Source organism: Malania oleifera, chromosome 3 (assembly GCF_029873635.1).
Source record: "Malania oleifera isolate guangnan ecotype guangnan chromosome 3, ASM2987363v1, whole genome shotgun sequence".
Lineage (NCBI taxonomy): Eukaryota > Viridiplantae > Streptophyta > Magnoliopsida > Santalales > Ximeniaceae > Malania > Malania oleifera.
This window is the reverse complement of record NC_080419.1, coordinates 15,391,947-15,464,035: the sequence shown is the minus strand read 5'-3', so window position 1 is coordinate 15,464,035 and position 72,089 is coordinate 15,391,947. Positions and strand designations below refer to the sequence as shown.

General features: G+C 35.8%; 2 protein-coding genes across 2 annotated transcripts; both read right to left on the bottom strand.

Annotated features, from left to right (window-relative positions):
• Positions 1-16,324: 16,324 nt before the first annotated feature.
• Positions 16,325-17,439, bottom strand: LOC131150214 (uncharacterized). The gene has a single exon (XM_058100813.1). The coding sequence runs from the start codon at positions 16,869-16,871 to the stop codon at positions 16,404-16,406; it is 468 nt and encodes a 155-aa protein (XP_057956796.1). The 5' UTR covers positions 16,872-17,439; the 3' UTR covers positions 16,325-16,403.
• Positions 17,440-18,996: 1,557 nt separating this feature from the next.
• Positions 18,997-41,661, bottom strand: LOC131150213 (uncharacterized). Its single transcript, XM_058100812.1, has 9 exons — positions 41,252-41,661; positions 39,509-39,570; positions 37,294-37,348; positions 37,056-37,154; positions 36,710-36,796; positions 22,307-22,423; positions 20,818-20,910; positions 20,213-20,243; positions 18,997-19,414 (listed from the first exon to the last, which is right to left on the bottom strand). Exons 1-9 carry the CDS (start codon positions 41,345-41,347, stop codon positions 19,239-19,241), a joined length of 816 nt encoding a protein of 271 aa, XP_057956795.1. The 5' UTR covers positions 41,348-41,661; the 3' UTR covers positions 18,997-19,238.
• Positions 41,662-72,089: the final 30,428 nt, after the last annotated feature.

Here is a 72,089-nt window from a genome sequence, read left to right as displayed (position 1 = left end):
CAATACAAGACTTACAATATTCAAATCTATGCGATAAACCAAACTAAACTCCCCAAAATCAATATCAATAATCAACCAAAGAATAGGGAGTATTAGTAATATCTAATAAACACTAACACAATCAATAAGCTCTCACAATGATAAGATGTATTAAGGGAATGAAGATATGAGAGTGTTTGGGTAAAATAGTTTTTTGAAATAGAGAGGATTTTTGCTAATGATTTTCTTAATCTTATTGCTAATCCACCCAAATGAGGTCTTATATATGGACAAAGGCTAAAATATAACCATTTAGGACATGTAGGGTATTATTAGGAATGTTTTTAAACACACTAGAAAAATTAACCTTGTTTAAAGCATTTTAACCTCAGTAAATAATTTGCAACCCAAAAGGTTTCGGGTGACTCTGCTCAAAAATCCATTTTAAATGATTCAAGTGAGTTCAAGCACGGTTGGCTGAATAAAAGTCAGAATCTTTCTGTCTACAGTTCGGGTGCCCGGATCTAAGTTCAGTATCCGAATATAGGTCTTCGGTCTCCTGAGGCCTATTTTGAACTAAAATGTTCGGCAATCTGAGTTGGTGAAAAGTGTCCTTTTAAGGGTTTGGTTGCCCGAGGGAGATAGGATCATTTCTGGTTCGGTCACCCGAAACTAGGTCAACCCGCTGACTTTCCAACGGTTCGGGCGCCTGAGGTGTTTGAACACCACAGGTTTGGTCGGCTGACCTCTCACAGGATTTTCCTTTTAACTCTAGTTTGTCTCAGTTTTGATCCCCTGATTTGTGAATGATGATGAGGACTTATTTGTGAGTGTTGGGACCTAAGGTCTTACTAAGGCCAAGGCTATTTTAATTTAGCCTAAAAAACCTAGCATCGGTCGACCGCCCTAATGACATTCGGTTCGGTATGGTCATTCTATGGTCGTGTTGAGCTTACAAAATCTACATGCATGACATGCATTGATTATTACATACCCATTTGAAATGAAATTATTACAGACCAACAAAATTAAATGCAAATACATTTGACAATAGTGGTCTTCATTCCTTTTGCTTCTCCAAATGCCATCATACAGTGTGAGCATTGAGTTCCTTATGGCATCAACTATATCTTTACCATCCATGCTTGCAAAGAATTAACCCTATTCATAAGCTCAGTGCACAGGTAAGATACATATGGTTTGTTAGCATCAAAACATTGATCGGACTCAAAAAGTCAACAATCTCCCCCTTTTTGATAATGACAAACACATTAGAGCAAAATGGGGTTTAGCCTAAAAGGCTCCCCCTATCAATATGCATAACGTAAAAGATAAACAATGTAACTCAAGCATACTTTCAAACGAAGATATTCAAATGATATGCATTTAGTTCTGACAATTAAGCACACTTAAGCTCAGACCATTCAAATTATAAGTATAAGAAATATTCAACATTTTGCTCAAACAATTCTCCCCCTTTTGGCATCAGCAAAGGAGTTAAGTTAAGAAAGATTTGATTATTATAAAAGAAGTCTTAGCTTAAAATAGCACTCCCCCTTTCTAAAATGATTTTCATTTTGTTAAAAAACAATTCTCGCCATTTTTAATATAGCATTTGGGTATGAACAATTTTATAACTAAAGAATATGTCATTTAAGCACACAAGCAAGAAAACAAGGTATGTCGCATGTAAAATTATTTTCCTAGCAAAAACAAAAATATGTAATATAAATATATATATATATATATATATATATATATATATATCTCCCTTATGATTTTAAACAAATGCATAGGAGCAGTGCTTGCTTGAAAAAGAAACTTTAATTCGAAGGTTAAGCAAGCTAATTTTCCTGGTGATCATTTAATCAAAAAACAACTTTATGACCGGAGAAAATACAACCATATGTAACTTAAAGATAGAAAATTTTACGTGCAAGATCATATGGTAAACTTTGAAATAGTTTGTGGCAAAATAATATATTTCAGCTTTAGGATTTTCAATGAGATTAATACATTTAAGCACATGCCACATTTGATTCAACAACATATCTAAGCTAAAAAGTTTGTGAGCACAACAAGATTGTGATTTTAGCTTAAGGTCTCCCCCTATGATTTTGAATACTAGTTTAGATAAAATGAACAGCTTATACCACTGAAAAATTTAATTCATTAAGCATGCCAAGCAGTATAAGCAATCTCTTAAAAATTTCTTTATCATAATTATGCTGGACATTAATTAATTCATTTCAAGCATTATAACCATTATAGTCTCACTAGAGCCTTCAAATGCATCAGAAAATATATACTAAGGCACGAAATGGTACTCATAACCTAGAACAATCCATATTTATTCAAAGACCTTTAAGCACAGGATATGATGTTCAGGGTTTTCTAAAGAGTCTCAATATTCAAGGAGTGAATTGATGGATGTGAGTTCTTTAAATTCTTTCTATATAATAAGAGCTCAACTCCCCCTTAGTATACGATGATTATGTAAGGATGAACTTTTAATTTTCATTTAGACTTTCACTCATCCTTTCAAAGATTTAAACATTTATTCTATCATAATCATCTTCGTATAAGGTTTTATTTTGGAAAAAATCTATCGAAATTTTGGCAGCATGCCGTTTGTAAATTGGACGTTTTCCCACAAACTTGTACTTGATAGTGGGTTGTTTTCAACAGATAAATTATATAAAGCAAGCCACAACCTAATATCCACAACTAGCATGCAAATTATATCACTGCATCTGCCATGCAGGAGGCTTTCAACACAAGCATGTTTTCTAGCAGTTCAATCAACAACTCATAAAAGAAATGAACTACCCAACAGATGATATGAATAGTAACAAACAATGGATAGTTATGAGATTAGTGCAGAGTTGTTCTCACAAAAGTATATAGACATATAAGCATAAATAAATTTGATATATATAGATATGAAAAATAAATGCTCCCCCTAAGTTATGCACTTGTTCATTTTATGCCTTTTCTTAATTTTCTACTTTCTTTAGCCAAGTGTTTTATGTTGTCAATGATTATATCTTGGCTTTACATGATTTGTCTTAGAGGACCAAAAAGTCACAATAGATATTTTTTTAAGTGAACTAAGCCAATAATGCCTCTATTGTTATGAGTTTCAATATGTGTGAGAGGCAAAGGTTCGAATGGCTTCTTATGTTAATCTCATGTGCATAGGTCTCCTTGAAAGATTAAGACCTAGTGCAACCAACTTAGCCATTCAACTCATCTTCCACGGATATAAAGCTCTAATGGATTTAATTTAATGTTTGAGAGTTTATGAAGCGAAAAAGAATAGATACTCTTAATGATTGAATTAAGTTCAGAAGAGTGTTCAGAAGAGAGCACATATGGACATTATTAAAATAGTTTTATGATAGTGAATATATCCAAACAATTTAGATAAAAAGCAACTGGAAGAATACAAATTCCGGAACACTGCTTTTTGGTGATTGGAAAGTACCCTTTAGATATGAACATATGGAGGAGCAAGGATACAAACCAAGGAATGGGTGAAACCTTACCGAATATGATTGTGGTTTGGTAAGGATTTCCTATGGAGGATACGATGAACCAAAATTAGAAGATTTTTATATTTTAAGCACAAAAGGGAATATTTTGATTAATCAGTGAAACTAGAATCCCTTAGTGGTTGCCTCTAATTTTGACTATGGAAGGATGTCTTTAAGTAAGCACTAGTTAGAATAGGGACTAATGATCATTAGTGCTTAAACCTATAGTGATGACTAAACTATGGTTAAGGCTTTTATATTCAAAAATGAGTTTAGGTTTAAATGATATATATCGAGATGGATTCCCCAAAGTTCAAATATGTGCAATGGATAAGATATGCTTAACTTAAGATTTGTATATTCAAATATGAATTAAGCATTGAGAATAATATGCCAGACACAGTTGCCTTGTCCATTTAGATTGGTTATATACTTGGATTTGCAGATTGGATTGATTTTTCAAGATACTTAGTATGTAAAATTTTAAATAGTGGACATATACTAAGTTTTTGCATTTTTAGCCCGAACCACTTCCTAAGCCTTTAGTCAATACTACCCGTTATAGCTAATCCTAAATGCTAAGGAAGAATTATGTGATCATGTAATTCCTGTTTGAGTAAATTTTTCCTTGAATTTCAAGGGGTTTGTTTTCTTAACAACTCATACCATTTTTCTATCTTTTATTCTCGATGGGTTAGGAGTCGGTGATTCTTTGACATTCCATACTCGTTTGGGTTTTACACCTTTTCTTTTAAATGGGCAATTAAATTTTATGTGCCCCTTTTTTTACACAAGACACATGTGGTGTGAGTGTATGGACTAAAGGAGGTACTAGCATAATGTTTCGATTCTTTTACAAAGTACCCCATGTATAGGTTCTTCCTTTTCCTATTTTCAATTCCATTAAAACTTATACCTTCCTTATCTAAGGTCATCTTGTGTGATCCTAGCAACTTATCAAAGTTGTCCTTCCCTTTAGTGAACATGTGGATGATCTTAGTTTGGTCTTCCATTTTCTTTTCTAGCTCTTGCATTTTCAAGTTTTTAAGACCTTTACAAACATCTTGTAATTTGATAAACTCTTTAGTCATGTTGTTTGCTTTTTGTTCAAGTTCTTCAATCAAAAGATCTTTATTATTATCATTAGAAATTTTAGATTTCAAGATAGTCATTTCTTTTTCTAATAATTCATTATTGCTCACTAATCTTTTGATTTTTAGGTCATTTTCTCTTTCAGTAAGAACTTTAGATTCACATTCTTTCATGCATGCTTCATACTTGTTTTCCAAAACAATATATTTCTTATTAGATTTAACAAGTAACTTATGAATTCTAACATATTCAATTTGCAATTCTTCATAAGTAGGCATGCTCTCACTATCAAAACTGTCATATGATTCACTATCAGATGCATCATTCAATTCATCACATGAATCATTGCTCTCACTATCAGAACTATCATATGATTCAGTATTAGATGCATCATTCAATTCATCACATGAATCATTACCAGATTTATTTAATAAAATAGAAGGAGTTGAGATTACTTCATTATCAGTTAAGGCAATAAAGCACGATTTACCTCCTTCAAGATCCGTAGAGCTTGAGTCATAAGGAGTGGTTACTTTATTTTGCATGGATGCTCCATATCTCCTCTCAAGTTCATCCCAGATCTCTTTAGCACTGCTACATGCTATAACCTCACATAGAATATTAGAATCTAAAGCATGTAGTAAGGTATTCATAGCATCAAAATTTGCTTGCACTAAGTTTCTATTAGTATCATTCAATTCACATTAAGATTTAGGAACATTAGCACAATCAATGGATTTAACAGGCACACTATCACCCTGATCAATGACTTTCCAAAATCTCCAATTTAAAGCTTTCACATATACAGTCATTCTAAATTTCCATACCACATAGTTTTCACCACAAAATACTAGTGTGTGTGTGACCAGCATTCCTTCACATGAAGGGGATGCACTAACACAAGCCATCATGATCTTTTACTAAATAACGTTTAAGTCTAAGTTACGAGGCTCTGATACCGATTGTTAGTTTTGGTGCAATCCCAAGAGGGGGGTGAATTGGTATTTAAAAATTTATCCCCTAGGTCAATCCACTAACAGTAGTATTACACAAGCCTAAGGTCAATCTAGTGCATATAAAATAAATCAATGTAAATATGCAACGGAATTTAAACTGCAATAGAAATTTAACCAAGCATGCACAATAAAGCTGTAAAGGAGATGACACCAGAAATGTTATCGAGGTTCGGAAAACTGCCTATGTCCCCGCCTTGGCTAACAAGCACAAGGATTACTACTATAAGCTTACTTAATGGGTGGAGCGACACCTAAACAACCAAATCAATTAGCATAGGGCTGACCTCAACCATTACAAACAATCATTGCCAAGCTAGATTACCGCCCCCTTAAGCCACGCCTAGAATACAACAATATTTTCACAATATAACCAGGTATAGTGATTGTACTTCTCAGTCAAGCAGATACGTACCAAATGTAATCAATCAAATGCACATCAACTATATAGGTAAATGTAAGCTCAGTGATGTGTATCTTTGTGCAAGCAACACTCAACAAGATGTGATAACAAGTATGCTCAAGAGTGTTCTAATCAAGTTATATCAAATCTCAATAACAAATCAGAGTTTCAAAGATACTAATCAAGTATTTAAACTAACTCAAAATATTTTCCTTCACTGAAATATGCGCAAGAGTAGTTTGAAAATACTATAGCTTGGAAAAATATTTGCACAACAAAATCAAAGCTATAGGAATCTTGCAATGACAATGCAAAGATCCTTAAGCTTATTAGTTTATCCCAGTACAAGACTTACAATATTCAAATATGTGGGATAAACCTAACTAAACTTCCCAAAATCAATATCAATAATCAACAAAGCAAAGGGAGTATTAGTAATATCTAATAAGCACTAGCACAATCAATAAACTCTCACAATGCTAAAATGTATCAAGGGAATAAAGATATGAGAGTATTTGAGTAAAATAGGATTTTGAAATAGAGAGGATTTTTGCTAGTGATTTTCTTAATCTTATTGCTAATCCACCCAAATGAGGTCCTATATATAGACAATGGCCAAAATATAACCATTTAGGACATATAGGGTATTATTAGGAATGTTTTAAAACACATTAGAAAAATTAACTCTGTTTAAATCATTTTAACCTCGGTAAATAATTTGCAGCTAGAAAGGTTTCGTGTGGCTAAACTTTAATCCAGTCACCCAAATAGACTCAGCTCAAAAATCCATTTGGAAAGGTTCGGGTGCCCGAGTTCAAGCTCGGTTAGCTAAATAAAAGTCAGAATCTTTCTGTCCACAGTTTAGGTGCCCAGGTCTAAGTTCGGTTACCCGAGTACAGGTCTTTAGTTGCACGAGGCCTATTTTGAACTAAAATGTTCGGCAGCCCGAGTTGGTGAAAAGTGTCCTTTTAAGGGTTTGGTCACCTAAGGGAGATAGGATCATTTCTGGTTCGGTCGCTCGAAACTAGGTCAACTCGTTGACTTTCCAACTGTTCGGGCGCCCGAGGTGTTTTGAACACCACAGGTTCGATTGCCCGACCTCCACAGGATTTTCATTTTAAGTCCAGTTTGCCTCAATTTTGATCCCTTGATTTGTGAATGATAATGAGGACTTATTTGTGCATAAGTGTTAGGACCTAAAGTCTCACTAAGGCCATGGCTATTTTAATTTAGCCTAAAAAACCTAACTTTGGCCGACCGCCCTAATGACATTCGGTTCCCTATGGTCAATCTATGGTCGTGTTGAGCTTACAAAACCCACATGCATGACATGCAGTGATTATTGCAAACCTATTTGAAATGAAATTATTACAGACCAACAAAATTAAATGCAAATACATTTGACAATAGTGGTCTTCATTCCTTTTGCTTCTCCAAACTCCAGCATACGGTGTGAGCATTGAGTTCCTCATGGCATCAAATGTATCGTTACCATCCATGCTTGCAAAGAATTAACCCTGTTCATAAGCTCAGTGCACATGTACTATACATATGGTTTGTTAGCATCAAAATGGGGATCAAACTCAAAAAGTCAATAGGAGAGACGAAGACTCTCTAGCACTCAGATCTAGATTGAGGAGGCCAATCATACCACAGAGGTTTCAGTTTTACTTAGCCTGGTAGGCTAGCCATAGTCAAGTCTTACCCACGGACCGCACAACTTGAGCATGCGGGGTTAATTCATGCATACAACTATTCATCTAGGGGAAATTTTTCACAGATATATATATATATATATATATATATGTATGTATGTATGTATATATATGGATTTACAGAAAACATAAATTATATATACAATAGCTAAAAGTATGATTAGATAGAAAATTTAGAAATGCTTGTATTTTAAGTGACCCAGGTGTGAGTTATGATATGATTTATATTATTATGTTATTTCAGATACAGTTTGATAGACAAATATATTATTCATGAAAACTCTTATGCCACACACTAGTGCTAACATATTTCTTCTTACTAAGAGTTGTCTCATCCTAGTATTTATAAACATTTCAGGTGATTGAGTTAGACGAACTGATCAGGCTTGGAGATAGAAGAGACCCTTATACTGCCCTGTTTGTAGGGTAAGTGATTTTGGGAGATGTATTTTTGAGTAGCTCCTAGGGGACGTGGTCAATGATTTTGGAGAGATTTGTATGTGTGTTTGGAAACTACTAAAACTCTGGTATTGCAATTATAGTGATGTAATTTGCGTTTTCTACTGCATAGGTGTTTTGTTTCTATGAACATAAATTCTCATTGTCCACTTTGGGACCGAAACATTATAGTAGATTTTATGAGAGGGTATCAGAGTAATATAATTTTACAGTCTATATATATATATAGAAAAAAAACTGTATGAATTTTTGGGTCATTACAAGAGAGCTCAAAGCTCTTTACTCGTTTTCCTCTTTTGATCAAGACCTGCAAAATGAGAAAAAAAAAAAAGTGAGAATAATAAAAAGAAAAGGAAATCAAAAAAGGAAAAGAGAGTGAGATTGAAGAGAGATGAGAGAGATATGCGAGAGGAGAATCAAAAGAGAAATAAATTGGAGAAAAAAGGAGAAAGAGAGGGAAGTAGAGAGATTAAAGAGAGAGAAGAGAGATCTATGAGAGGAGAAATAGAAAAATAGAAATAAATCAGAAGAAAAAAAAAAAGAGGGGTTCAAAGAGAGAGAGAGAGAGGAGCAGAGAGAGAAAAAAGAGAAAGAGATAAAAGAGAACGAGAGTGTGGGGTGGGACCATTCGTCGACGAATAGTCTTCTTGGGCTCATAGACGTGGACGCATGTCTCGTCGATGAGAGTTTACCGAGGGGCTATTTTCAAGGCCTGAAATTCGTCGACGAGGGTTAGGTGCTCGTCGACGAACTCCCTTCTTGCCTTCGTTGACAAGATGACATGGCTCCTCGACGAGGCCACGTGTCCAAAGGTCTATAAATAGCAGGAAACCGGGTTTCAGCGAGAGAAATTTATTTTCTCCCTTTTCCTTCTCTCTCTAACTCGGTTCTCTCTACGATTCTCGCCCTATTTCTCCCTGTTTCAACGATCAGAAGCCGCCACATTGATCCTGGGGAGATTCTCTACAAGTCTGCGGGGAACAGATTATTGGTTAGGCCAACTTGAGCACCATCCCAAAATCAGGGTAAGTAGATTATTTAGGTGTTTTTAGTATTAGTAGACTTATTTGAGTCCAGATTGTGTATTATATGAGAATCTACTAGAATTTTGTGGAATAAAAATAGGGTATTATATTTTCAGGATTATGGTGTTTTGGGACCCTGCAGGTATGGGTTGAGGACCCTGGTGAATATTTTATAGGAGTTCAAGTATATTATAATCTAGGAAATTGTGAATAGGCAAGTTCAGGAATATGAGTGAAATAATTTTCTGGGAAAATTCAGTGATTTACTGAGGAATTTGTACAAATGTATTATTGTAAGATTTTGGGGATAGTACGCCATGAGCGTGAGAATAGAGTTAAAGGCGAGCCTCCCTACTAGTTAGGTAAGGGAAATATGCTATGCTAGGAATTTCATAAATTTTTACCAGTAAATTATAGTATTTGTTTATTCAGATACAAGGTATAAATTATGCAATTTTACAGATTTACTGATTAGTTATTTGTTTAGTACAGAATTTATATAGTTTTTCAGAATATCATGATTCACAGTATTTTTGTATAGAAACATGTTTCATTAGATTATACAGAATTATGAATTACAGTGTATATATAGACAGATATTTATCAGACATATATTTTACAAATATTATATAGACAAATATTTTACAGTATTTACAGATTGCCATGATTTCCAAAACTATAACACTCAGACTTTACAGATTATTCTATCAGATATTACAGCCAAATATTACAAATAGTATTGTTATTTTAGTCAGCTATTATAGTTATTCTAGTAAGATATTATAACATTTTCAAATCAAATTTATAGTGTTATGGTTATTTTGGAATCATGATGAAAACAGTAGAATATCTATAGAAATATTATATACAATATCAGACCCTGATGAATCAAGTTATGTTCAGTTAGCAGAGCACGATACCGTTGCTAGTATAGATCAGAGTGCAACCACACATCTTAGATAGTGTGTGGATGGTTTCTATCAACCGTGTCTGGAGGGATTGCAGACTCCTCAGAAGACTAGGTTGTGGTGGCCAATTTGATGAGGTAGTTACCAGTTTCATGCCTATAAGAGGCTGTAGTTTGGCCGAGCTGAGGATTGGTAGAATTACAGTTGACTTATTTGGTGGGCCAACAAGGATTAAGTCTCGCCTACGGGCCGCACAACCCTGTCATAAGGGGTTAAATCATAACGTACAATTTTCTAGGGTAAACATCTCAGTTATGTATATGTATACAGATTTACAGAATATCAATAGATATAGTATGATACTAGAAGTATGAAAAAGTAAAAAACTCAGATATTACAGTTATACTTTAAACTATGATAGATGCAAATTATACTGTATAATGATTTACTAGTTTTTACAGTTTCAGATATTGTCAGTATAGTATTTACGAAACTCAGTCGCCACACACTAGTAATAGCATATTTCCTCTTACTAAGCATTGTCTCATCCTAGTGGTTTAACATTTTTCAGGTGATCCAGTTAGGTGAGCAGATCAGACTCGCAGATAGAGAGATCTTTTATACTACCCTGTTTATAGGGTAAGTGTATTCAGGGGATTGTATTTTTAAGTAGATGATACTGGGGTGATGTGTAAATATATATGTATGGTTTGGAAATATTGAATTCTAGTATTGTAAATATGGGTATATGACTTTATGTTTTTCACTGCTTAGGTGTGTCAATTTGTATACAGGGATACCTCAGTGCCCATCTAGGGCCTGAGATGTTATAGCAGGTATTACAGGGGTATCAAAGTAATTTTTATAAATATAAAAAAAGGGTGTAATTTTTGAGTCGTTACAATAGGTACACAAGGTGGAAACTATTTAAAATTCCCTAAAATCAAAGTTGAAAGCACCTTGGCAGAGATGGGCAAAATCAATACAACAAGAAGTTCAAGAGTTCGAGTTGTTAACAGAGAGATAATGAAGCTCTAAAAGCAAAGAAGTTTTAAAAGGTTTTAAGAGTTCGAGTTGCAAAAAGGGAAAGATTAAAAGCTTTAAAAGCAATAAAAATGATGGTTTGTAAGATGAAGGCAAAGGATTTATATCTAGGACTATACTAATAATTTTACTATCTTAAAATTTTTTAAAAAAATATTTTCATTATCATCCTTACTGCATGCAAAGTAGTAAATGGTTGTAAATTGACTTGATTGAAAGTATAGAGATGAGTCACACTTACAACAACCAAAGCAAGGCAATAAAGTTCAACATTAGCATATCTCTTTGTTTTACTAGTAAAAATCAAATAATGAGATGTGAAGGTAGAGTGGACAATTAAAAATTACTTTTGCATGGTTATATTTGGCCATGGTTGGCATGTTGTATCATATGATTGGGTAAGAAAATGTGTATTAAAGGGGCAAAGTAAGTTGTTGGAGGGATTTTGGATAGAGCATTCCATGAAAAATCCAACGAATCAAATGGCTCAAATGACAAAAAGTAGAGGTTTAAAGCTAAATCACATGGGTCAACTAAGAGCATTTGAAGTTATAAAGGATAGATTGCCTAGAAGCTGATTTAGTCATGGCAAAAGATTATCGCAAGATATACAAATTTCTATTTTGATTGTATCATCATCTATAAGTATTCTCTCCCAAAATCTTGGACATAATTAGATCTAAAGCAACTACTTTACTGTGAGAGAAAATAAGAGGCTAACAGGTATTAAGGACATCTTCACACAAATGAAGAAAAACCTAATTAATACTTTAGCATATTTATTTATTTTGCAAAACAATTTCTTCTTCTCTCTCTATTTCCTCCTAACTTCTTCTTCATCTTCATCTCTCTCTCTCTCTCTCACACACACACACACACACACATACACACACACACACACACACGCACTCACATCAAATTCCTATTTAATTTCCCTTTTTCATTATTTGCATTTTTTCTCTATTCAAATCTCTTTACTCACCATGTATTTTTTTATTTTTATTTTTTTTGTTTATCTTTTGTCTTCTTGTTCTTTGTTTACAAACCAAAATAAATAAATTTATCTATAAACAAAAAGGAAAGGATGACAAAAAAAAAAAACCAAGCTCTATGAAGATCGATTGAGCTACTTAGTCATCTTAATTCTAAGCATAATATATATATGAAAAGTAAGGTGTAGTCCCAAGAGGGGGGTGAATTGGATTATAAAAATTTCTTTTAATTCCTTTTAAGAATCCTTATCCTTCTTTTATTTCTTTGAATTAATTCTTAACTTGTTTGTTTAATTCTTTAATCACGCAAGAACTTAGTTCTTTTAATTCAATCAATCAACACAACTATGTAAACAACCAAGCAACCAAACCAATCATTCAAGTAACCAAGCCAATCATCCACAATTTGAAAAACAAACAACCAAATGATTTGCCAAGCATAAGTTACCTGCAGCACAATTTAGATTGATGGAAATTTGCAAGATTCAACACTCTTTAAAATATAAACACAAACTACTCAATATCAAATTTTAAACCATTCAATCATAATATAGCTTTTGTTGTCAGTTCTGGATATAAATTTGAATTATGTCCTGTAGTGAATGATAATTTGTTTTTGCTGATGTGAAGCCTTGTATTAATTGATTTTCTCAATATGATATGTAATATAAAATCCAACACAATATTCACACTCTTCCCAATATTCAAAATTCAAATAAACTCTCAGTTAATTTATCTTTGGGATGTTTAACCAAGTAACGTACTCCCGTATGGTTTTCGCAAGATATGGTTTAACCAACGTACTCCCTTTTGGTTTCCGCAACCCAAATCAAAATTAAACTTTAAGTTTACTTGATTCCCAAATATACGTAATATATATGATTTTCAATTTAAACCATCCACGCAATTGAAATATGTACTGAAAATAAGGAGTAAGGGAAAGAAAGAGTGAGACAGAGATTTTTACGAAGTTCGGCTTATACTCAGCCTACGTCCTCGCCTTTGGCAAACCATCAAAGGATTCACTAAACCTGTTCCTTTGACGGGCGGAATAATACCTTTACAACACTCCTCGGTTAAGGCTAAAGCCCACCTTTTCCAAACGATATCCCCTTGTCCGGTTACTCCTTAACTAGGCTAGAGCCCGCCTCTCTAAGCAATATCCCCTTGCTTTGCCAAAGATCCAAACAATCTTTGGAATCATCAATCTATAAGAAATAAATCAAATAGATGTGTACAGAGAACTTGCTCCTCAAAGAGCTGGTTAGTATAACAATTATAGCACAACTAATATACTTCAAAGTAAATTCAGAATATGAAATTTAGAATGAAGCTCTAGAAATTTATCACCGTGAGTATCTTTCAATGAATGAAAGAATTAACAACTTAATGCACAAACTCAATGAGAAACTCAGCAATACTTTAGAGATTTTCGTGAGTGATGAGAGCAATAGAGAGCTTTCAGAATTTCAGTGAGCTTTGACAGAGTATGAGAACTGAATTGATTTCTTGGTGTTTAAAACAATGGTCCTTGAGGGTATTTATAGAGTTAGAAAGACTTCTTGCTTGTTCTCCTAGTTTTCTTAGAGTAGTTTCCAAGATTTAAATTTATTTAAGCTTCAAATAATTTGAATTTTAAAAAATATATCCGTTGGAAATTTGAAAACTGCCGCAAGCCAGATGACTGTGAAGTCCTAGCAGTCGTCTGTCCATATATTATAACTATAAAATTCATAGGCAGAGAGGTGGCAGTCGTCTGTTCCCTGATTGGCAGTCGTCTGTCACTAGAGGAATTTATTTTTAAAAACAAACTCAAAAGGGTGGTAGTCGTCTGGCAAAACACCTACAAGTTTCTCACTTGACACTGACAGTCGTTTGTCAGACTTCTGTTCTTCTTAGTTCAAGTTGTTTAACTTGCCAGTCGTCTGTCAGCTGGTTGTAAGTCATTTTTTATTTCTCTCTCCTTTTTGCTTAGATATTCTTGGAATATAAATTTGTTTAACTTTGAAAAACATGTTCCAAGACTTAAGCTATGGTCTCTAAGTCTCCTTTGCCTAATAAGCTTCAAAGTAAACATTCATACTTGAATTATCTTGAAGTACTTACAAAGACTTGTCCTAAAGACCCATTTGACTTTTCGTTGCTTTGAGTTCTCTTTGTCTTCTTTACTGAGCTTCAATTTTCCTGAATTATATGTGAGCTTTCAATTCTTTATCTCTCTTGATCTTTCATCAACAGTTCAGACTTTGAGCTTCATTGATCTTTGAGCTTTCATCAGGTTCTCTTTAATCCTCAAGCTCTCATGATCTTCAGGCTTTATCCTTAAGTCCATGCTTCAAGCTTGATATAACCATCCTTATCTGAGGTACAAGCTCTCATGAACTCTTTAACCTTGCATTCATTATTGAGTTTTGAAAATACATCACTTAAACAAAGCATGTTAAGATCTACTTGTTTGTTAGCATCAAAATAGGATATTAAGTCTTGTAAGACCAACAATATATACATACATACATACATACATACATACATACATACATACATACATACATACACACACACATATGATAACTTTAAGCAATAATGGTTGTTAATTGTTAGTTTTGTGTTTTATTACAAAGTCTCAATAAGAGAAGGAGAGAGTTTGGGATTTGAATTGAGTCTATGATGACTCTGATCTATTTCAGATGCTAATATCTTGAGAAGGCATTTTATGGTCAATAACTATTTGAATGTCTTACTTTAATATCTAGTATGACAAATTTTCTTCTATATCATCTCCAAAGCACCCGTAATCACAACCTTATAAAAATTAACATAATTGCATGCATATGGGAGTGAAAGAGAAGCACAAGTTTTATCCTAGACCATGTCGTGCTATTTTTCATTGAGTCTTTATTACTCTCTTATTTTATTGTTTAAAGACAAGTTCGTAGCATCCCAACCACATGGGATCATCATAAAAACAAAAATAATAGAATGGTGGCAAAGTATTTTCCTCCTAAAAATGTGAGAGGTGGAAATGCTTTACCTACTCATGTTTCTTGAATATTGCTCAAGGAGCAAGCCTAGCTTGAAGGGAATCTTGTTTCCAATTTTAGTTACAAAAAAAAGGAACTTAAATGGGTTTGAGAAAGACAAGCAAAGGAGGGGAAGGTGGGTTGCCAAACACAACCATATATGCAAGCTAGCATTCTACGGATCATTAATTCTACTACTAACCTTGGAGCAAATGCCAAACATAAACTTGAAATTCCGCAGGCAAAAAAAAACTATATAAGGAGAGATTATTGGGATAGGAGGAAAGGTGGGGAAAGATGAGAATGGTACTTCTTAATGCAATATGGCTCTATGGTACTTTTCATTACAACTATGGCTCTATTGCAAGTAGTGGTCCTTGTGGGTAATTAGGCTGATACTTCCTCAGCAAATAAGTCTGAGCTCCAGCTAGTGGCGGTTCAATTCCCAGCCCAGCAAAATTTAAGTAAAGAATAGAGGGGGATGGTTTACCTGTTGGGGAAAAAAAAAGATAATCAACTAATAGATGAAAATTGAAATAGGCCAGCCAAGTGCAGACACCAACCAATATTACCACAGCACCTAACAGCTGATGCTACTGTCACTCACTTCTTCCCTTCATATCATCAAAAACTACTTTCTGTTCAGTGAATTGTAAGTGTCATTCTTCAAAGAGATTCTAATGGTAAGAATTTGAAGCTTCATTCTAATCAAATATTGAGAAAGGGATAGCAAAGGAGTGGGGAATGGGAGATTGGTTGCCTCTCATGGTGTAGTCTAAATCGAACTGAAAAAAAGAAGAAAGTTATAAATTTCCGAGTTCCATGTTAACAAAACAGCTATAGTAAATAATAATAATCATCTTTAGAAAAAAAAAAATGGAGCACGACACTGTCAGGAAATCAGTACCTTTAACATCCATTATTACTTTCAAATTTGGTTAAGAAAAAAAAAAAAAGAAAAAGCCAGCTCCTTAGTTTGGTAAATAGGAAACAACAGCTAGCTAGATACACCCATTTCATTTTGTAAAATCTTTGGTACATATATGGCAATATAGTAGTACCAAAACCATGGAAGATATACCTTCAAACACACACACACACCATAAACTATATAAAAAGAAAAAAACAAGAAAAATGAAAAAGAAAATTATAATTAATCCACCAACAATGCATACATACAGATAGATTGACTTAAATTAAAACTAACAAGCAAAAATTCAGCACAATTCTGGCCTCGATTTCTTGCGAACCGAGATGCAGCCTCTCTGATGGTCCCTGAAGATCCTGATCTCAGAAAAATCCCTCAGATCCTCTAGGCTGATATACTGCTGCTTAACCATCCTATTCCTACTGAAATCACCCAAACTGTCATGTATCCAAACATAAGGGTGGCAAGTCTCATCATAGTAATACAGCAAGCTCTTAATCCCCCCATCACTGTTTCTCCCACCACCCACCACTGCAGGCATGTAACTCCTGTAAAGGTGCTTGCACTTCAGTCTCTTGGATGACCCAGGCTTCAAAGTGTGACCCTTCTTCAGTATGGATCCTACCCTTATCTGCAGCTCCACCGGCCGGTCGCTCAGGTTCCAGATCCTCGTGCCGAGCCCCGAGACCTGTTGGGCTTGGTCCCGACACCCGTCGAGGCACACCCGGAATGAAAACACCCCCAGCCAAGATGGCATCACCGATGGATCGACTTCCTACCTAGCTAGCTAGCTCAGCTGCAAAGACAAGGGAGCTCAGGGTTTGTGGTCAAGTTATAAGGGTTTGAAGCTAACACACACGTTATGTGTACATACAAGCAGTTTAGTCACTTTCATGAACTATATATATATATATATAGAGTGACACATGCTGATTAATTGACATTCATGAGCCATTTGCATGAGAGTATAATTAGTTTAGGTGTTCATAATTTCTGAGCTCTTGTACGCGGTGGCTGAGATGATGAAAGAGTGTAGGGCCATTTGGAAGTGGGTGGTTGCTTGATTGTGCAGTGTATGATCATAGGAGAGTAGAAATGTTGATCATTTCACAGAAGAATTGGTGGGGTTTGTAGGAACCCCAAATTGAAAACAAGATGGCTGCGGGAAAGTAGGCACTGGCAAGAAAAATGGATGAACTGAAATGACACACAATGCGTGGGGCATTCTATTTGGACGCTTTGGTTTGATTATGATTATTTTATTTTTTTTGTGTCTGGTTGCTTGTTTGATGGGTGAAAAAACTAGAAAAAGAAATCAAAAGCACTCTCACAAATGGATTCAGGCTCATGATGAGACCGCGTATGATGTTGCTTCATCTTTCATCATTGGAGCTTCTTGCTTTTAACCTACTCTTTCCTATTTTCAAACAGAAGCTTGTGAGGAAAGAGGGATACCATTTGCTTCAAGAAGTGTTTAACAGTTAGATTCGTAGCTTATTAAAAAATAAAAATAAAATATAGAAGAAAATGACCCCCTTCACTTGACTATGCATCTAGTACTCGTCATATGACGGTGAGTTTTATTTCTTTATTTATTTATTTGCTTAATTTACTTCATAAAAAATGAACTCAAAGAAAAAGAAACTTCGACCATGACCACCACATGGCAAGCAGCTTTGATAGATAAAACGAAGGTCCAATCCTCTCTCTCTCTCTCTCTCTCTCTCTCTCTCTCTCTCTATATATATATATATATATATATATATTGATTAATAACGAGAAACTTCCATTCGCTGGCTTGTCAACCCAAAGTATAGAAAGTCATCAACTCTGAAAGGGTCACTGATATCAAGAATTACATTTTGATCATCCATAATTTGCTCACCACAACATCACTAATCCACTGTTCTTCGCAAATTTGAAAAAGAGTAACTAAAATTTGAAGGTTATCTTATTCATTTCTTTCTAAGCACTCCAAAAATGGCAGGAGGAATGAGATTCAAAGTCTCTGGCTCATCTTTGGTGGCTCTAATGCCTTTCCAAGAGCTACTAATATCCAATGAAGGACAAAGCCACGTTCCACAGATTTTTGATCACTGATACCCTCTCTATAATTTTAAATCGGTGCATTTACACATCCTCCCCAGTACAGTTTGCATTTCTCCATTTGCTCTTGGTTCACAAGTAAGAAATAAACACTTAAACTTGCATTTGATTCATGAAATGCTTATTCTTAGAAATACTAATTACAAAAAGTTAGTTATAATTAATTATACAAAAAAATATTAAAACACTATCATAAAACAAATAATACTACGAAACTTTTTTATGAGCTTATAACAAATAATAGACCAGGAATAACTTTTCCTCAATTTTACTGAGAATGTCATTCCTTTCTTCTTATATGTTAAATGAAATAATAAGGAACCTACAAGAAGTAACTATTACCTCTATTTCAAATTTTTCATTATATTTCATCTTATCTCAATGAGTAGCTATTCCACAAATCAAACATAACTCTCAAACAGCACCATCTCATCATTTATTGCTAAGATTGGCTCAACATGCTAATGATAGGATATGGTTACTTTTCCAAAAGGGCAAGATTCAAATAAAGTTGTGTATCCTTTTTATTTCTGCTCTATAATTAAAACCCATCATGAGAAATGAATATATATATATATATATATATATTTCCCCCAAGCAAAGTTACAATATTTCAATCCACAAGCTATTATCAAGGAATAAGACTAAAAAAAAAAAATGTTCACAATAAGCTTCGTCCAAGTCAGACCTTTATTGAAAAATTAGATACATTTTCCACCACATAAGTTTTGACATATCCACCATATTTGTATGCTTATGATAGAGCGATGAAAAAATTGAGACAATGAAACGTGTGTCATCCTTGCTTATTACCAGTTAAAAGAGTCCAGTTACAATTTAGAACACATTCTCAACCATAGATCCGCTGCTTCTGTCCAAAGTTACATATTGGTAGAGAAGCTTGACACTGTACAGATCAAGAATGGCATGGATGGAGTGTGCAAACACAGCAAAAGTGCAAAAGAGAAGCACAACCTTTAAAAGGAGGTACGGAAAGAATTTACACTCAACATGGAATTCACTTTTCATGATCATCTTGAGAGGAGTCTATCTTGATTATGAGAGGGTGGTTGAGATCTGTTGCTGGATCAGCCACAACCGGCAACGCTGCAATGCCATCAATATCCTCATTTTCTGCCAAAGCTTTTTCTAAAGCACTCTTGGCTACCTTAGTAACACAAACCATTAGAATCACTGCATGGAAGCCAATTGAATTAATTAGGACGACTATCCCATCAAAGTACAAATACAATAACTACAAAGCATTTTCCAAAAAATTTTAACAACTATTTGCTTTAAATTAGGGATTTAAAATAAGCCACAAATTCAATCTCTATGGTTATTTAAGTTCTTGTAGATTTCCAAAAGGTAATGAAATAGTTTGAATTTTAGGGTCAAATGCAAGCTTAAATTATGCCATGTTGCAGGCAGAGTTGGGAGCCACCTACTTGGTTTGACAACAAAACAACATTCCCTCACCCACCCACCCCCACCCCTCTCCCACTTTTTTTTTTTTTTTTTTTGCATTTAATGCATCATTGGCAGATAACATTTCATTTAAATCTGGAAGAAAGATATTTTTTCTTTCTTCTATCCTCACGACTCAAAAATTAGCTATTGTTAGGCAATTTAGTTTGCATCCTATCTGTTAAGTTCTTCAACTCTTTTATATCAAGTATCATTACTTCATCAATTCAAGCTGCTGGTAAAAAAAAAAGGAAAAAATAATATTAATGACTATAAAATTCTCATCTCGACAAGTAATGAGTGGTGTTTCTATTGTAAGATGATGGAAGCATTAAGCCAGGACAAATATCCCAACAGTGAATATATCAAATAACCACGAATTGGTCCCATACTGCCCTTTCCAAATAGAGGACAAAAAAAAGGGAAAAAGAAAACCACTACCCTAAAGATGAGCATGTATATGTAAGCATTTGTATGTGTGCATGCCCGTGTATGCAGCACATAAATATGGATACTGCAACTCACCAGACACCACAAGGCCTGCTATAAGAAATACCTGCATCAATGATAAGAGAGCAAACATCAGAATATAAGATAAGGAAACAGATAAAATAACTTGAAGATCTAGAACAGTTGACATAAATCCAATCAGCATATAAGTTAAAATAACTTGAAGAACTAGCACAGTTACCAGTAATTATAAATCCAATCAGCATGTAAGCATCACATCAGCATATCAAGTATACAAGCTCTTATTTCATAATTGCAAGGGGCAAAACTTCACAAACCAGCCTAGCGACCCAAAAAAAAAAAACTTCACAAACCAAAGGCAAATATCTGGGAACTTGATATGGTTCTACTCTGTTCATGTACCAGTTTGTGACTCACTTAAATGTTGAGATTGTTAAAATTCCAGGTTTCTCCAGCTTCAAAATCAAAACAGTTACATTGCATACTATCAGTTTTAAATGGTGGGCAAAATGATCTACTCCACTGAACCAATGACACAATACATAATTTAGAGAATTTGTACTATCCACACTCTCAGTTGAACCTTAAAAGAAAAGTATGATAACAAAAACAGCTCAATGTTAGTCATGAATTAGGTAAAAAGGCAACACAGCTCTTACCCAACGAGATGTCGAAAACGTGCTCCATCCATGTGTCACATCAGAAAGATCCTTCAAAGTTGTACCAATGTACACCAGCGCAAGTGTTATTGGCTGTTAAAAGATATCATCAAGGAACATCAGAAACATCGCACATAATACAGTTGGGAAATAGAAATTCAACAGGAAATTATACTATAATCAAAATTTAAATCTTAATCAAGATTTTCAATTCTGATTTCAAATAAAATTTCAGGGCTTAAAAAATAAAAAAAAAATTTATGGAAATTTCTCTGTCAATTCCAATTTCAATTTCGATTATTAAAAATGGTGGAAATTAGTAAATTATTGAATTTTATGTATGAAGCTTTAGAAACAATTAATTGAATTAATAACGCAAGATTTAGAACTAAAATATTATACAAAGAATACATTAATGACAGCTATATAGTGTACTAGATGCAATACTGTAACACAATGACCATATTAACAATATTCAATCAATTGAAATAGAATTCATAAATTAGTTATATATTAGTTATTCTGCAAATGCAACTAGTTCAGATATAAAAGGTCGAATCAAAAGTTAAAACTTAATATCTAAGATCAATTTTGAAAAAAATTTTAATGCCTTCCAATAATAAACTTAGTTTTTTTTTATTAAAAAAAAACGAAGATTTGTTTAGACATAAATTTCAATTTGACATTTGAATCTCAAACTTCCATTTCGAAGAAAATTTGAGATTTCAATAAATTTCAGATAATTCGTGGAAATTTCAACAGAAATTCTTTAAGAAAAAAATTGACCACTATTTCAGTTCTGATGGTGAGGAAAAGCAGAAATTTCAATGGGGAAATATAATACCTAGTCTTAATTTGCAGACCTACAGGCTCAGTTATCCATCATTGTTTTTTTATAAGAAAAAAATTCAAGCAACAACAAATTATGTGATCGCATGATTGAGTTGTTGGGGCCAGCAAACTATACGACCAACAGGAATTGAACTAGTCTGAAATAACAGAAGCAAGAAAAAATGCCCTCTAAAGTCCAAACTAATAATTCAATTCATAGGCAAGCATCTTTATGCAGAATGATGTTGAGTGGCATAAAGCATGCATTTGTGTTTTCACCCTTTAGGGCTATGTAGCCCACACTTTTCCTGCCATGATGCCAATCTACAGTTCCCCATTTACGAATTGAAGCCATTGATTAAAATTCTTTAATCACAGGCCATTGTCATGATTAAACATCCCCTACCACGTTCATGCACACATGGCATTGGAGATGAGCAATCCATGCAATGGAAGCAAGCCTGCCATTTCATTTGGTATTCATATGTGCGTAAGAGCATGCAACCAGAATGTCTCAATTATGAAATTAAAAAGAATTTCATTAAGGATTGACTGAGTGTAGTCACCGAACTTGCAATGATTGTAAGCATAATTAACATGGTAATCAGTCTCTAGAAAATAATTACAAGGCAGCATCAATTCACGGTGGAGAAGATACCATCATTCCTAACCAGGAGGCCAGTGCATACTCTCCAAGTGAAACAGGGGTCACCGACAAGAGGTAATTCAACATGTTGAATGGAAGTAGAGGAACAAGGCGAAGTAGCAAAACAATCTGTGGAATGGGACGAGCATAAAAAATCACATGAAACAAAAGAAGCATCCAAACAGTCTATGGAATGAGACAAAAGTTAAAGATCACATAAAACAAGGGTAAGCAAATAAGCCAATGAATTATGACAAGCTATTTAGTAATAAACCATATTCAATGCAGATATTAAAAGTTAATTTAGTTCTCAGCTGGGTTTTGAATGAGGAAAAGGCCCAACATCAATAATTGCAAGTCAGAGATATGTTCTAAATAAACCATAAATTTTCCACCACCGTATTTATCCCATGGTTTGGAATTTAACATTTTGAGGAAGTAGTCAATAATTTAAAAGTTCAAACTACATATCATTTGATATTTGATAGCATTTCAAAACATGTTGAGCTTAAGTCATTCTAATCTAAACTAGTAGCTTGGCAGCATGCATCCTTTTTCGCACATGCACAAGCACGCAAGTGCACACACAGCTACACTTCACTGCAGCCAAGTTTTCAATCATAGCTCACAATCAAGGGCCTCTATGAAAAAGGTGACAACAAAAGAACTGGCTGGCATCATTGCCAGAAGTCTAAAATATCTGGTGAAAATGAAAGAGCAGAGTAAGAAGATAAAGGGATGGAGAAGAGTTAGCATTGAAAACCGCTCCATGATAGGAGATGGCTTACTGTGATACCTGCCATGATGATTGGAAATGGCCTGCTCCATTGTAGGTGTGGATCAACAGAGGTGTTTTTGAACCAAAGCCAACACTTACCTTTAAAATTTTCAGCGGGCAGCTGCATTATGTGCTGCCAGTGTTGCAGGCAATGAATATTGGAAACAATTGGAGGAAAGGAGGCACAAAAATCACTGTGGATGAAGGGCATCACAGGAACATCAGGAAAAAGGGCGCTGTCAAGGGAGAATCACTGTGTGTACATGCAGAAGTGCTCTTTGGCTAATTTCTTTGTTGAGCCAACAGGTGTATGCATGGGAAAAACATGGTTAATGGATAATGAATGTGTGTTTATTCGAATATATTGTGTCCGTATGTGTGTATAGATAGTGAGATTTCAAATTGCTAATGTATTAGTAATTTTACATAATTTTTTATAGGGTCCACTGTCCACATCAGACTATGAAAAGAAAATGTCCAGTTAGATAACATATCATGGATTGTTTGCTAATTTGGACTCCATCTAACAAAAAATGGAGTCTGATCAAATTGGCCAATCCTAGCATTCTACAGATGGCCTAAAATGTTTTTAAAAACCTTGACTTTAATTGCTTTGATTTAGACTGATTTATAATCGAATGGGACCCAAATTTGATCAACACAAACAATATAGTTTCAAATTCCAATCTTTCATAGAGGTCTAATTTTCAGGCCAAAATTATACCTCTCTCTCTCCCCTCCCTTTGCTCATTGGTGCTCACTGGTGCCTCAGCCTGTCACTATGGCTGCTGTAGCCCACAAAGCAAGGAAACTGCAGATCAGTTCAGGTCAAAGGGAAAACCTCTGATCTGAGGTTGGATATGGTGGGAAAGGGTCAGTTTTTATTCCTACTTGAGCCTAACCTAAATCATAATCATGGGCGAGGACATCTACAGCTGCAAAGTGGTTCTCAAATGGTTTGTCATCAGTGTTTGGAAGGTATCATAGCATGGCAATTCGTCCAACAAAGCCGAATTTTCCTTTGGAGCTGACTCCACCTAGTAGGACTTAAGGGTTGGTTTCTTGTTGTTGCTGTTGTTCCTGGAGGTTTGAAAGGGGATGCGTAGTGAGGTTTTGTGAAGTAATTTTGTGCGGCAGGCGACAGCTAGGGGTTTTCGTCTTGGTGATGGCATTGTTGGTGAAGAGGTACAGAAAAATGCTCAATAGTGGAGCCAGGTAGTGACAGCAGGTAGTACCAATCTTTTGATCGACGTGGGAGTGCAATGCATGCTGTGAAGCCTATTTATGCTTGCCTGTGACCACTTGTCTCATGTGCTTGAGATGGGTTTCCATCATGTAAATACTAGTGTAGGGTTATTTTCTACTAGTAGTGTCTTTGTATTTGATGTTTCCTAATGTCAAGATGATAATTACATAAAAACCTCTTTAGGAGAGGGTGAGTGTTCATCAGTCATTGTAAAACTCACTAGCTATTGTCAACGTGTTTAGCCTACTTGCCTCCCTCCCTAAACACATGATGTCAACGGAGGTGGTGTTAATGAATTACGTAGATTCAATGTTTACTGCTTGCTTGCCACTGCTTTCATTAATGCTTACTGTTTCCGCTGTCATTTGATTGAATGCTAATGAAAGTCTTTCATGGATGAATGCCGTAAACGATAGGATGGCTAGTTAAATAAGAGTGTTTCAGCTAGCGCCGCACGGCCCTTCACAAGGGTGTGAAAATAGTCGGACCATGACACTTGGTATTAGAGCCCAAGCTTGAGTTGCTACGTGAATTCGTTTGCCTTCGTTGTTGGATTTGGAAAGCTTTGATAAATGACCATGGCACCAAACAATGCTGATAGTATCAGCGTGCTGGAAGCACAGGTTAAGGCAACAACCAATACTGTGGCCGCGGAGGTGGCCCAAATGAGAGAACTTGTTGATGAAGTGATGGGATCACAAAAACATCAAGCAAGTTTGATAGCCGACATGTCAGAAGATTTTCGCCATACAGTTGAAACTTTGCAATCACGGATGGCTGATCTGGATGTAAAGGTGAATCTGATGGTTCTTGCTATGGGGAACTCCAACACTCCGGGAGTTAGCAAGACTAAGGTACCAAAACCCAAGACGTATAGGCGTGCCCGGGATGCCAAGGAGTTAAAGAACTTCTTATTTGATGTGAAGCAGTACTTTCGCGCTGTGAGGATGGCCTCAGAACAAGCAAAGGTGGATACTGCAACCATGTACTTGGTTGGTGACGCCAAACTGTGGTGGTGTACCAAGTATAGAGAAATTGAAAATGAAAGTTGTGTAATCGATAGTTATGCAGACTTGAAGAGAGAGCTCAAGGCCCAATTATTTCATGAGAATGTTGAGTATAATGCAAGGAGAAAACTGAGAGATCTCAAGCATACGGGATCGATCAGGGAATATGTGAAACAATTTTTTGCTTTGATGTTGGATATTCGAGATATGTCGGAGAAGGACAAGTTGTTCTATTTTCTAGAGGGGATGAAACCGTGAGCAAGAACTGAACTTCATAGGAAAAGGGTTCAAGACTTGTCAACTACACAAGCTGCTGCAGAACGCTTGACTAACTACACTAGTGATGATACCGCTTCGTCCAAATGATTTGGGGGAGAGGGAAATAGTGGAAAGTCTTTCAAGAAAGGCAAACCCAAGAGTGGGGGAGCCGACTCTAAATCATCAACCTCAAAAGAAGCTTCGTTGTCTCAAGGGTTCAACGCACCCAATGGAAAGGGGAAAAGTAAAATTTCATGCTACTTGTATGGTGGATCTCACAGAGTGAGTGTCAACACAAGGGATTACTCAATGCCTTACAAGCTTCCACTTCGGGAAAAGTGATGGAAAGCGAGGAGGAAAAGGATCATGCCCCGAGGGTGGGCTCAGTGCGGCTGGTGAGTACATTGGAAAAGCAGACAAAAACACCGAAAGTTACACGAGCAAAAGGGTTAATGTTTGGGGACTTGAGGATAAATGGGAAGAGTACCCGCGCTATGGTGGATACAGGGGCTACTCATAATTTTGTTTCGCAGTTGGAAGCATGGAAACTCAACTTATCCTTAGAGAAGGATACACGACGCATGAAAGCAGTTAACTATGTAACCTAGCCTACTCTAGGAGTAGCCAAGCAAGTGACCGTGAAGCTTGAACAGTGGGAAGGTCATGCGAATTTCATAGTTGTGCCATTGGATGACTTTCCAGTCATTCTAGTAATGGAGTTCCTAAGGGGGACGAGGGTAGTGCTGATGCTTTCGGCTGGTTTCCTGTGTCTGATGGGAGATCACTCATGCATGGCGCAAGTTGTTGCAACGAAAGGAGACGACGGGAAGTCCCTTTCAGCCATACAACTCAATGAGGGATTGGGTCAGGGTGAGCAGACACGTCTAGCCATGGTGGTGGTAGACAAAGAAGTAAGCCAAGAACTGGAGCCTACGACCATCCAAGCAGTATTAGATGAGGATAAGGAGGTGTTGTCGGATAAGTTGCCTCACAATTTGCTTTCACGACAAACTATGGAGCATGAGATCCAGTTGTTGCTAGGAGTGGAACCACCTGCTAAAGGGTCATGTTGGATGGCACCTCTAGAGATAGTAGAGTTGGGGAAACAGCTTGATAAATTGGAAGCGGGATGTGTTCGCCCTTCCAAAGCACCGTTGGGAGCATTGGTGTTATTTCAGAGGAAACATGAAGAGCATCTACGGAAGGTGTTCGACGGGCTGAGGGAAAATAGTCTGGATGTGAAGAAAGAGAAGTGCTCTTTCGCTCAATGGAACAACAAATTCCTTGGTCAAGTGGTTGAACAAGGTCGTATCCGGAGGGGTACGGAGAAAGTAAGGATGATTCAAGAACCGAAGATCCCCATGACAGAGAAGGAGTTGCGTTCCTTTCTTGGCCTTACTAGATACTACAGAAAGTTCATTGAGGGGTATTTGCGGAGAATGACCCCAATGACAAGACTACTGGGGAGGTATTATTGGCCGCACATGCGGGATGATGTGGTTGATTATATCAAAACTCAAGGGGGAGCAAAAGAAGTATGGTACTTTCATGGCCGCACCAAAGTACTGTTCGGCAGAGGAGACAACACAATTGTTCCTTGTGACTATTGTGAGATATTGGGGTTTTCCCCAATTTATTATTTGTGACCGAGATTTTATGTTCACTGACAACTTCTTGACAGAATTTTTCAAGATATTCAGGTCACATCTTGACATCTCTTCGAGCTATCACCGACAGACATACAAACAGATGAAGAGATTCAGAGAGTTGCTAGATGAGTACTTGCGCCATTCTGTCAATGACAACCAGAAGAATGGCGTGCAACTACTTGATGTAGCTCCGTTCTATGGCAACACCCAAAGGAGCTCAACAACCAACAAGAGCCCTTTTGAGCTTGTTACAGGCCAACTGCTGCTATTACCTCACACAGTGGGCAAGCCATACGGACAAAAGAGTCCCAGGGCATACATCTTCACTAGAGAATGGAGACAGAATGCAAAGTGTGCCCGAGTCTATCTGGAGAAAGCTTCTAAGCAGATGAAGAAGTGGGCAGATCAGGGGAGAAGACCACAGTTTCATGTCAACTGCCTCAAACCGTTCAACGCCGACATCAATGACCTGAGCAGAAGTCAGTCCAACAGAGCAGAGTTGAAGACAGTGCAACCTGACAGACGTGAAGTTAAAGAGATCCTTGCAGACCTAAAGTTCATATCCTCAAGGAAGAAGCGGCAGAAGTTCCTAGGGAAGTGGAAATGCCTTGATGACAAAGAAATCAGTTGGATTTCAGTGGAAGATATGCAACCGTTCGTGGACAAAGTTCAAGTGTACCTACCGCCAAAGTCTACGAGGACGTCGACCGCATAAGTGGGGGAGAATGTCACGAGCTAAGCTTGTTCAAGGCATTATGCTTGCCTGTGACCGCTTGTCTCGTGTGCTTGAGATAGATTTCTATCATGTAAATACTAGTATAGGGTTATTTTCTGCTAGTAGTGTCTTTGTATACCAAATAAGGCAGTATGACTCCTCGGTCACTTTAATGTTTCCTAGTGCTAGGATGATAATTACATAAAAACCTCTTTAGGGGAGGGTGAGTGTTCATCCTACTTGCCTCCCTTGCTAAACACATGATGTCAACGAAGGTTTTATTAATGAATTGTGTAGATTCAATGTTTACTGCTTGCTTGCCACTGCTTTCATGAATGCTTACTGTTTCCGCTGCCATTTGATTGAATGCTAATGAAAGTGTTTCGTGGATGAATGTTGGTAAACGATTGGCTGGCTAGTTAAACAAGAGTGCTTTAGCTAGCGCCGCACGGCCCTTCACAAGGGTGTGAAAATAGTCGGACCGTGACAGGTGGGTATGGAAATTAGATCAGATGTCGTTAGGGTTTCTCTAAAAAATGGTTGCAAGAAGAAGATGGAGTGAGATGGTACAGGTTGCAGTCTCCTTGAGCCAAATATTTAGTATAGGTAGAACTCAAGTTAATTCCCAAGGAGGCCACAGTCTTTCAAGAGAACAAGCCCATTCCTCTAGAAAGGGGCTCCAAGATCAAGTTATTGTCGAAGAGGTCCATGTTCCAGTCCAACAGAATTCAGATGTCCAACATACAAATGCAGAGGGCATACAAATGACTAGATGAGCACATTTCAAGCCCAGCAAATATCACAGCAAGATGGAAGTGTAAGTGAGGGTTGTGGTGACGATTTCAAGAAGGATGTGTAGCATGCCTGGTTTCAAGCAAAGTGTACAGTACGGTAGAGGAGGAGATTTGCGGCTCTGTCACCTTCATTGGTAAGGGATAGAAATGTGCATGGGCATCATGAGAATTAGTCTACTGGGCAAAGTGCAAAGGGAAGGAATGTTTTTGATATTGATGAGGTTTCTTGTATGGAGGTCAGGCAAAGGTTTCAGGGAAGAAGGAAGTGCAGATGGGGGATAATTTTGTCGTTAATCAGATGGTGTTCTAGATGGTGAGGGCTCTAATAATGCAAAGTGGGGTCAAAAGGGGCGACAAAACCTCTGGTTGAGGGAAAGTCAGCAATGTCGAAGATATGTACTTGCTAGGGAAAACGGGCATGGAAGAAACGAATTATTCAGTTGAGGGCATGGCAGTGCAAACGTGCAGCAAATGAATTTTTGAAAAGAAATAGTGATGGCACCATTTTTATATTGAGGAGCTTTGGAATGGGTTGAGTATAGATCCAACAAAGAAAGTTGGTGAGGGAAACCCTATCAAGGACAAGAAGAAATGGAGTGATGCATCTCATGACGAGGGTCTCTGATTTTCCTTGTGACAGAGGGTACTTATATATGAGGTTTGTGATCAATTTGGGTATGGATAAAATTCTTTTGATTTATAGGGTGGTATTTCCTATGTGCCTCTACACCCGAGAGTTTAGAGGGCGTTTCTAATTTTGAGGATGATGGAATAGGCAAAGGAAGAGAGAAGATTGAGCAGACTGGCTAGTATTTTAACCACCCCTTGGTCTTGGGCTCCAGAATTGCAGGATAAATTTGGTTTCTCCGTATCTGCACCAGCAGGCAAAGAAATACATTTGGATGACAATAGAAGTAAAGCTAACAAAGGGCAATCAAAATAGCAAATTTGTAGTGCTCTATTACCTATGATGGAAAGAGAATGAAAATGAGCTTTTTTTCAGTTAGAATTGGTTTTTCCCCCCTAATTTGTTTTAGGCATTGTAACTGTAGAAGATAAGCTAAGGGAGAAGCGACTGAGATGGTGAAGACACCTTTAATATAAGCTAAATAATGCACCATTTAGAAAAAGTAAGCTAGTTAATTTTAAGTGGCAGTAGAAGTAGGGGTAGACCTAAAATAACTTGGAATGAGATAGTAAGCAAGCATTTAACAAACCTAAAATTGTCTAAAAATATTGCTCAAGATCATGTAAATTGGCAGAAAAGGATTCACATAGTCGATCCACCTAGTGGGACTTAAGGCTCAGTTGTTGACATGTTCTTTTTAGAGGATTTCCTGTCCTTTATTGATTGTATTTCCCTTCTCTGTTAATATATTTTTTTTAAATCTAAAAAAATTATCTAGTCTAGTGTGGGTCCTACAAATATTGATGTAAATCTATGATGTATTTGGACCCTTCTTTCATGTGTGTATGTGTGTATATAAATGTATCTCATCAATGGCTTAGAGGTTTGAGGCAAGGTTCTCTCCCCCTTTTTGTCTACCTTGGTTATAAAAGTGTTGAGCCTCTTGTTGAATAAAGCCAATGAAGGAGGCTTTCTTAAAGGGCAAAGTATTGGAAAGAATGGGAGTGTTACGGAAGTTTCACATCTTCTTTTCGCAGATGACACCATCATTATTTGTTAAGAGGATCCTCAAAAAATTCTTAACCTCATATGCATTTTTTCTTGGGTTTGAGGTAGTCTTAGAACCTAACTTGGGTTTAAAGTTCCATCTCACCTCTATTTTCAATATATATTTTTTTATTTATTTTTATGTTAATGGGACGTGGAACTGTTGTCACTGGTCGTGTTGAACAAGGTACCATCAAAGTTGGTGATGAAATTGAACTTTTGGGATTGATGCAGGTACATTTGAAGACTAGAGTCAAATAATAGTTGAATGTGTTGGACCTTGGGTGAAGGTGAATTTGGGTAAAGAGAACGAGTGGGGTACAACTGGGCTTTCGTGTTGCAAGTTGGGGACTTTTTCCATTACCTACATTGGTCGCTCTCTTGGAGTCAAATTCAAATGCAAAGGAGTTTGGGATCCCATAATTTAAAGATTTGAGAAAAAGTTGTCCGGTTAAAAAGGAACTATTTACCAAAAGGTGGGACACTTAACCTCATCAAGAGCACCTTGACTAATCACTTGATACATATTATGTCCCTCTTCATATTCATTGCTCAGTTGACAGAAGGATTAAAGGAATTCAGAGGAGATTCCTTTGGGGAGCTCAGAGGGAGGAATTTGAATATCTTGTCAAATGAAGGGTTGTTAAACAACCTATCCAAAATGAAGGCTTATGGCTGATATCCCTCTCTTGCTTTCAACAAGGCCCTCCTCAGGAAATGGTTGATTCAAAAAGGAAAAGGACCACCTTTGGAGGAGAGTCAATGCTTATAAATATGGTCTTCAACACAACAGTTAGACCACTAGCGTTAGGGGAGGATCTAATGGTGTTGGAGTTTAGAATTTCATTAGGAAAGGTTGGACGATTTTTCCCCCTTACCGGTTTTCAAGCAGGGAATGGGGAGAACATTTTCTTTTGGCACGATGTTTGGTGTGGCCAATTGCCCTTGGTGCAAAATTCCTCCATTTTTAATTTAGCTTGCAATAAGGATGGCCCAATCAGTACATTGCCTTCAAGTTACAGATAGAAGGACTTTTGTTATCATTCCCTAGGTTAGATGTGTCTCTTATTGGGAAATGACCATCTTACAGACTTTTATGGCAACTTGTACAACTTTCAATATCAGAACACTATGAATGATCCCACATGCATCATAGATGAAAATAGTAGCTTTACAGTCAGATCCTATTACAGGAATCTCACTCCATCAGACGCAACCAACAATAACTTCCCTTGGAAACCCATACCTAAAACAGCAGGCCCCACAAAGATTGCTTTCTTTGCTTGGGAGGCTACACTTTAGGAAGATTCTAACCCTCAATAACTGCTGAAAAGGGGACTGCTCCTTGCTAACAGGTGCTTCTTATGTTTGAATAATGCTGAATCTGATGGCCACCTCATGTTGCACTCCTCATCCCCCATCGCCATCCTCTGGTTTGTGCGGAAGGAAAGAAATAAGAGAGCGTTTGAAGGATCAGCTACGCCCTTACAGAATAGTAAAGATTGTTCAATTGCTAATGTACTGATATAGGACGGGAATGGTCGACCTACGTCCTACGGTTCAACCCTCACACAAGCACAAACACTCAAAACAATTCAACTTAAGAATAAAATCAACCAAACATAAACACCATAAATCATGCCTTAGTTCACATGTTCAAGGATTTTGAAAAGGTGTATGACTTGTCCAACAATTAAGTCCCAATTGGTTTGGGGGTAGTAAGCACTAAAAGACTGATTGGCACTATGATACAAGCCTAGCATAGTCCACAAGGTTTTCAAGAAATAACCTATGAGCTATACATCTCTATTGGAAACAATGGTTGTGAGAAAGCTATTCTCGATGACAATTTGTTGGTTGCTCTATTATCGATGCATGTGCTCAAAGTGTTATCTTCCTTGGGATAAGGGAAAGTAGGGCAAGCAAGTGGACCTAAACTCTAATGAACAAAGTCATGTTCCTTCAATTCATTCACTTGTTTCGGCTCCTTATGTTCTATCAGGTTCGCTTTATGATGTGGCAAATGAGGCAGAGATGAATAAGGAACAAGGTCAGTGACATGTTGATTGTCTCTCATGGGAGATGACTCACTCGGTGGTTCAGGAATGACATTCTCAAACTTGGAAAGTATAGGTGATACTTCCAATGGTGTGTTATGCTCAAGAAGGGATGTTTAAATCTCCTTAGTAACAACCTCATTCACTACCTGAGTATCTTGACTCTCCTGTTCAAATTGATTTTCACTTATGATAGTCAAGGATTCTCCACTAGTTTCCGTCTTTTCCTTCTTCTTTTTCTCACCATCTTCCTTATCAAGCGCTAAGTTCCTGGTGGTACATTGGTTGGAAGAGTGTTCTTGTTTATGGCACCTGAAGCACGCTGCACTACTAGAACTTTGGTGAGAGGATCCAATTATGGGTGCTTTTCCCTTGTCCATAGGCTGTTGGACTGTGGAATTGCTCCCTCGAGAGATATCTTGACCTCATTACGCTGGTCATGACTTGTCATAACTCTGTATCTTTCGAGAGTATGACTTATTTGAAGCGGTATCAAACCGTTTTCCCATGGCCCTTTAGTCATTTGCTCAAAGTCATGAGCTAAATTATAGGCATGTTCAAGGGACTCAATGTGATGGAGAAACAGTTTTCTCCTTAGTTCAGGCTTTAATCCTAGGTGGAATCAAAAGATTTGCTGACTAACAGTCTCATAGACACCACATCTTATAGACAACTCATCGAATTGACTCATGTATTCTGAAACAGTCATGCTACCTTGACGCAAGCTGTAAAGATGATCTATAAGGCGCTCTCTATAACTAAGGGGTACATACTTCTCTCTTAACCTATCCTTCATTAGATCCCAATGCTCAATGGATCGATGATCTAACCTCGCTTCTTGCCTTTCGACATTCATCCAATGGATCTTGGCTTGCCCTATTAACTTCATTTTTGCAATCTTAACTCAATGAGGGTTAGTCATCTTACACCAATCAAAATAGGAATCCATTCCAGTCAACCAATCTTGGAAGACTTTAGGATCCATCTGCCCATCATAGATGGGGGCTTCTATCCTCATTACATCCTTGTAAGGATCACGATGGCCCCTGTGGTAAGGTCTCCTAATGTGAAAGTCATCAACGTCATAGTCCTCATCATTCCAATGTTGGGCATAGGGCTTATGACATGGGGGTCTATTAGCAAAGTTATCTTGACGATTCACTCGCCTTTGTAGAAGGAGGGGAGGTCTTTCCCTAGGAGGCATAGATGGCTCTCTCTCAATACTAATTCTACGACCTCGGTAAGGATTCCCGACTTGAGTAAACATCCTAGGGGTTGGGGAAGGATTCGGACACACTAGGGAAGCCCTTGGAATGGTGTTTGGTCACACAAAGTAGTGTTAAGTGTAAACCTAACCTAAGTTCCAAATATCCAAAATTTAGAATAGAGGTGGGCCGCTCTGGGCAAAAACCGTGGATGGTTTTCCTGAAACCGTCGATGGTTTCAGCCTGAAACTGAAATCCTGCGAGCAGGAAATGGATTTTCACCCACGAACGCCCTTTAGTATTTGGGGCATAACTTTTTCTAGAGAAATCCAAATAGGGCGATATTGGTATCCAAAGAAAGCTAAGAGAATTTCCCACAACTTTTGCGTTCAAACTTTTTTAATATGGTAAAGTTTTGATAGAGAAAATTGCACATCAAGTTGGCGGCAGAAAACTGAAAATGTTGGGACTTCGAGGGTTCGCCTAATTCAACCTAGGCTCTGATACCAAGAAGATGTAGGACAAGATTGGTTGACCTATGTCCTACGGTTCAACCCTCACACAAGCACATACACTCAATACACTTCAAATTAAGAATTTAATTATCCGAACAAAAACACAATAAACCAGAGGACATTTCACATGTTTTGAGATTTTTAAAGGGTATATGATGCTGTTCTAAAATAAGTCCTAATTGGTTCTTTCACAAAGGAAACAAGTTGAAATTGCAGTAAAGATGTTATTTCAATATTTCAAGAAATAAGTTATGTGTTTAGCACAGCAGTATTCCATAATTGTTTTAGACTAGGAAGCAATAATATTGAAAGTCTAAGGCTTCAGATATGCTATTCAAGTTTTGGAATTCAGAATTTCAGGCAAAGGGTTTATCAAATATGAAAGTGTAGAATTTGAAACTAAGGTTTTAGTAATAGTAGGGGTTGTAATATATAAAAGGGGTTCAAACAGAAACTGAAGTTACCACAAGAATCTATGGATGCTTAACATTGTTCAACAAGCAGTGGGATCACACCTGGAGTCCTTGGTACAAGCTTGTGAGATACCAATTGAACGCCGCAATACAAAGGATTGATGGTGTCTGTGTGGTGATATGAAAGTGCTGGCCATGTGGATGTAACTTTGGTGGTGGCCGTGTGGGTGATGGAGGGGAAATCGTGAAAGTGGGATAGGGATGGAGTCACTGGATAGGTAGTGGTTTCTCACCACCTGATTTCCGGGGAGAACGACATTGTTGAAGCTTTGTTAGGTTTGTCCAATCCTTGTGATTGTGTAGTGTGAGGCTACGTCGTTCTCCCCGGAGATCAGGTGGTGAGAGACCACTACCTATCTAGTGACTCCATCCCTATCCCACTTTCACGATTTCCCCTCCATCTCCCACACGGCCACCACCAAAGTTACATCCGCATGGCCAACACTTTCATTTCACCACATGGCCACCATCAATCCATTGTATTGCGGCATTCAATTGGTATCTCACAAGCTTGTACCAAGGACTCCAGGTGTGATCCCACTGCTTTTTGAACAAAATCAAGCATCCATAGATTCTCGTGGTAACTTCAGTTTATGTTTGAACCCCTATTATATCTTACAGCCCCTACTATTACTAAAACCTTAGTTTCAAATTCTGCACTTTCATATTTGATAAACCCTTTGCCTGAAATTCTGAATTCCAAAACTTAAATAGCATATCTAAAGCCTTAGACTTTCAATATTACTGTTTGCTAGTCTAAAACAATTGTGGAATACTGTTGTGCTAAACACATAACTTATTTCTTGACATATTGAAATAACATCTTTAGTGCAATTTCAACTTGTTTCCTTTGTGAAAGAACCAATTAGGACTTATTTCAGAACAGCATCATACACCCTTTAAAAATCCCAAAACATGTGAAATGTCCTCTGTTTTATTGTGTTTATGTTCGGATAATTAAATTCTTTATTTAAAGTGTATTGAGTGTATGTGCTTGAGTGAGGGTTGAACCGTAGGACATAGACTTACCAATCCTGTCCTACATCATGTAACAAGCTGGCTAGTAAGTTGGTTTTGAAAGATTCTCCTGTAATTCTTGATTTTTTTTTTTTTTTTTTTGACACCCTGCAGTGTGGGAGATCCTTCTTTTTTTGTTTATACTTTTGTGGCATCACCTTTAATAAATTTCTTTTTACTGATCAAATAAATAATTATATTTAAATGTATGTGTATATATATCCAGGCAATCATATCTTTTCTCATTACCTTGGCTCGTATCCTTTTTTGGTCTTCCTCTTACACCAGGCTGATTTAAATTTATTTAAAAAAAAAAAAAAACAAACAAATAAACTAAATTAAACTAAACTAAACTACACATGATGCACTCAGAGTTGTCTGGTCCACATACCCAACCTTTTAAAGATTTTTTTTCTTCATGTTCACAATTGGAGCCATTTCTAATTTATTCACAAATGCAGCATTACCACCCATGCATCTTAAGATCCCTCTTCAAGAAGAATTTTGTTAAAAAAAACTCTTTGCCACAAAGCATAGCTGGCTTTATGAGTGCTTTGTAAATTTTTCATTTTATGCTGGCAAAAAACGCTTCAATAACCCTCTTCCCTAAGTTTAACACTAGCTGCATCAGAGACATGACAGTAGAGTCAACCAATTCTGTTTAGAGACCAATTATCTACAGATACTTTTTCCTACTTGAACCATTAATATTAGTCCACAAAATATATATAACACTATTTTTTCATTCAATTTCCTATTATTACCATCCAAAAATAAATTGATCACTGCATTTAATAAATAGTTCATATCATTGATATTTACGTCACCTACTTACTTAAATGAGAACATCTGGAAACTTTCAGCAAACAATGAGCTAAAATAAATGGATAAGACATACTGACCAAATAACACCAGTAAATCCACATTTCGAAAATACAAAGTTGTCAAAGATCAAATGTGAATTATATAAACCTTAAAGCCAGGTTTTTTTTTCTTTTTTATAAGTAATAAGTTTATTGATATCACCTTAAAGCCAGATCTTTGTATTGCAATTGCTACGGCCTGGAACTGCGGATAATTCTTTAACTTGGAAATAACATATGACCTCCCAATCTGCATTGAACATCAAGTAAAGAGGATAATATTAGGAAAAGGTTGTGCAGCCACAATAGCTGAATATAATCTGTCACATGGAACTATATGATACACTATCCATCATGAGAAAATTTATGGAATAAGTTAGCCAATTAGGAAAACATACGTTCTATGCACCAATCCTGTTAAGTGGCAAAAGTAGTGTAAACTTTATAAAAAAGCGTAAAACTACCTCTTACAGAAAGCATGCAACATCATAGGTTTTTTACAAACTTACAGTTCTGCCAAGTTGGAATGCGGCAGCTGCACCAAATGTAGCACCAATAGAATCAGCAACAAAGCCCACAGACAACCCAAAAAGATAACCACCGCCAAGCTGGAAAGATACTATTTAGTCAGGTATCATGCATTATAAATTGTTTTTCTATAGTTGGTAATCAAAAAACAAATAGGAGAACACAGTACAACTAGATAAAATTAGAGTTTGGACATCAGAAAGGGGATTTAATGCTTACAGTAAGTACAGAAGCTGGAACTGCCAGAACAGTTAAGGGAATGTATGCAAAAGCCCTGAAAATTTTCCCAAACATAAACAAGTCATAAGCAAATGTGACAAACTCAAAACATTATACAGGAAATTAGATTATTGTCTTAGCAGTCCGTGTCTAACACCTAGGATACTGGGATGATTAATTAGCCTGCACAAAACTCAACATCAATATCTCTTAGGAAAATTTCACGTCTGTAAAGTATTATAAGCTAATTCTAAAATAAAATTTTGAGGCTGAACAGAATGAAGATAGCACAATTTAATTTAATATTCTAAAAGTAAATAAAGATATACATGTTTGTAGATGTCAAAACTGATTGAAAGTGCAAAAAGGCAGGCATTCAGCACATCAGACCATATAACACTCAAAAATTCATAGAAATATTTATTTTAAGCTGTTATGCTTACGTCATGAATCCTAATAAAATAATTCTCAACTTAATACTCCATATCAGGGCATGATTAAGGTTGAACTAGCAAAATCTGGTTCACTGCTGCTAAGATCTCCAAACAAACTCAAAACGAAAAAGCAGGGATAAAAAATTTGGTAAAACAGGCTAGTTTTTGGAAACCCAAAAACAAACAAATTTTCTTCATATCATCGCTAATAAAACAACCAAATCCAACTGAAAATTTTTTTCTTCATTTATTATATGTTAAGTATCATTTAAACACAAACCATTTGACTGGCTTGGAATCTACTAAATGGGTCACACTCACCCTTCTTTGGGCTTTACTTTCTTCCTTTCTTTGTGTATCATTTTAACAGAGACAAGTTGACTGGTTTGACATCTACTATATGGGTCACACCCAACATTCTTTGGGTTTTTGCTGCATGAAGTAATTTTTAGTTCATTGCATCATTTTAACAAAAAACGGTTGACTGTTATTGCATCTACCAAAAAGGTTACACCCACACTTCTTTCGGTTTTCCTTTATTTATTTATTTATTTATTTTGATAAGCCACCCTTCTTTGGGTTTTCAGCCAGTTAAACCCACATGCCACCCCTGTCTGACATGTAAAAACGCAAATTGAGTCCAAATAATTAGATCATCTAGATGAACTCATAACTATCTGTTCACATTTAAACTCAATACTGTAAAGAGGGGTTAAAAAACATTTATCATGGCTTTAAAAATGTTTACGTTTCTGAATGTGCAATATTTCCCACAAAATAAGTGTGTAGTTGAAATTAGGCTGTTGAAAGGGATGTGCAATTTGAATCATCCAAATGAGGAAAGAATAAGAAACAAAGGGGTCCATAAGAAGTAAGAACATAAAGGCTGCACCAAAGGGCGAATTAAGAGGATGGAAAACAGTGGCAATGAAAAAACTGTGGAAATTTTTAAGTAGAATGAGTCTCATCCTGTCCACAAAGAGTAGCATGGAAGAGGAACTGAATTTTGATATTTTTCAATTCATTTATTTTGGACTAATATATTTTTAATATTTAATCAATAGTAATCTTAACTATAAGATTTAATTTAGAATCAAGGCTGCTTTTGTCTAAGAGATCAAAGACCAAAGGGACGGCAAGAAAGGGCTGATAACCTGAAGCAACTTTCGCTATTAGGGAACAAGGTGACTTCTTCTTTCAAGTAGTCTTTATAGTGGGTTAAAGAATCATGCAGAATTCTCTGGGCAGCTTTTCGGAGCATAAAGGAAAAATCGGAAGAGAACATCTCCCCACTCTTGAAGCATTGAAGAGCTTTGTTCCAATTACGTGCCCAGATGAGTACATGCTTAGCAATTGTTTTGTTTGTGTGCCTAGAAGAGTTTGTGGCATCACTATTGTCGTTCTTCCTTCTTTCTTTCTTTTTTTTTTGTTTTAATTTGAATCTAAACAAACCTGATATTAATTCATCTGTATGCCAGTTTGGTCAGGTGGTGCACAGACCTTGGGATACTCCAGCGTGAAAGGTAATTCAAATCATTCAATTCAAGCAAGGAATGAAAAGAGATAAAGGTATAGCACTTTTATGTAGAAAAAACATAAAAAATGAATCATGCCATGAATTTTAATCCTTTGGACATAATGCTCAATTTCAAGCCATTTGTCTTACATTACTTCCTAAAATGATGACACTGTCATATATATTTAACACTACACCAGAAATAGAGAATTGCAGCTAAAAAAATTAATGAGTTACATGGCATACAAAGTTTTAGTTAACTTACAGCATAACTGGTCCCCATGGCCCCAGATCCTGTTCAACCCATACTAAGAAATCTTTTAGAATCTGCAAAAAACAATTCTTTCTTTCAAAATATGAAATGTGAAGCTAAAAATTTGAAAAGATAAGAATTCAAAGAGTCAATTATTCTTAGCATTATAGGAACAATTGAGCCTCAAGGGTTCAGTGCATTACAGACAAGAAATGATGCAAAAAAAAAGCGATTGAATCAAAATAAAATCTTTGTATATTGTCACACCTCCAAATATGTGGTGGGAGCATGAAGATCATGATAAATATAACAATTAACTAATACTCCCTCAAATTTAGCAATCTTTCTAGTAATTATATAAAAGTAAACAATCTACATGAAATTAGAGCAAAAGAACGAAAAAAAAAAACAAAATGCAGACGCTGACCCACATCCCTCAGAAAAAAGGGCAGAAAGTAAAAATTCCACCAACACATTTCATACCAATTTTTGGAATAGGATTACAACCATTAGCCATAAAGTGTCTTTGGGCATGGATGTATCAGTGAAGATATTGAATTTGATGAAATAGAGAATAGGAGAAAATTAAAACTCTTTGTAAAAATGGTAAGAATGACAATAACAACCATGTGAAGGCTTAAGGAAAATCAAAATATTACAACAGAAAGCAGCTCTAGCCAGTGAGTGGAGAAAAAACCCAGTTAACAAGAAAGAAGCAAGCCATGAAATAGTGATGAAAGAGAGAAATTTAAGGATGAAAATTTCTCTCCAAACTCCCACATGATTATTACCATTGAAAATGAGTTATACATTGTGTTGAGTTTATCTCTTTCATTTCTTTACTTTGATTCTTTTTCACAACAATTTTAGGGATAAGATTATAGCCATTAGACGTAAAGCATCTCCAGGCATGGATGCATCCGTGAAGAAAAAAAAAAAAGGCCCAGGGCAATATTAAGAATCTCTTTGGAAAAATGGTGGAATTGAAACAACAAATCTGTGAAGGCTAAAGGAAAGTCAAACCATTACAAAAGAAAGCAGCTCTAGTTGGTGAGTGGAGAAAAAACCAAGTAAAGAAGAAAGAAGCAAGACATGAGACGATGATGAATGAGAGTAGTTTAAAGATACAAATTTTTCTTTAGATTACCATGTTATTATTATTATTGCAAATGAGTTATACATAGCGTTTACACACGCGCATAATGTCAATCAAGATCCTAAATTTGATTACGCTTCTCTAACAAAAACGTTAGTTTAACACAGACAAATTTGTCGCCACATAAACCCTCTGATCAGAAAGCTTGAAGTGGGTATTTGTTATTGTATCATTTGGTTCATTTCACATTGCTATAATGAACAAGATTTAGTGTCTTTGATAAACATGTTCTACAGTTGTAGCTTTACGACAACGCCATCTACCCATCTCTAAGAAATTGGACACTTTTGGATCCAAATACACGGCAGAAATAAGCAATGAAAGAATTCGAATTAACAATTAATCAACAAACACTTACCTCTGTTATGAAACCAAAACTTCGAATGCAGCAAATTAGAAAAAGGGTTGGAGAAGACAACATAGATATATATATATATATATATATATATATATATATATATATAATTGAATTCAACACTCAAACAGAAGACACAGCTTAATATGCAAATTATCAAACGAGATAAAAAAATAAACAGGAAACAGACAAATTGAACGAGCGAAGAGTGAAAATAAGACAGACCCAGATGAGAAAAGCAAACCTTTTCGACGGGGAGAGTGAAAAAAGCAATGGAAACGGCCGCGACTAGGAGGAGGAGGAGGGTGATCCGGAAAAGAGAAGGCCAGGTTAAGGCCATGGATAGCCTGCGACGCCAAGGTCTGCAATCCTCCTCGTCTTGGTCCCCTTCTGTAGCTTGCTTCGACGACAAGCGAGCCCTCAGTCCCTCAAAGTTAGCCAGATTTGGTTTCCACAGCCCCCAAACGTCACGGAACTTCCAAGTTCACACCATCTACTCAATTTTCTACCTTCTCCCTCCCTCTCTCTGAACGTAATCCGTCACAAGAAGAAGAAGAAGAAGACAAGAGTTCGCGCGCGCACACTACCTTCGTTATTTTCGCAGTTACATCATTCATGATTCATCTGCTCTGGGAAGGGGGCGTGGGCTCGCGTGTGGGCTCCTGTGCTGTTTGGACCGTTTGGTGGGTCACGATGAGATGGACTGGAAGCCTGGCCCATTAATCAGTTTAGAGGCCCACGAAGACTCAGTTGAGTGGCAAGGGGAACATATGAGGAGACAAAAACTACGGTCCTATTAGATGACAAAGGCCATAGGATGGGCTGCAGCCCTCAAGGGGTGATTGCACATTCCTCACATTTATTAGATGACAAAAGAATGGACAAGTAGGGTTGAGAACAATTTAGTAAAAATCAAATTAATCGATTGAATAAGTTTAGTCCATTTGATCCAGTTAATATAAGTAATTCGATCAGCTCAGTTTTTTATTGTCATAAAAATTGATTTTTAACTTTCAATTTGATAGCCCAAATCAATTAAGTCGGTTAACCAATTATAATATCTATATATATATATTAATAATTTAATATATATATATGTTAATAATTTATGCATATAATAATAACGTATATACACTCTATACTAATAATTTTTACACATAATAATATATAGATAATAATAATTTAATGTATATATTAATAATGCATGTAAACTGGTTAAAAACAATTAATCGAACTACTTATCAATTGGTTATTGATTCGGTTAAAGACTAATTCATTTTGATTTAGTTAGCTCAATTTCTTAAACAAAAATTTTCAAATTTAACCGTACCCATTGTAATCATAAAATTCATGTCTTGAAAATTCAGACAAGAAATTTGGAGCAAATGCCAATTTTATAATAAATAAAAAATAGGTACAATCTCTATATATTTTACAATGAAGTAAAATGTATTCTCATTTAATTTCTTTGAAAGTGGATCCATTAACTCGAGGTCTCGAGAATCGTGTTCTCAAAGACAATGGTGGATCTACCGAAAGATCAATTTGACGATCTACAAATATTAGATTTGGTTGATTTTGGATTAATTTGACTAGATCTATTGATTTTGACAAAATGGGTAATAAATCTTTTGAAGGATCAATTTGATCATTTACGAAAAGTATATATGTTTGATTTTTTATCTGTTTGGATGTGATCTGCCCAATTTGAGAGCTTTAGGTTGCTGCCGAACGAGTTGATGGTAAATCTTCCAGATGATCAATTTCACAAACTACGGAACCAGGGTTTGATTGATTTTGGATCAATTTAACAAGATTTGTTGATTTGATAAAGTTTAAAAATTCATTGAACAATAGATTTGAATCTAATTTTTATGAGCACGAGTTTAATCACGATCAATGGATGTCTAGAAGAAAACTCAATTGCTTACTATTGGTTAAAACTTTGAGTATTCTTTAATTCTTGAGGATAATGAAGAATAGAAGATTGATCCTTGATTTTTTGTATTTGCTTCTTCTTTCTCCCAAGCCAAGTCTCATCTTTCTCTTTTTTTCTTTTCTTTGTCCTTAGGAATCAAGATCCCCTTTTGAGAAGCCATAGGGATATTTATAGGTAAAATTAGGGTTACGTCTCAGAACTTGCGTATCTTGATGTGTGTCCTGTAGGATTTGAGCCAATTGTATTTTGTTACAAGTCCAAGATTTCCTTCTTAATTAGACCCAATATTTATTGGCTTATTAAAAAAATCCAAACATATTTTATTTTGGCTAATTTAAATTTTAAATAATAGTAATTTTTAAAATGCTTACAAATATCCCCACCTCAAGACTTGCTTATGCTTATGTGCATACTTGTTGTGCATTGAAAGGAAATTATATATATTTTTTAATTTAATCCATAAAAATGAATTAGTGCAAGGCCCAATTTAGTAGCCTATTAAAATTTTGATCTACGTTTTAATTTTGCACCCACAACATAAATATTTTTTTATTATTTGTGTAAAGCCCAACGATCAAATTAGGGTTGCGTATATAATCTAGAAAAAATTTCTCTTAGGTGATGTGTTAAGGTGTAGTACTCTCCTAACTTTTAGGGTACCTCCCCTTCTCCTCCTCCTTCTTCTTCTTGTATTTTTTGTTTTTTTTTTTTTAATTTTGTTATATGGAGCTAGGTGCATTACCCATTGAATTTTGGGCCTAGATTAATTGATTTGTATTGTCAGCCTATAATTATGGGTGACAAAATGGGTTCACGGATCGGGTTCGGACGGGTCGAGGTTAAACGGATTCAGGTTTGGATTGACCCGTTTATTAACGGGTCACTACTACTTAAACCCTAACTAGTCCGTTTACTAAGTGGGCGCCCATTTAAAAAATTAAATTTATTTATTTAAAAAAAAATTAAACATATTACAACATATTTTTAAAAAAATGAAGACAAAACAAAAGTAGCAAAACTCCCCACCCAAGTCCTGACCCAACACATTTAAAACGGAAAAACCTAATCCATGTCCCCAATTTGATCTCCCTAACTTGTTGGAAAAATAAAGGGAAGATCATAAATTAGAGGATGAAAATAGCCATAGCACCTCTGAATCTTCATAAATCACTTGTGGCGGCGTTTTTCCAGACAACGACGAAGGCAATACAAAAGCCTCAAACACCCCTCGCATAAAAGAACCACAAAAAATAAAAGAAATAAGACCCATTGGGATGCAAATCCTTACGGAAAGCAAATGAGGATGCAAGCTTGAAGTTAAGGAAGAAACAGGCACTAATGATAGATTAAGACCATTTGGAGAGGAGGTTTCTAAAGGAAGGGAACTCAAGAAAAGTTAAAAGTATAAATTCCTCATCTTATAGCGTTCAATACTAAAAGAACTAAATGAATGGAAAGAATATGTTTTGACACACCCAATTAAAAGCTCTCCATATGTTAGTATGTGCGAGTCCAATAAGGTGCAATGATGACACACTTTAGAAATGTGAAGATGCTAACACGGGCACACATATAATTAAAGATTCAACTTGATTTCATCATTTGGCAATTGTGAATATGCTCTAGCTTCATGCCTAAAAAAATAAAGAAAGGAAAAAAAAAATAAAAGGGAAAGACGCATCAACCTTCACAAAAGCGTACCTCGATGGATGCATGTCCAAAAGACTCACTAAAGTTTTCTAAAAATATATGCCAAATTGAATTCTACATTTCTACAAACTATAAAGACCATGGAGCAATTCTACTCCTTTAGTCTAATCTAAAAGCATAAACTAGGGAGGTGGGGGAAAGGGAGGACAAATTGTGTGATATTTGTTAACAGAATAAAGTAGCCTATATGACCTAATAGTAGAGAGTCAACTATTTAGTATTTGAGAAAAAAATATTACAAATTATAATTCTTTTAATATGAATGGTGGTGTTCTTTATAGACCATCATGCATACACATGGCAACAAAAAAGAGGAGGGTGCATGGAGCCACTGGCCCTTTTCTCCTATTTTGTGCTATTGCATGAGCGATAATGTGGAGGACCTATGACCCCTAGTATTTTGCCTTTTAAAATGAGACACTAACGACTCGTTTGGCTCGATGGAATAGCTATTCTTATAATAAGATTGAATATAGTTTAAAATTTGGAAATCTATGGAATAGTTATTCCTGTTAAGAAATATAGGTGGATGTCCCCTATGTCCCTGTGAACCTGCCACATATATATACACTAATTCATGTCAACTATGAACCTACCCCATATATATGCACTAATTCATGTCCCATGTGAACCTGCCCCATATGTTTGTACTAATAAAGTGTATGCCACCCCATCTTCCACCCCTTAGATTTTTCCCCCAATAAATGTTTAGCTATCCGTCCATATTGCCCTATAAAAGGGTACCCTCCCCTTCTCATTTGGGATACACATTTGATGCTTCCATGTAAGTAGACATATATTAAGGATAAGAGAAGTGGAGAGATAAAGTGAAGAGAAGTGATATTTTGTACAAGGTCGGTTCCAAATCATCTTGTGATTCTGTCCATAATAGTGAAATTTTGATCTCATCCGCCCGTGGAGTAGGTATAGCCGAACCACATAAATTTGGTCTCCTCTTCATTTATTTTTTTGCTCGTTTCTATTTATTTTATTATTAATTTTTGCATCATTTTACAACATGTTATCAACACGAGATTCTAACCAAATGACAATATTTCTATATATTTATACCACCTTAATAGACTATTTATTTCTATTTATCAATGCCGCCTTAATGGTCGGTTTTATTTTTGTACCGTATGTGTGTGTGTGTGTGTGTGTGTTTATTTAAAGTACCAATCTCTAGAAGAGATGGTAAAATATTCGTCCTGAAGAGGCTATATATATTTAATCTTTAGAAGAGATGATAAGATACACCTCCTCAATAGGCTATATATTTAAATTTTCGGTATATATATTTAAATCTTCCGAAGAGATAGTCTTCCTAAAGAGACAATATATTTAAACTTTTCACCTACATATTTAATCTCCCAAAGAGATAGACCTTCTAAAGAGGTTATATATCTAATTTCCAAAAGAGTTGGTAAATATTACCTCCCGAAGAAATGTTTTATTAACTTTTAGAGTCCGATCCCTGTTTTGATGCTGAGAAAGCGTCTGTATCTTATGTGGGCATTTAGTGTATGAACAGATCTATATCTTAACATGCACATGAGGTTAAAGGAAAATGGAAGCCAATAGGAACTTAAAGCTCACATCAACTGACGCATTCCATGGAGAAGGGAAGAGCAAAAGAAGAAGAAGATGTTTATTTTTACTATAAATGCATTTAGTATTTAAGTTTTGGTATGTAATAATGCATGACATGCATGATGTGGATGATAAGCTTAGATAATCATAAATTGACTGTAAGGAACCGGATCGATGGCTATAGATAGACCCCGGGGACCAACACACTTCACAGAAAACTTTTTAATAAAAGACTAAAATTAGACCCAAAGGTTTAGAAATAAATTAGGGCCAAATTTGGGGCAAAGGTCGACCGACGTTGGATTTTTTGGGCAAAATATTAACTTTATAATGCCCTCGATCGACCAACAATTTCGTGCTTTAATCAGTTCAATCGACCAAAGCATTGTACCCAAAGTCAAACTTTTGACCAGCTTGGTCGATCGACCGAGTTTGAATTGAGTTTCCTTGGTCGACCTTCACATAAAGTTTTGACTTTCCAATGCTCTCGGTCGGCCGAGCACTGTTGTGTTATAACCCAACGGTCAACCGAACCACTGTTTGTCCACGGAGACAAATCCTTAACCAAGTCTCGATCAACCATTCTATTTTGAACATTGTTGAAATTGGTGTATTCCCAAGAGGGGGTGAATTGGGTATTTAAAAATTTCTCCTCCTAGGTTTATCCAAATCAGCAGTATTACGTAACCTAGGGTCTGTCTATCCAATTATAAACCTAATCATTCACAATAATAAATCACAAACATTCAAGTGTTGAAATTTAAAATTAAAAGTAATTATTGATTAGTTAATCAATTAAATATTATTAAATTAATGTATTAAATAAACAAATAAAAATGAATAGTATGAAAAAAAAATTAATTGGAATAAAGATATGTATATATATATATATATATATGTAAGTTTAATATATATAAGTTAAATTATAATATATATATATATATATATATGAAAGCTTCTTGAGGAAGCTACAGAGATTCAGATTGAAATCTGAATTTCAATTGCAGAGGCACCCACCAGCGCTCCGTCACCTCTCCGTCTCCATCTCTCTCTCTTCCCTCATTTCTTGACGAGTTTATGGTGGATCGAAAAACGGAAGGTATTGTTGGATTCATAACTCCGCCACCGACATTTCTACTATGGCAGATTTGTCGTGAGAACGACTTAAATCCTATTTTTAGGGAAAGGTATATTTTCCCTAATTTCTTAATTTTTGGTTAAATATGCTGTTGAATCGACGATCAGGCACCACCACAGGGTCCTAATCATCATTGTCGTTATTTTGGCGTAGATAATTTTTCAATTGAGATTTTCTAGGCCCTACTCCAAAGCGAAAATGGGATTTGGGAAATTTAGAAATTTGGCTAAATTTAAGGGTATATTTATTTATTTATGAATTATGGCCCTAGGAAATATTTAAATAATATTTTATTCAGGAATAATTTATTGGAGTTAGGAATTTTTGATTCAGGGTCCGGGTGAGCGCCGCAGGTATTTTTCGGAATCCCTGTTAGCGTAATTCAAGAAACCAGTTAAGGGGAAAATTTATATATTAAATCAGGTTTTTCATGAATTAAAAATGATTATGTGTTATTTATGTATATATATGTTTTTATGTGGGTTTAAAATACTAGCCATGAAATTTATGTTTTTTGAGCCTAGGATTGTCGATATAGTTATGTATATGTGAAAGTAAACGAACGAAAGTGAAAAGAATTTTCTAAGGAATTATGTAAGACATGAAGTGTATTTTGAGTATATAAATGTAAAATGTGGGTTGGCCTATTTTACAAAAATATGTATGAATTTTACTGTTAAATTGTGTGACATGAGAATCTGTGCAAATATATGTTAAATGTACGAGATGCAGGTTAAGTAAGTAAAGCAATGAGAATAAAATGTGATATGGACAATGTTGTCTGTGTATGTTAAATGCAACCATGTAAAGATACGACAGCTGAAAGTCGGGTTAGCAGATCTAGCTCATTTCTATGTGGACTAACTAATGACAACTAAAAGGAGTTGTGTTAGATTCTAGCGCATTTTTATGTGGACTAACAAATGACGGCTAAAGAGCGGCTGTAGTACAAATGAATGAAATGAAAATATTATGAAATGAAATAACAAGGAATGACAATGCAATGAAATGAAATGTGAAATGTGAATGATACAAATGGGAAAGAGTCACTTAAAGTGAAACACAAGAAAATGTTATGTTATAAACATGAAAGAATGTGAATGATTGAATAATGATGGAAAGAATGATGTATTATGATATTAGAAGTATCTATGTACGTAGAACATGTTACGATTGGGCGAGGCATACTCTTCTCCTGTAAGAGCTTGCTGAGTAAGGCGAGTGCACTAGTAGTTTCAGATGTGGCAGTAGCTGCATAACGCACTAGGGCAGAAGGAACCTACTTGTATGGGCGGGTAGAATTCCCTATCCTTAGGGCGTTTGCCGATAAACTATTGTGGAATGCGTGAGTGCGAGATTAATTTATCACTTGAGGGCTTACTGAGTAAGGTAAGTGTCCAAGTATGCTTTAGCTGCGACCTTTGGGTTGCCTAGGTATCAGAGCAGAGGGGTGCTACTTGTATGGGCTGGTAATCACCCCTATCCTTGGGTAATCTCGTGGGTTAAACATTTTCATGTGATTGTTAGGTTCAAAAAATGACTTTCAGTGTTATGTTAATGATTTGCAAATATTATAAAATGATATGTATAATCTCATGATGGCCACACGCTGAGTTTAATATATTGTTTCTTCCCTTACTGAGATGTATCTCACCCGAATATGAATTTATCTTTTTTAGGATTTCTCAGGATCGAGCTTTGAAAGCTCGAGATTATAACATTTTTTGGAAGATATAAGAAAAAGGGTATATTTTTATGTTAATTTTGATATGTATATTTTATGTTTTATAATTTATGTTTTAAGTTTTATAAGATATGGATGGTTGTGAAACATACTGGTATTAGTGGATAATGTTTTGGAGACATGTATATATTTAAATACTGGTGGATGATTAATTTATTATGGTTGGTAGTTAGAATTAGTAAACTCTGGTATTATGTTATATGGAGATTATGGTTATGTTTTCCGCTGCATATATTATGGAATATCAAGAATTTTATCAAGTATAACGCGCCGGACCCAGGATTAAGGGTTCAGGGCGTTACAGCAAGAGTGTATTCTCAGTCAAACTTTGAAACACTTTATCGATATATATCAATCGAAAGTGGAGTTTCAAAGATTTCCAACAAATGTAATCGAAATATCTCTAAAATGATTTTCTCAAAATTCTAACACAAGAGATATTTGAAAAATAAGCTTGTGAAAAAGATTTTTGCACAATCACAATACAAGCTTACAAGTCTTACAACACAAGTGCCAAGACTCACAAGCTACAAAGTTTTCCCCACACAATGATTATTAAATAAACCGGGGGGGGGGGGTGGAACCTTAGCTCAACTCTCAATAGAAAAACAATCAAACAATCAAAGTAATGAGAGTTATAGCTTTAGCAAGCAATGTAGGATGATTTAAAATACGCTCACTCAATTAGATTTCGCAAAAGAATGATCAAAGGATGAGTATTCGGCTTTGAGTATAAAGAATAAGCTCTTGAAAATTCAGAGCATATTTTCTTAATCAAACTCCATAATCTTAGCTTAATCTTGCAAATGAAATCATATAAATAGACATGCCAAATACTTTGACCGTTGGGGACATCTGAAGAATTATTAAAATTGTTTTAAGCATGTTTAAACAAAATAACCTTGATTTACCTTTAATTACCCGTAGTAAAATTTTGGTCAACCCGAGAGTTTCGGTCGACCATATTTGAGGTTCGTTTGACCATATCACTAAGTTCGGTGGACGGTGGCATTTTTGAACTGAGGTTTTGGTCGACTGTATTAAGGCAATTTTGAACCCTCCAAGGTTTGGTTGACTAGGGCAGGTTCGGTTGACCAAATTCTGAGGTTCGGTCGACCGAGTCAGATTTTAACTAGTGGTTCGATCGAATGGTCGAATGAATAGTCAACTTGTTGACCCTGGTATGTTCGGTCGACTAAGGCTTCTATGTAGATTCGGGTTCGGTCGACCGAACACACTTAAAGTGTGCATTTAAGTCCTGTTTTGAGTTCAAAGTTACGTGCAGGGACCTAGGGTCTATCTAAGGTCAAGGCTCTTTAATTTAACCTAAAAAGTCTAGTTTCGATCTACCGAAGTCAGCCCTAAAGTCTGTCTATGGTCATTACTGAGCTTATAGTCCTATTATGCATGTCATGCATTAATTATTACAGACCTTGGATTATAATTACAAACCCGAATGATAAATATGAAACAATATAATACAACTTGAAATAAACAAGGGCTTCATGCTCTGCTTCTCTACATTTCCATGGAATGCATCGAATGATGTGCTCGTTTAAGTGTTTCTCGACTTCCAAATTGCATCATCAACTGAGCTAACTAAAACATAAACATGCTCAAATACTCAAAGCACACAGATGAGATACTGTGGTTTGTCATAATCAAAACAGGGATCTGACCAAAAAGTCAACAAACGCATCTTTCTCGGTTGAACGAATCATAAAGTGTTTGACTCCCCAACAACTTAGTCGACCAAACCTTGTAGTTCAAATTGGCCTTGGTCGACTGAACCATATAAGCGGTCAACTGAACCTAAGCCATGGTCAACCGAACCTACAAAGGGTTCGAAATCGCCCTGAGACGGTCGACCAAATTCATAGCTCAAAATTGCCATGGTCACCGAACCTTGTCTATGGTCAACCGAGCCTCTTGGCTTGGCGAAATTTTTACCGCGATTGAACAGGGTTATTTTTTATTAAACATAATTAAACATTTTTAAAAATACCAAGTGAGTCCCCAACGGTTATATTTATGCCCAACTCTATATATACCCCCCCCCCCAATTACTCATAATTAGGCACTTGATTAATCCAAAAGCTCTCTCAAATTTTATCCTTAATTTTTTACTCTCTTTTATTATTCCTTTGATATATCTTATAAGAGAGCATTGTTTTAAACATTCTTTGGAAATTGGTTTTACAAATCAAATATCTTTCACTCTTATATATAATTCATTTTCCATATCACACTTTGAGAGTATGATTCAAGTTTCTCCCACATTATTCTTTAATAAACATTTTTGTGGAGAAATATTTTCTTTGCTTGTGAATCTTGCACTTCTATTGCAAGATTCAAGGGCTCCTTTGTATTTATCTTCAAAAACATTTTTGATTCATAAATCCTAGATTCTCCAGCACCTTATTTAGAAAAATATTTTTGGAAAAATCTCTTATTTGGGCATAAAATCATTGAGCGCTCATCATATACATTTTTATTCAAGGATTATTTTTGTGAAAATCACATTCTCACATTGAGCTTATTTGCATATCATACGTGAATGTATTTGTGCTTATTGTTGTACATATCTACTTGTAGTAGAAGTATTTCCTTGTACACAAAAATTATTGATTATCTATGTATTCCCGATGGGTTGTCAAAAGAGGGAGATTAGCCCTGTGAATAGTCCCGAATTGCTCAGACTCGATTAGGAGAGCACCGGACTGGTTCAGACCCACTTAGGAGAACTAGGTGCATCATCATGTTAAGGTGTTGTAAAGGTTTGGGTCAGCCCTGTGAATCTGACCTGGGGTATTCCCTTTCCCAGTAAGGAGAGGGAGGTTGTAAATGGTATCGCTCCACCAGCAAGTGAGCAACTAGTGGAATCCTCTTGCTTGTTAGCTTGAGGCGGGGACGTAGGCAATATTGGCCGAACACCGATAACATTTTTTGTGCTTTCTTTTAATTTACGCAATTTAAATTTCAGCACTTGAATGTTTGTGTTTTATTATTGTGAATGATTGGGTAACTAAGCCTGCTATACATGCTTTGATTATTTGCTCTATTAAATTCTTGTTGAGTAATTGGTATTTGCTTAAAAAGATCTTAGGTTGTGTATTACTGACTGTTGGTTAAATTTAACCTAGGAGAAAAATTTTAAATACCCAATTCACCTCCGTCTTGGGATTACACAAATTCCAACAATTGGTATCAGAGCTTCGTGGCATTGATTTAAACGTTTTTACTAAAGATCGGGATGATTCACATTGGTGTACCCCCATTTGGAGAGGAACGATCACCTTGAGTCCTCCATTATTTCATGTTGTTGATTACACCACCTGAAAATTTAAAATGAGCATTTTTATAAAAGCAATGGTCTGGAAGGCTTGGCAAGTGATTGGTAAAGGAAGTGGTGCACAAATTTTTGAAAATGATTTTAACTTGATTAATTCTAATGTCATGCATATGTTATACTGTGCCTTAGAGTCTAACATTTTTCTTGAGATTATGGCTTGTAAAAGTGTACGAGAAATCTGGGATAAACTTGAACATAAGTATGGAGAGAGCCATGAAAGGAGACTACATCTCTAGAAGTGTCACACTCAAATAATCAGAATGTGGTAAATCATGGGGTAATTGCATTAACAGAAAAAGAAGTATATGATTCTAAGTCAAACTCAATTGATGATTCTTACATTAAATGTTGTGGCATGTCAAATGCTGAATCATTTGTTAAATATCATAACAATTCTGTTAATGATGCATACGATGATTCTTGTGAAAAATATTGCAATATATTGTATGATGAATCATCTGGTATTCCTTGTGATAAATCTGTTGACAAAGCATGCATTGATTCATATGATAGTTATAGAGATAAATCTTGTACTAAATCATGCAACAAGTCTAATGATAATGGCATGCCCTCTAACAAAGAACTAGAATGTAGTTTATCTAAAATGCATAAACTTCTAGTTCATATTTCTAAACAGAAAACAATTTTGAAAAATGAAAATAAGAAAGTGGCAAATCAATTGAAAGAATATTATGCCACTCTTGAAAAGAAAAAAGACTAAGAAAATTTTTAAACTTATTTGCTTGGAAGAAGTAATGGATGATTATTGTAGCATAACACCTAAAGTTAAAAATGAAAGGAATAATCATGTTAAATCCTCAGGAATTAAAAGGATAAATCTTTTCACAAAGGATTCAGGCTCATCAAATAAAACCTATAGTCATGCATTGTCGAATAAAAATGAGACAAGCAAGCAACCATATAAAGCTTGCTTACATTTCAAACAGAAAAGGCACACCAGATATTCTTACCCATATAGAAGTGCCAGAGGCTTAGAAAAAGAAATGATGTGGGTAATCATGAAAGTAAACCCAGTAGGAAATGAGGAAGGATGGTTTCAATAGAAATTACATAATTATTTAATTCTTACTTAGTTCCTAGGTTTAAGAGTTGTGAAGACTATAGGCTTGGGAAATGGCGTGTGCCTAAAATTTTAAAATCTTAGTATATGTATTCACTGTACACTATTGCTTTACTAAGAATCATAATATTAGCAAGCCAATATAAAAATTGAATAAAATCCACTTTCAAAATGGACAAAGCATTTTTGCTTGGTAAATAATTCAAAATGCTTAACTCATGCTTAAAGATAAAACATCTTAAGTTAAGCAACTGTTGTTCATTGCACAGAGATGAGGTTTAGGGATCCATCCTATTCCATATATTTTTGACCCTAATCTCATTAATCAAAATCTGGTTATCACTCTAGGTATAAGCACCAATGATAATAAATTTCATATCTATCTAGTGCTAATAAAAAGTCATCCTCCTTGTAATCAAAATTAGAGGCATCCACTAGGGGATTGTTCCCTTTGAGTTCAAAATAAAAATCCTCTAATTTTGGTTCTTTTCTTCCATAGAAAATCTTTACTATACCACAGTCACAACAGGTAGAGATTTGTCTATTCCTTGGTTCATATCCTTGCTCCAAATAGTAATTATATCTAAAGGATACATTCCATTGTACAAAGAGTTGTATTCAAAAATTCATACACTCCTAGACACTCTTTGCTCATACCTGGACATGATTACTAAGCACAAAAATATTTTGGAAAATGTCCACTCATTCTAAATATTCTTCTAAACTTAATAATAATAATTTAATTGTTAAGAGTATTTATCCTATCTCGCTTCATAAGCTCTCAAAATTTTAATAAAATCCTTTAGACCTTCATATCCTCTTAATGAAGTTGAATGGCTAATATGATTGCTATAGGTTTCAACATATATGGAAATGCAAATGACTAAGAAACATATGCACGAACTTTAAAAATGAAAAGTCATTTGAACTTGTGCCTCTCACACGTATTAAGATTCATAAGAAAAGAGGCAGACATTGGCTTATTACCTTAACAAATATTCATTGTGACATTTTGGTCTAATAAGCCTAATGCAATCAACACCAAGTTTAAACCACTGAAAATCTTCAAATCCTTGGCTAAGATATTTAGAGATGAAAAAGGTATAAAATGATTAAGTGCATAACTTAGGGGAAGCATATATTTTTCATGGTCATATAAATTAAAATGCTCTCATTATCTTATAACATTTATGTCTATATGCCTTCATAAGAATTGTACTGAACTCAAATCCATCAACTGCTCTTTAGTGTTTATATTCTTTTATGGATAGATTATTATTTATGAATTGATAATTGCTACGTGATTGCATGCTTTGTCTAGAATGTCTCCTGCATGGTGGATGCAGTGATGTGAATTGCATGCTGACAGTGGATTTTAGGTTGCTGCATGATTTATATGAATATTTTGTTGAAAACAACCAGCTATCAGGTACAGGTTTTATAGGAAAATGTACGATTTACAGACAACATGTTGCCAAAATTTTGACAAAAAATTTTTCAAAATAAAACCTTGTACATAGATGATTATGATAGAATAAATGATAAAATATTTTTGAAAGCATGAGTGAAAATTAATTAAATATTAAATTTCATCCTTTCATGATCATCAAATGTTTAGAAAAGCTAAGTACCTTCCTTATAGAAAGAGCACAAATGACTTACAAGCATTACTTTCACTTATTGAAATATTGAGGCTTTTTAGAGAATCACGAACATCATATCCAGCTCTTAAAGTTTCATAACTTGATATGGATTGTTCTTGGTTATAAACATTATTGTATGCCTTAATATATATTTTCTGATGCATTTGCAACCTATAGGGACGACTGTATTGATTAGAATGTAGTTGATTAATAATCTGTATGGCTGGTTTAAAAGATTCAAAATGATGGCTTATACTACAAAGCATAATGAAATTAGTCTTTAACTAGTATAAACAATTTATTGCATCTAAGTTAAGATTCCAATTGAAAGGGGGAGCATCTAAAAACAAACTCCTATCATGTTATGCTCACCAATATTTTTAGTTTAGATCTAGTTTGAACTCTTTGTGACATGCGCTTAATTGTTTGGATTTTATTGACTATTTTAAAATGAAAATATAATGTCTTGCCACAAGTTCTTTGTTTCTTTTGCCATATGATCCTCGTGTTTAGTTTGACTAATATTTTTAGGATCTTTGTGGTTGATTTTTTCTAGTCATACTATGTGTATGCTTAAATGATAAACCAGAAAAGTTGTGCTTGCATGATCTTTAAAGTTTCTTTTTCTGCAAACACACCCTCGGCACCTCTTGACAATATCATAAAGGGGATATATATATATATATTTATATATTTACATATACTTTTCTTGGCAAGAAATGATTTTACATGAAACATGGTTTGTTTCTTGCTTATGTGCTTAAGTGCTATATCTTTAAAACAACTTAAAATTTTTTTTATATGCCCAAATGTTGTATGATAAAGAGAGAATTTTTCTGCGCTTAAATATTTAAAAGGGGGAATGTTTTTCAAATGGGAAAGTTTCTCTTGGCTAAGTTTGTTTTAAATGACTACATTTCTTTTACTTAGCTTAGTCCTTTTTGTTGATGCCAAAAGGGGGAGAACTTCTATGAACAAAATGCATGACCAAAAAGGGGAATTCTTTTTTTTAAGGCAAATGTTTTTAATGGGTTAATTATCTGAGCTACATGCATGTCCAGTGTTATGCCTTATTGTTAAAACTGAATGCAAATATTTTGAATTATCTTCTTTCTTTAATATGCTTGTGCTATACTGTTTAAATTTAATTTATGCATATTCTTTGGGGGAGTCTTTTCAGGCTTAACCCTTAGGGGGGAGCCTTTTTAAGCTTATCCCATTTTGTTCTGATGCGTTTTTCATTATCAAAAAGAAGGAAATTGTTGAATTTTTGAGTCTGATCTCTATTTTGATGCTGAAAAAACATCTATATCTCATGTGTGCATTTAGTGTGTGAACAAATCTATATTTTAACATGCACATAAGGTTAAAGAAAAATGGAAGCGATCAAGAACTTAAAGCTCACATCAACTATTCCATGGAGAAGGGAAGAGTAAAAGAAGAAGAAGACGTTTATTTTTTTTGTAAATGCATTTAGTATTTAAGTTTTGGTATGCAATAATGCATGACATGCATGATGTGGATGACAAACTCAGGCAACCATAGGTTGACCGTAGGGAACCGATCAATGGCCATAGACAGACCCTAGTGACCAACACACTTCACAGAAAACCTTTTCCTAAAAGACTAAAATCATACCAAAAGGTTTAGAAATAAATTAAGGTCAAATCTGGGGCAAAGGTCGACCAAAGTTGGATTTTTTGGGCAAAATATTAATTTTCTAATGCCCTCAATCGACCAACAATTTCGTGCTTTAATCAATTCAGTCGATTGAAGCACTGTGCCCAAAGTCAAACTTTTGACCAGCTTGGTCGACCGATCGAGTTTGAACTGAGTTTCCTCGGTTGACCATCGCATGAAGTTTTGACTTTCCAATACTCTTGATCAACCGACCACTATTGTGTTATAACCCAACGGTCGACTGAACCACTGGTTGCCCACAGAGTCAAATCCTTGACCAAGTCTCGGTCGACCATTCTATTTTGAATGTATCTTCCTCGGTCGACCGAATCATTAAGTGTCTGACTCCCCAACAACTTGGTTGACCAAACCTTGTAGTTCAAATTGGCCTTAGTCGACCGAACCATATGAGCAGTCAACTAAACCTAAGCTATGGTCAATCGAACCTACGAAGGGTTCGGAATCGTCATGAGAGGGTCGACCAAATACATAGTTCAGAATAGTCACGATCAACTGAACTTGTTAATATGGTCGACTGAACCTCTTGGGATGGCGAAATTTTTATCGCGGTTAAATAGGGTTATTTTTCATTAAACATAATTAAATATTTTCAAAAATACCAAGTGAGTCCGCAATGGTTATATTTTTGCCCAACTCTATATATACCCCCTCATTACTCATAATTAGGCACTTGATTGACCCAAAAACTCTCTCAAATTTTATCCTTAATTTTTCACTCTTTTATTATTCATTTGATATATCTTACAAGAGAGCATTGTTTTAAACATTCTTTGAGCATTGGTTTTACAAATCAAATATCTTTCACTCTTATATATAATTCATTTTCCATATCACATTTTGAGAGTATTATTTAAGTTTCTCCCACATTATTCTTTGATAAACATTTTTGTGGAGAAATATTTTCTTTGCTTGTGAATCTTGCACTTCCATTGCAAGATTCAAGGGCCCCTTTGTGTTTATCTTCAAAAACATTTTTAAGCCATAAACCCTAGATTCTCCAGCACCTTATTTAGAAAAATATTTTTGGAGAAATCTCTTATTTGGACATAAAATCTTTGAGCACTCATTATACACATTTTATTCAAAGATTATTTTTGTGAAAATCACATTCTCACATTGAGCTTATTTGCTTATTATATGTGAGTGTATTTGTACTTATTGTTGTACACATATTCTTGTAGTAGAAGCAATTCCTTGTACACAAAAATTATTGATTATATGTTGTATTCTTGACGGGTTGTCGAAAGAGGAAGACTAACCCTGTGAATAGTCCCTAATTGCTTAGACTCGGTTAGGAAAGCACCAGACTAGTTCAGATCCAGTTAGGAGAACTAAGTGCATCATCCTGTTAAGGTGTTATAAAGGTTGGGGTTAGCCCTATTAATCTGACCGGGGGTATTTTCTTGCCTAGTAAGGAGAGGGAGGTTATAAACGGTGCCGCTCCACCTGCAAGTGAGCAACTAGTGGAATCCTCTTACTTGTTAACTGGAGGCGGGGACGTAGGCAGTATTGGTCAAAACCTAATAATATTTCTTGTGTCTGCTTTTATTTTTCACAATTTAAATTTTAGCACTTGAATGTTTGTATTTTATTATTGTGAAGGATTGGGTAACTGAGCCTACTATGCATGCTTTGATTATTTGCTCAGTAAATTCTTGTTAATAATTGGTATTTTCTTAGAAAGACCCTAGGTTGTGTATTACTGACTGATGGTTAAATTGAATCCAGGAGAAAAATTTTAAATACCCAATTCACCCCCCTCTTGAGATTACACCAATTCCAACATGTTTAAATCAACCTCCTGAAGAAGTGAAACGTTTATCCTCCAGATGAGGTAATAAATTTAACCTCCGAAAGAGGTGTTAAATTATTACCTAATTTAATATTATAAATTGGGATTTTACTCCTGAAGAGTATAAATTGAGAAAAATAAAATAATGTTCCTGAAGAAACTTATTTAAGTGCCCTAGAAGGGTGAAATTAATATTATATTATTATTTCAATTTTATTTCAACTTTTACATTCTGTTTTTACAAATTGACTTATTACTGTTAATTTATTCACATGTCAAATATAAGCAAAATTAAATTTGTTTCCCTTGACATCCAATGCAATAATTATTTCTCATGGATTCTTGAAATTGAAATTCATCTAAATGCAATGAAATTGAGAAATACTATTTTATATGGAAATACCGCATATCTACAGGATCATGTAAAAGCCATTGTTGTGGGATAAAACGTTGACAGATCTCCGATGAACCTTCTGATCTCGATCGCATGAAAAAGAAGAAAATGAGAGTGGCTTGGAGGACCTGGGTTGTACTCCGAGGGATCACTTCGATGCCTAAGTAAGTGATTGCTCTAGAGAGGTTGTAAGCAATAATGAAGATGAGTTTAGAATGAGATACCTTAGCCACTTCTCTGAGTCCCTATTTATAGTGAAGGAATTTGACTTGAGGGTAATTCTCCATTTATGGGCAAGTTATGGTGCGAGCGTGAATCGCTTTGATTACTACCCCGTTGGCGTGGATCACTCTGGCCATTATTGGGTTGGCACCAATTGCTAGCCAATTGACTTCGGTGTGATTGCTGGGCTTTGATCCCCCATAGACTCATCTTCACTGTTACTTACAACCTATTTAGAGCAATCCCTTACTTAGGCATCAGAGTGATCCCCCGGAGTACACCTCGAGTCCTCCAAGCCACTCTTATTTTCTTCTTTTTCAGGTGATCAAGATCGGAAGGTTCATCAGAGATCCTTCAATGTTTTATCCCGCAAGAACCATGATCTTCCTCACACATAAATGTGTGATGATGCATGGAAGGTGCATGGAGTGGGCGGCTTATTAAGAAAATATTATATATTATAATATATATATATATATATATATATATAATCATGCATAGGCTCAAATGTATTTGCCTCTTTTATTTTATATTCAATTCCTCATCTAATTAATAATTCTTTTCTCTCATAAATGTTATCTATCTCTAATTGCTTTCTCTCACATATATTTTCATTATCATTGTATTTATACAGGAAGAATTAAAGACCGAATACCTCACTGTTAAAAACCCACTTATCCTACGGAAAATTTTTAAAGGATATATTTGACCATGAGATTTTACCAAAAGCATGATATGAATGGTTGCACCTAAAGTTGTAAGATTTTAAAACAATCAGTAATTATAATTTAGTTCTACATAAAATTAGTTCGAAGCTAAAACTATGTGGTGAAAATATTACTGATGAAGACATGCTTGAAAAGGCTTTTACTACTTTTCATCCCACTAATATGCTCCTACAGTAGCAATATAGGGATAGGAAATTTAGTAATTTTCTGAATTCATATCATGTTTTCTTGTTGCTGAGAGAAATAATGAGTTTTTGATAAAATATTACCAACTCGTCAAAGTGGTTCGATCCTATTCCCCGAAGTGAATATGAAAAAATTTTGTGGTTGAGGACGAGGTCAAACGTATAGTCGTGGGCATGGTTGTGGTCGTGATTGAAATAATCATTAGCATCGAGACGTGAGGTTACGATCCCCTATAAGAGGGATGACCACCCAAAAGCGGGAAAATCAATTATATCACATTGAAACTACAAATGAAGGTAGTAACGAGTTTCTTTATATTACTTTTATTATTTATGGGAAGAAACGGATTTTAAAAAAATTGACAACTTTATCTTTTGGACTGTATTATCCAAATATTAAAAGTAGTAGTAAAATCATATAATGTCTTGCACCAAAAGTGCAATGACTCAAAGTTATTTACACTTTGGCCTGAACATCTTGGACATCTTGGAGATGTAACAATGCGAATATTCATTGAAAATTCACATGGTCATCCACTAAAGAACCAGAAAATTTTTTTATCAATTGATTTCATGTGTACTGTTTGTTCTCAAGAGAAATTAATTGTCATTTTAATAAAGTAGTAGTCCCTACATCAGGGAGCTAAAAATTAGTGCCTAAAGCACAATATGAAATCACATGGAATGAAATGAGTTTATCTTATTTAGATTCTTACACAAATCATATTGTGAACTTGAAGTTCAAAAGATTATACATTTGCAAGGGAATGCAAATCAATTACCAGATTCTTTTGCAGATACCAATGTCATATTAGAATCTCATATACCTACTACAAATATTTCAACACGTATTGATGTCCCTAAAGGACAACAGCTGGCTAATGAACCTAAACCACAAGTTAAGTGTGGAAAGTCTGTTGGTGCAAAAGATAAAACTCCCAGAAAGAGAAGAATGAAATCTGTAAACACTCCAAAGAAGGTTACATAGGTGGATAATCCATTCAACATTCGCAAACTCATTTCTCTTGAAAATGAAATTTCTATTATGAAACCTCCTGAAGAGGAATCTCCTGAAGAGAAAACTCCTAAAGAGACATCCCTTGAAAAGGGACAGGTACATGGAAATAATAATGAGATCTCAGTTCATTACATATGAGAAATGTGAAATAGAAATAAAGTTGTTGTCAACAATACATTTGCATATACAGTAGTTATTGACATTACCAGAAATAATGATAATCCTGAATCTAAATCTGTTAATGAATGTCGATATAGAAGTGATTGCCCAAAATAGAAAGAGGCTATCACATCATAATTAAACTCTCTATCAAAAAGAAAATTTTTTGGACCTATAATCCAGACACCAAAAGATGTCCAACCCATTGTATACAAATGGGTATTTGTGTGCAAGCGAAATGAAAATAATGAAATTACTTGATATAAAGCAAGGCTTGTGGCACAAGGTTTCTTGGAGAAACTTGAAATTGATTATGAGGATACATTGTAGAGACCTAAACCAGTAATAAGTTGGATTCATCGACGAAGGAGTCACGTTCGTCGATGAATTTCTTCAAAGCCTCATCGACGAAATTCAGAGCCTCGTTGACGAGCAAATACCGAGCAGGTCAAGGAAATATCCGGAACTTGGGCTCGGCGATGAAGGGATGGCTTCGTTGATGAGCTGTGTGGTGGATTCGTCGATGAAGACGCCACTTTGTCGATGAGTTGGAGTTGGTCAAAGGCCTTATAAATATCCATTTTGGTTGCTTAAGGGCTAAGGTTGCTCCCAAAAGCTCTCTCTCTCTCTCTCTCTCTCTCTCTCTCTCTCTCTCTCTCTCTCTCTCTCTCTCTCTAACCTGCGATTCTCTCTCTCTTTCTATAAGGATCTTCGCCATTCGACGCCCGTTTCTAAAAATGAAAGTTCCTGCGAAAATCAGAGAAGGAAGTTCTACAACTTTAGCGGATCGGATCGTCGTTTTGAGGATTTTTGGGTTTTCCCAAAAATTGAGGTAAGGATCTGATCTTAATTTTGATTGGATATTTGGACAGTAGTCGAAATTATAATAAGGTTTTGTTCTGTGGTTTTAGGTTTTCATGATTCCGGGTTGTCGGTTTGGATCGGTTTTTGTACGAAGTTTCATTTCGAGTTTAAGGTAAGGGGAATTTGATTACAACAGTTTTTTTTGGAAAACTAAACCGCTAAAAAGTTATGTTGTGCTTATATGTATGATTTAACTGCTTATTTGCTAAATTCTACCGAGTAGAAGTGTCGGTTTTGCGATTTTTCGATTTTTGGTAAAAATATGGATTTCAGCGTATGGACCCCAAATGTTTTAAAACTTCTTTATTTGGATTATTATGTATGCAAGAGATGCCTGAATCCTTTATTTTTATATAAAAGGTGTTTAATTATATCATATATCATATAGTGGATTTTGCCTAAATTAGTGTGACATGTGGATGAAATTGAACTTGTGAACATTTGATATTATTGATATGGATTATGGGAATGGAGTTCCAACTTGTTATATTGAAAATGTGGAAAACAGAGGCCGATTATACACCGAGCTATATATATGTAAAAAAGGTGAATCGAGTGGAAAGGCACCGGTTTGAACCTGATGTGATTATCTAAATTTGTGAAAATACTGGAATTGCACAGGTTATCATGTTTTGTTATAAATTGTATGTATGATAAATGGAACACAACTTGTTACCAAAGGAGTTGAAAGATACTCCAATAAATGGGGTTGAAAGATACTTCGATGTGAGAAGTTGAAAAAACTTCATTAATGGAGGTGAAAGATACTCCCAATGGCAGGGAATTCCTCAGCTGGAAGGGTATAGTGCAACCACATATGTAAATCACTGTGGGTACATAGATAGTCGGCTAGCAGGAGTAATAAAACCACTGGTGAAATAATAGACTAGATGGGGGCAGTCGGACTATATATTAGATACTTAACAAATGCCTGCACGAACAGGACATTGTTGGAGATATCAGTGCACAACCCATGCCACGGGATAAAATAGGCATTATATGTGATACAAAGTTGTTGATTGTTCTATATTCATATACATGATTTAAAAGCTGATATGGAAAAATGGTATTGTTTATATGGATATATGTGTAGTGATTCGGTATTGAAAACCTTTGTTTTATACATATGGATACATGTTTTAAATTGAAATACTCACATGTGGTCACACACTAATTATAACACTTTCTTCCTTAGTGAGAGGTGTCTCACCCTATTATACAACCTTTGTTTTCAGGCCCATCAATACGTAGGTCCTAGTAGCTAAAGGGACTGGGGAGATTGTATTTTGGTTTAGCTTAAGTAAGCATTCGAATCATGTATTATACTTAGATGAGGTCCTTTCTGGAGGATTGTAATAACAAGATTTATTCTATGTCTGGATTTATGTACTTGTGAATGTATTAGTAAGCTCTGGTATAAGTCTAGTAGAAATCCCAATGAATGTTTATGTTTTTCCGTGACATTTACATTGTAATTATGTATGGTTTACACTCGTAGGTGCCTGTTTAAGGTAGGTTGTCCATGTATCTTGAACAGGTACATTTATTTTGTATGAGTGAGTGACACCTGGGTCTGTGTAAAGGGCCGGGTCGTTACAAACATATTATCCTATAATGGATGGAATCACTTTCAGATTCCTAATTGGGCCAGCAGTCATAGAACGACGACTGAGCATGCGACATATGGACATAGTAACATCATGGATCGTTGGATAGTGAAATTTATATGAAAAGTCCCTAAAGGATTTGAATTGCCTGAAACAAAATCCAGAAATTTGTATTCAGTTAAACTCCAACTTTCCTTATATGGATTAAAGCAATCTGGATGCATGTGGTACAATCGATTGAGTACCTTGTGAAAGAATGATTCATAAAAGATCCAATTTGTCCATGCATTTTTATCAGAATCTAGATTTGCTATAATTATTGTTAATTTTGATAATTTGAAACTAGTTGGGACTCCTAAAGAGCTCACTAAAATTGCTAATGATGGAATTTGAGATGAAAGATTTAGGAAAGACAAAATATTGTCTTGGCCTGCAGATTGAACATGTAAATGGTGGAATTCTTATTCATCAATCTAAATATACCGAAAAGGTATTAAGAAAATTTTATATGGATAAAATTCATCCTTTAGGATCTCCAATGATGGTGTGATTATGTTAAGAAAGATCAATAATGACCTTAAGATGAGGGGGAGGAATTACTTGGTTCTGAAGTACCATATTTAAGTGTTGTTTGCTTTTTGATGTATCTGGCAAAGTGTACAAGACCCGACATTGCATTTGCTGTAAATCTACTAGCAAGATCTAACTCTGCTCCTACTTGACGACACTGGAATGAAATTAAATACATTCAATGCTATTTGATAGTAAAGCAAATGATTACAACAATATCCTCCAATCATTCTGAAATACTAGCTACCTATGAAGCTAGTAGAGAATGTGTGTGGCTTAAATCAATGATCTCTCATATCCAAGAAAATTGTGATCTTCAATCACTCAAGAATATTTCAATAGTTTTATATGAAGACAACGCTGCATGTGTAGCTCAACTAAGAGGGGGATACATAAAGGGTGATAGAACAAAGCATATCTCTCCAAAATTCTTCTATACACATGAACTTCAGAAGAATGATAATATAGATATTCAGCAGATCCAATCAAATGATAATCTAGCATATTTGTTCACCAAAACTTTGCTTACTACAACATTCAAGAAATTGGTTCATCTTATCAGAATGATGCATCTTAAAGATTTTAGCAGAAAAAGTTAATATATGGGTGACATCCAAGGGGGAGTGTTATGAAATATAGGTGAATGTCCCTTATGTCCCTATAAACATGCCCCATATATATACACTAATTCATGTCAGCTATGAACCTACCCCATATATCTGCACTAATTCATGTCGCATGTGAACCTGCCCCATATATTTCTACTAATAAAGTGTATGTCACCCCATCTTCCACCCCTTAGATTTTTCCCCCAATAAATGCTTAACTATCCATATTACCCTATAAAAGGGCACCCTCCCCTTCTCATTTGGGATACATATTTGATGCTTCCATGTAAATAGACATATAGTAAGGATAAGAGAAGTGGAGAGATAAAGTGAAGAGAAGTGATATTTTGTACAAGACCGGTTCCAAATCATCTTGTAATTCCGCTCGTGATAGTGAAGTTTTGATCCTATCCATTCGTGGAGTAGGCATAGTCGAACCACGTAAATTCAATCTCGCCTTTATTTATTTTTTTGCTCATTTCTATTTATTTTATTATTAATTTCTACATCATTTTATAACAATTCCTTGCATATGTCTAATTATTTCATTTAAAATGTAATAAAAAATGAATAGGCATCCTCAAGGTAAAATTTGGAAATAGTCATTCCTTGTTTATTCCTTATTTGATTCATAACAAGTTTCACATTATTATTTACTTTATAGTAAAAAAATAATTTCTCATATAACTAATTGTAACTAACCTATTAAAATTAATATATTCCTAAGAAAAGGTATTCAACGAACAAAACAAAACCTAGTAGTTTGAGTTATACAACTTATTGGCATCACTTACTATGAAGTGGACCCTTCACTAGGCAACTAATTTGGGGTCACCATCCTAACATCTCTATTTCAAAAGGGGGGGGGGGGGGGAGGGAGGTTCTAATACTACACTATTATTTTTCAAACAAAACCTAGTAGTTTGAGTTATACACCTTATTGGCATCACTTACTATGAAGTGGACCCTTTACTATGCAACAAATTTGGTGTAACCATCCTAACATCTCTATTTTAAAAGGGGGGGGGGGGGTTCTAATACTACACTATTACTTTTCCCATTTTTTCCTCGCTACAAACTTAATCATTAAGGGGCATTTGACTTATAATATCAAAAGCATTCTTATAAAATGACATTTTCAAGCATCTCATCTCGAAGAATGGGATATCTACCTTATGAAAATATTTTTGAATTGATATGCATTGCAAAATTTTCAAGAATGTAGAGAGGGTGTCATGTTAGTGTTCGTTCGACATAGAAATCTAGAAACCTGAACCCAGAAAATAAAGAAATAAATAAGAAAAGAAGTAAAAGGGGGGATACCAGTAGGCTTCGTTGACAAATTCCCTATTTTCGTGGACAAATGCCCCTCTGTGGAAATGCAAAATGAGGAATATTTTGGGATTTGTGTTGATTTATCTGGGGGGAAATTTGGTTTCAGGATTTTGAACTACAAACGCCGTAGGGCGTGGATTTTGGGGTTTCAATGGGCTTTCTTGTAAGCCAGGTAAAGGGATTTGTTTATATCAGTTATTTTTTAAATCAGAACCGGTTAAACTATGGTTTATGGTTATAGGTATGATATGTATACTTATTTGAAAAATTTCACCGGGTGGAACTGTTGGTTTTTTTTCGGGTTTATGGTTTTGGGAAAATTAGGGTTTTGGGGTATGGTCTCTATTTTTCTTAAAACTCATGTTTTGTATTAAATTAAAGGTAAGAGATGCTTGAACCCTTGTTTTTAAATTAAATTATATTTTTCTAAACCATTTATTATACTATTGCGTATTAAATCAAATGAGTGTGGCATAAGATGTTAAATGGAAATAAACTGAACTTGCGCAATATTTGGTATGGAACATGGAACTGGAGTTCCAAATTATTTTTAGGAAATTTGGAAAACAAGATGTCGGTTTAATACCAAGAGTTGTGTGTGCTGGTTAATATCGATGAATGAATGAGCTGTGAAAAATACTGGAATTGCTTAAATGCTTTGAGGAATGAAAACGGATTACTGTGCTTTCGTTATAAATTGTATATATGATGTATGAACCACCTGAGGAACTAGTTACTATGAGAGCACGGTACTGTTGCTAGTGATTGATGTAGTGCAACCACACAGTATTGTTAAGTGTGGGTATCTGGATAGTCGATTTGGTACGAAGGGCCCTGGTGTATGATCCAGGGTGGGGTTGGCCAAATCGGACTTGTAACTGAGTGAAGTGACTAGCTTGGTGGGCAGCCAGTGTTAGATCGGGTCTCCAAACCACACAACCCATACCATGGGGGAAGTAAATGGTGTTCATGTGATGTTCCAAAAGAGGGATGAGTTCGATATGCATATACATGATTTAAAAAATAAAATGGGCAAATTTACAACTTTGAGTATCGAGCAAAGGGATTGTACAGTGTATATGCCTGTATTCTACCCCAACCTCAGGAACTCTCGCTCGTAATTAGCCGAACTATCTTTACAGGAATTGTATGTATATCCCCTATATTACAGGGTTGAAATTGTTTTAGCTGCGTAATCCATTTTAGTTAAAGTTACTGTTTTCTGTTCGAATAAACTCATATGACCACACACTGATGTAATCTGATCCACTTTACTGAAAAGTGTCTCACCCTAATATACAAATCTTGTTTCAAGTCCTACAGGAAATCGGACCTAGCATTCTAGAGGGTTTTGGAGTATAGTATTTTGTGAGTTTTTGTAAGTTCTCGTGTAAGTACTGGACTATGGTCAGGTTGTCTTTTTGGGGTTGTAATAGAAATACTGGAGGTATTTATGTAATAGTGTTGACTTAGAACTCTGGTATGGTATTTTGAGAATGAATGTTTTCCATTGCTTTACGGTATGTTAATTATGGATAGGGTAACTGTGAACCCCTCGGGGTCAGACCCTCGTATTTATGGTATCAGGGAGTATTTTTATGTTTTACTAGAACTTCGAGCACACGTGGTAGGTCAGGATGCTACAAGTGGTATCAAAGCACCATGTTGTTAGGTTCTACAGACTAGGTTGGATTGTTTTACCAGAGTATAGGATGAGGATAGGAATAGGTAGAAAACGAATTTCGATCTTTGCTTCTTAGGCCTGGAGACAAAAATTCCTTAACAAACTTTTGTGTTTTTTTGAATCAATCGACGGGTTCAAAAAACCACGACAATCCATTAATGATTTTGTTTCCAAACGGAGGGGCAGGAACTTGAAAATTTGAACGAGAATAGGAAATTGGCAGAGTATGTCATAATTTAGGGGAGAAGATTTAGGCTGGTAGTGGGATTTATTTAAGTGAGTATTTTGTGTTATAATTACACCAGACATGTTAGGATATGAGAATTCTAACTCGTTTGGTTCTTTCTTCAGGATGGATCCTAGGAATAGTAATGCTATCGCCAGAGGAAGTAGCAGTGAGGGAGCTGCCCATGAGGGTGGCAATGATTCTATTGTGGCATTTCAGGATTTTGCCCAGTAGTTTATGGCTGAGGTTACGCAAAATTCTTGGGGGCAGTATCGTCCCACTACTGAGCTTGGAGATTCTATTGAGAAATTCACTTTCCTGAAGCCTCCTACTTTCGCGGGAAGTACCAACCCGATTATTGCGGAGAACTGGAATCAGCAGATCGATAAGATCTTGGTCGTACTACGATGCATTGACGAGAAGAAGGTGCTATATGCTGCATTTAAGTTAACCAGAGAGGGCGAGAGATGGTGGGAAGCAGTAAAGTTGCTAGAGGAGCAAAGACTGGTACCGGTGGCAATGATGTGGAGCCATTTCAGAGAGGTATTCTTTGATTGGTATTTTTTAGCCTCTGTCAGGAAAGCAAAGGCAAATAAGTTCCTGAACCTGACTCAGGGACAACCGACAGTTCAGCAATACACCGCCTGATTTGTAGAGCTATCGCCGTTTGCTCCCTACATGGTACTAGACGAGCCTACGAAGGCTTAAAAGTTCGATATAGGCTTGAAGCAAGATATTGAAAAGTAGGTGGCTGTACTGCAGGTGCAAGAGTTTGCTACAAAAGTGGATAAGACCAATGTAGTAGAGATGAGTCTACAGGGTGATGTAGAGGCTTAGAACTTGAAGAAGAGGTCAATGCCTTCTAGTTCGTATTCAGGTGCGAGGCAGGGTCCTTGGAGGAGGTACGGTCACAATAGAGGCCAGCGATAGGATACGGGTGTTAGGGCATATCATGGTACCTCATCACACCCTAAACCGGTGTGGTAAGCCCAGACATATGGCACGAGAATGTCACGAGGTGATGAATTTTCCACCTCCACAGCAACAGTATCTGAGAGGTAGCCAAGCACCACGTGGAAATTACCAAAGGGGTATGACTCAGGCAAGGGTGTATTCCTTAACTCTGGGCGACGCTGAGAATGCAGGTGACGTGGTGATAGGTACTATTTCGATTTTGTCAAATAGTGTCATTGTATTATTTGATTCAGGTGCGACACATTCCTTCATTTCTCGAAAGTTCATCAAATTGAGCAGGGTAGAAATGCAATCATTAGATGCTGAGTTAAAGGTGGTCACACCGATAGGGGCAGTGGTAGTGTGTAGTAAAATAATCCGAGACTGACTAATAGAAATTCGGTAAAGAATGATACCTGCTAGTTTGATTATATTTGATATACATGGCTTTGATCTTATTCTAGGGATGGATTGGTTAGCAGTTAGCTATGCAAGTATTGACTGCCATAGGAAGGAGGTAGTGTTCAAACCTCCTGGGAGCAGAAATTTGTATTTTTCGGGTCGTGTGTGTGCTCTGCACCACAGATCCTTTTAGTCATTCAAGCAAGGAATTTACTCCTAAAGGGATGTCAGGGGTACCTAGCAATTGTGAAAGAGGCATCGAGAAAGGAACTTAAACTGGAGGATATCCCAGTGGTAAGGGAATTCTCAGATGTTTTCCTAGAGGACTTACTGGGATTTCTTCTTGATCGCGAGGTGGAGTTTTCCATTGAGTTGACTTCAGGGACAGCGTCTATTTCTAAAGCTCAATACAAAATAGCTCCAGCTGAATTAAAGGAGTTAAAGGAGCAATTGTAAGAACTTCTGGATAAGGGGTTAATCAGACTGAGTGTATCACCCTGGGGAGCACCAGTGTTGTTTGTGAAGAAGATGGATGGGTCGATGAGGATGTGCATAAACTACATAGAGATTAATAAGGTGACAGTAAAAAATAAGTACCCGTTACCTCGAATTGATGATCTATTCGACTAGTTACAAGGCACACAGGTTTTCTCCAAGATCGATCTGCGATCCGAGTATCATCAGGTGAGAGTTAAATCAGAGGATCTACCAAAGATGACCTTCCATACCAGGTATGGCCACTACAAATTTCTACTTATGCATTTCGGATTGACCAATGCTCCTACGACATTTATGGACCTAATGAATAGGGTATCTCACGAATACCTAGATCGATTCGTGGTAGTATTCATCGATGACATCTTGGTTTATTCAAGGAGTTTTGAGGAGTATGCAACTCACTTGAGGTTAGTACTCCAAGTACTTATAGGAAAGAAATTGTTTGCGAAGTTCAAGAAATGCGAATTATGGTTAGAGCAAGTGGCATTTCTGGGATATGTAGTATCTAGGGAAGGTGTTTCAATGGACTCGGGTAAGATTGAAGCGGTAGTTGATTGGGCAAGACCGAAGAATGGGCATGAGGTTAGAAGTTTCTTGGGTCTGGCAGGATATTACCGCTGATTCGTAGCAGGTTTTTTCTAAATTATCAAGTTTGCTGACATGGCTCACAAAAAAGAATATAAAGTTTGAGTGGTCTAATGAGTGCGAGCAAAGTTTTCAGGAACCGAAGCAATGTTTAGTTACTGTCCCAGTGTTGACTATTACATCAAGAGAAGGTGGATTTGTGATCTATAGTGATGCATCTAAGAAGGGACTCGGGTGTGTCTTAATGCAACAGGGAAAAGTTATTACGTATGCTTCTCGCCAACTCAAGGAGTATGAGAAGAACTATCTGACATATGACATGGAATTTGTAGTAGTGGTCCATGCATTAAAGATCTGGAGGCATTACCTATACGGTGAAAGGTGCGAGATCTTTACTGACCACAAGAGTCTTAAGTACTTTTTCACTCAGAAAGAGTTGAACATGAGGTAGTGGAGATGACAGGAATTAATAAAGGACTACGATTGTACCATTAGTTACCACCCGGGAAAAGCTTATGTAGTAGTTGATGCTTTGAGTTGAAAGTCAGTGCCTACATCAGTTGCAGTAGTTGGGGTTCAGCATCAAATCAGTATGGACCTGGAAAGGTTGGGTGTGGAATGAGTGGAAGGAAATCACTAGGCATTCATTGCTAGCCTAGTAATGCAACTGACTTTACGGGAAAGGATCAAGATAGCTTAGACAAAAGATGCAAAACTGGCAGAGATTGTGAGTGGAATACATGATGGGTTAAATGCAGAATTCAATGTCTCAAATGACGGGGTGTTGAGATTTCACACCAGGATATGTGTTTCGAATGACACTAAGATTAAAAGAACCATCCTGGAAGAGACACATAGCTCTCTATATACAGTGCATCTAGGGAGCATAAAAATGTACAAGGACTTACGGGAATCTTTCTAGTGGTCTAACATGAAAAGGGAGATCTCCCGTTTTGTTGAGCAGTGCTTGACGTGTCAACAGGTGAAGGCTAAGCACCAGAGGCCGGCAGGACCATTACAACCACTTCTCATTCCTAAGTGGAAGTGGGAGCACATTTCCATGGATTTTGTCACGAGATTGCCATTGGCGCTTCAGGGACAGAATGCTATTTGGGTAGTTGTTGACAAACTGATGAAGACTGCCCATTTCATTCTGGTTAAAGTTAATTATTCTATGAATAAGTTGGCAAAGCTTTATGTGCTGGAGATAGTCAGACTGCACGAGGTGCTGGTGTCTATTGTTTCAGATAGGGACCCGCAGTTTACTTTTCAATTTTGGAAGAGTCTACAGGAAGCTTTGGAGACTCAACTCACTTTCAGTACTGCTTTTCACCCACAAATCGATGGTCAGTT

Excerpts from the sequence above, each read along its gene's own strand:
- LOC131150214 (XM_058100813.1), bottom strand. The coding sequence starts at position 16,871 with ATGCCATCTTGGCTGGGGGTGTTTTCATTCCGGGTGTGCCTCGACGGG.
- LOC131150213 (XM_058100812.1), bottom strand. The coding sequence starts at position 41,347 with ATGGCCTTAACCTGGCCTTCTCTTTTCCGGATCACCCTCCTCCTCCTC. Across the intron at positions 36,797-37,055 it reads CATTCCAACTTGGCAGAACT|ATTGGGAGGTCATATGTTAT; the intron begins GTAAGTTTGTAA and ends TGTTCAATGCAG. Across the intron at positions 19,415-20,212 it reads AGCAGGCCTTGTGGTGTCTG|TGATTCTAATGGTTTGTGTT; the intron begins GTGAGTTGCAGT and ends GCTTCCATGCAG.